Here is a 71192-nt window from a genome sequence, read left to right on the forward strand (position 1 = left end):
GTCTTCTTGCACCAAAGTTTTTTTTATTTATGTTTTTGTTTTTACCCCCAGATACAGATCCTTGTCGAAATTAAAGTGAATATGACATATATTATAAGCCAAGGTAATTATACAGGATTTCTAAGATCAAGGAGACATCCTTTCATATCACACATTGACTGTTTTTATTGACTTTTAATTTATCTCCTTGTTAATGTATGGACCTTCATGAAATGCTCACATTACTATCTCAATAAGTTAGTCTGATACATACTGAATCATATTTTATGTTTTTATAAAAAATGGTTCCTTATTATTTGTAATCTAAATACATACTTTGTGAGTATGATGTAAAGACCCTTAAAGACTTGGCTCTTTTTTATCTTGCCAATCTTACAATAATATAGTTTGCATATAACCCAAACAGCAGTCATTGTGTGTGTGTGCTTTATTCAGAAACACCCAATATTTAGTATTATTCTTCATTTTTACAGCATGTGCTGATTGCGGAGAATAGCAAAATCAGTCGATCTTGAATTTGTTTGGTCTTCACACCATAAATTATTGGATTAAGCATAGGGGGCACCACCACATAGAGGTTGGCCACTAGGATGTGGATGTGAGAAGGGATGGTTTTACCTGCAAAGCGATGGGCAAAAAATGAAAAGAATGCTGGAGTATAGAACATAAATATGACACAGATATGGGAGCTGCATGTGTTAAGAGCCTTGAATCTGGCCATCCAGGAAGGTATCTGGAAGACTGTGCAAAGGATCATTGTGTAGGACATAATGATGAACACCAAATCCATCCCTGTGGAGAGTAGGGCCATAGTCAGGCCATAAATGACATTGACTTTGATATTGTCACATGCTAATCTGGCAATGCCCATATGCTCACAGTAGGAATGGGGAATGATGTTTGTGCCACAATATGTAAGTCGGTATACCAGGAAGATGAATGGACAGCAGATAAAAAAGCTCCTGACCACAGCTGCTATGCCAATCTTCCCAATGACCAAGGAGGTTAGAATGGTGGTATATCTCAGTGGGTAACAGATGGCCACATAGCGGTCAAATGCCATGGCCAGGAGAATAGCAGATTCTGCCACAAAGATGAAATGTATGAAGAACATTTGGGACACACAGCTACCAAAGGATATATCTGTGGAATGGAACCAGAAGATGGCCAGCATCTTGGGGGCTGTGGCTGTGGAGAGAAGGAGGTCTGCTGAGGCCAACATGGACAGGAAGAGATACATGGGCTCATGGAGACTGCGCTCAGTTATGATCAGGAAGATCAAGAAGATATTGCCTACCACGGCCACAATGTACATAAAACAGATAGGGATGGAAATCCAAGTGTGAAAATCTTCCAGTCCTGGGATTCCAATCAGTATATACCACATATCCTGAGGATTGGTGTGATTGTAAAAGGAAGGAGCCATTGATGCAGTATATTCCAGGCCTAGTACCATTAATGAAAGACTGCAAGGTTGAGGATTTAGAAGCACTATCTTAAACTGAATGAGGTCTGATCAGATTTTTTCTTTCCAATATTTTTGTCTCTGTGAAAGGACAGTAAGATGGATTAACTAACCTAAGATTTCACTCTTTCTATTGCATAATTAGTTCCTGCATCTTGAAAAAATTAATAGTTGTCATTTAATAACTGCTTAATACGTGTCATCATAGTACTTACAAATGTGAACTTATTAAATTTTCACAATAGCTTATTGAAAAATCCTTTACAATAACCCATGATATAAATACTATTATTCTTAAAGATGAAAAAAAATTCCATGGACTTTCAGCTTCTTATCCCAGGTCCCACTGGATTCAAAGCAAAGCAAGATAAATCTGAAAACTCTGATCTTAGCATTGCCTATCAAAATAAAACTAAATACAAAAACATAGCATCAAATTTTTCACTGATCATATCCATGAGGAAAATAGAGAGATATGAAATTGAGTGGTACTGCTTATGGAAGAAGTAGGGAATGAAGTTTGACAAAACAGATTTCAAGCAATATAACACATATGCACTCTTCCACCTTGATTGACCTCTGACTTGATGTTAAGCCCTGTGCTAGCCACTAAGGATACACAGGTAAATTAAATTTATTCCTGTCTGCAAATCAATCCATTCCTCAAAACTGTAGAATGGGGCATTAAAACTCCATTTGCAATGCTAAACTGATCTGTGTTCTTAATTGTATATGCCTAGTATATGATGAATAAAAATTATTCTGTTTTATTTTGGGGTCACTGATTTAAAATTAGAAAATATATGTTTTATAATTTGTATAAATTTATGGGATACAAATATAATTTTGTTATATGGATATATTGCTAGTGGTGAAGTAGGGGTTTTTAGTGTGTCCATTACTCGAATAATGTACATTGGGAGGGGGGTGGATGATGATAAAATAAACTTTGTATTTCCAAGTACCACCACAGCAGCAAATAATGCTTTCACATAAAGCAAAAGTGCATATTCCTTCAGTAAAAGTTGTGGGGGGGGGCAATTTACTGATTATTAGTTCCAAAATTGTGGGTAGAAGAGAGGGTAATGTTAGGTGAAAAGGCAGGTTAAGAGGTATAACACTAAGGTAGACAATATATAGATAGGTAAATAGACAGGTGGATGGACAGGTAGATAGTTAGAAGCATGAAAATGACATAGATACAAAATATGTGAATGATAGGTGGCTCCCATCCTTCCCCAGTCCTCTTTCTTAGATAAAAGCTGGCTGAAGTTCTTAGTTTTTCAGGTGGTAAACAGGTTTAAGCAATGACCATCCCTCCATTTCTTGATTCTATTGTAGTTCAATATACTGACTATTGTATAACATGTTTTGCTACCTTTACTTTTAGTTTTGGTTAAGTGTTAAATATCCTGATCTTACATTTTATATGATTAAAATGTTTGAACCTCATTTTTTGAGTTATATTTTATGACATGTAATACCTACAAGATCCATTTGGCCTTGCCTTGAGTTGGCACGAGATTATTTAAAAATATTTTAATAAAATGTTAAAATGTGTAAGTCTATGGGTCTACTTTATTGACATAAATCAATTGTTTTACCATTTAACATGTAGCCAACATTGTTTGAATTTTTAAAATGGAATTTTGATGCTTCAGAGAAAGAGAAGACTAATCTGGAAGACTGCTTGACACAGATCTATGCCAGAGCCAAACCTGCCGGTAAAGTGTAGTCATGGAAGTGGATTATAGTGAGCGGGGATCCATAAGGACATTAGGGATGGGGAGAGAAGAGTCTAAGCAAAAGAAAGGAGCTCAGACATGAAAATGGAGGGAAAGAAAATAAATTCTGCAGTTTTCTTCTAATTTTGCTGGTGATCCTTTGGGACACTAATGATCTTTTGTTTTAGCTGTGTATTTTCACCATATTATTGCTATGATGACCTAAATTATAGGCCTGGGCTCCTTAGAGCATTATTCTATGATATTTCTGGTGGCATATTCTGACTGAATCATGAACATATGCACAGAGATGGTGTGGGGTGATAGAAACAGAGTGGCTCTAGGGACATATATAACTGGATTTAAATACTGGCTAAGTCATATTCTGGCTGTGGGACCCTAGGAAAGTTACCTAATTTAAACCTTGGTTTTCTTGATTGTAAAATAAATAAAAATAAGCATCAATTAAAAATGTGAGCCCATTCTGAAGTTAGTATTTTAGGATGGTAGCTACTTAAATCAGATGTATCTCTATCACAATAATAGTTGACACTAGGACATATACAAAATGACCGTTATTAAGACCAAATAATTGTTTGAACAAGTTTGACTTTCTGGACTTCAGGCTTATGATCCACTAAATTGAGATTGAATTGATGTAGGGTACCCATAAAGACAAAGATTTATTTTGTTATACTGAGCATATATCAATTGGTAATCTTCACTCCAAATCTGCCATTTACTTTTATAAGGTACAGACAGTTCAGCATACTGTTGGACATAGGGTTTTTTTTTTTTTTTTTTTCTTGAGACAGAGTCTCACTTTGTTGCCCAGGCTAGAGTGAGTGCCGTGGCGTCAGCCTAGCTCACAGCAACCTCAGACTCCTCGCCTTAAGCGATCCTACTGCCTCAGCCTCTCGAGTAGCTGGGACTACAGGCATGCGCCACTATGTCCGGCTAATTTTTTCTATATATATTTTTAGTTGGCCAGATCATTTCTTTCTATTTTTAGTAGAGATGGGGTCTCGCTCTTGCTGAGGCTGGTCTCAAACTCCTGACCTTGAGCAATCCATCCGCCTCGGCCTTCCAGAGTGCTAGGATTACAGGCGTGAGCCACTGTGCCCAGCCTGGACATAAGGGTTTTGAAATGTAATTTTATTTTTGTCCCATCACCAGTGTGACATAGGGAAGAGAGTTAAAATTCTCTTTCAGCTTCTTAATCTGTGCCTAGTCAAGTACCCTATGCATAATAAATAATCGGTACATTTTATGGAAAAAATGCATATACACACAATGACTACTAAAATTGTTTAACAACTGAGCCTTGTTTTTAACTACTAAGATATAAGTTTATTGTATCTATGCACAACATTCAGATCTGCATATCAAAGAAAAATGACCATTGTATAAACATAGTCTAAGAGAAAAAAATGTTCTTTTCACAGGTGATCTATTTATGAAAGAACACCAAAAGATACTACAGTTGCAGACCAACTCCAGCTAAAGCCAAGTCCAGTACTGCATGAGTCCGGTCTGAGGAAAATGTACAATGATTAAATTTTTGAATAATGAGTAGCTTCTACAGTTTCCTGACTTTTTCCTGGTGTTATTTTCTACATGCCTTCATTGAACATGGTTTACTTACCTGTATTATCTAGGATCCTGAAGATATTAAACAGGTTAAAAGGAGACAAAATAAAAGCAAGGAGATGCTTAAAACAAAGATAGAAAATCTAGACCTATCTACTTATACCTCTTTCAAGGCATCTCTTGGGCTCAACATTTTCAGTCCCAAAGGATTGAATTTTACTCCTCCCATTGAAAAAGATGGCCCAAAGATGGTTGTGGCACATCATCCGCAGGGAGAAGCATCTCTGTATTCTCTTCTTTTATGATTTGGGAAACTTTTTCTCTGGCTAACACTCTCAGAAACCAAGTTCAGACATACAGCTACATATCCAGGTCCTTTTTTCCTTGTCAGAGACTCATACTACCACAGCCATATCCTGTTCCCATGGAGCCATCTGCAAACATAGATTGTCAATGCCACATGTGCAACAAGGATTTTATGCTTTTTAAAAGGCATCTAAAAATGGATTCTCTCATTTTATTTCGCTTTAATTTTTAAAGTTCCCCTGCTTTCCCTTTTTTCCATTGGTCCCATGATAGGATTGGTTGGCATCAGAGGGTTGAGAAATGCCATTAGCTATTAGCCACTACAGAGATCCCATTCCTTTGAAAGACACTTTAATGAGGAATACAGATGCAGAAAAAAAAGAGAGAGATAAAGACAAATTTTATGATATTTGCAGGATTAAAAACTGACTCTATGCAGATGAAAGAGATTTATGGAAGAAGATACTTTCTCATCAATATTTCTCAAGTAGAACTTTCCAAATAATCATGATTTTCTGATGTTTTTCAAGGATTTCCTGAAAACTTTTTTCATCTATATTAATGGAACTTCCCTATACATATGATGTCTATCAGCTCACCTTGATTTGGTGATCAATGCTGGGCAAGTGCCCAAATCCCATAACCAATCATCTAGATATCATGGTGCTCACTGGCTGAGAGATGGTATCTTGTTACATAACGTAAGTGTGAGTGCTATATGAAGACAGAGACACTGAGTGCTCCATGCATTTTAAATACTTTCCATTCAGAGGTCTTGAAACTATAAATGATGGTAAATTGGCTAGCTTCTTGTTGCTTTGGACATCAAACAAGAACAGTATTTATCTCCCCACCTATCTTTGGGAAACAAATTAAGGTAACCAAGGTATATTAGAGAAAAAGAGATTGAGGAAGGACAATAAGGATTGAGTTGATAATAGAAATTGGTATCTTGAGCAGAGGGGAGAAAAAAAAAGGAAACATACAAAAAAGAAAAAAGAAGAAATTGGCATCTGAATCTGACTGTCTGGTGGTGACTAGAAGAACAAAGAATAGGATCCATGGGGTAGGCTTTGCTGATAATTATTCTGATATTTTTAAATTTTGTGGCTCTAAATCTCTAGTTGCCCCAATCCCTTAAAGAATCAAGTACTATTTTTTAGATCAAAAGTTTTGGTAGATAATGATTTCAGGTAAATATAATAAGCAAGAGAGCAGTAATCCAACCTGTCCTCTGCTAAGTACTTTAAGACACACATCCAGTCCAGTAATACCCTATGAAGATAGAATAATCATTATTTGTGACCCTTGATATATCTAGTCTCCCTTACAGAGATCTATATGATTTCTTTATCTGAAATCCTTTGCCCATGTGTTTTGGAAAAATCATTTTCCAGTTTTTTGAAAGTTACATGATCGTATTCTTTTTTATATTCCAAAATATTAAGCAGGTACAAATGTTTTTGCTATGTGGCTTGAGTCAGGGCAATAAATGTGCCCATCACCCAAATAGTGTTCACTGTACCTATTAGGTGGGTTTTTGCCCCTCCCGTTTCTCCCCTTGATTGCCAATGACTTTTACTTACCTCTGTGCACTTGTGTGCACATTCTTGATATCGAGTAACAATATCATTGAAGTCTTGGTGAGTTCCGCATAATCATAGAGATAGAAATTTTTCCAGACAACACATGAATATTTAGAGAGAATAAATGAAGTTTATAACTATCTTCATTTCAGTTCATGTCAGGTGTTGCTATCACTTTAGGGCATGTTGTGCCTCCAAAAGCTTTAGTTTTCAAATTTCTATGGATTTCAAGAGAATGGATAAGGGATTGTGGCCCTCCTGACCAAAATAGTGGTAGAAATACCTTTGGCTACTGATTTCATTTCTGTAAATTAAAGATGTTGGACTGCTTAAGAATTTTAGTTCTGTATTAATGTTGCTTTAATATGTAAGATTATTTAAATTGAGCCTAGTTAACTATTTTATAGGCAAAATAGAGTCCTGAATGCTAGTACCTCAGGCAAAAAGTGAAAGAAAGCCAAATCAAATCAAAGCCTTCATCTTATCATAGGACCTAAGTAGGGGAAGTCCAACAGAGAAATCCCAGGTGGTCTTTACCTTGAATTAGTACTTTTGGTATAATTGATTCCTTGCTTTCCTCTCATTCATGAGCTAATTCAGCCGGGAGTTGGTGCCAGGAAAGAGAGCAGACCTGTTAATTTATTTTATTTTTGTTTGTAGGTTGTAGAGCTTCTCAGTGGTTGGGAGCAGTATTTCTGGAGCCTTGAAGTTTTCTCAAGGTAGTTTGTCCTGCCATGTTGAAGAACAGCTTTAGCAATAGCCGCTATTCTTTCCAGGTGAAGTTGTTGAGCCACTTTAGAGAGGATTTATTTGGGAATAATCGCTAATGTAGTATCTCTTAGTTATGCTAATGTAAGATTATTAGGGCACTTGTTTTGAGGAAGGATATATTAAATTAAGGCTTGATAAGTTTTGGCCTCTTTCTAACATATCATGATATTCGTGTTGTACAGAGACAAACTTGCACAGAGGCCAATGTGACTGCTTGTATTAAAAGAAACAGACTTCAATTCCTTGTTTTGTTACGTTTTGTTTAAATTTCATATATTTTATTGGATTTTGTTTATGCATGCCCATAACAAGTCAAACAATAAAAGGTTTTTAATGTAAATGTTAATGATAATCTCTCCCTCCTTCCCATGATATTCAGCATAATCAAGGTGACAGGAATCATTTCACTCCTCTTTATGCTCAAAGAAACATGAAACTTTTATCTAAGTGTGTTTTATACCAATGGGAAGATACTAAATATTTTATTTACCATCTTAATTTTTTTCACTTAATATATAATGAGTATTCCCTAATTCAGTAAGCATTCATCTATTTCATTCTTTGTAACAGCTGAGTAATACTAAGTAAATGGATGTACTGTAGTTTATTCATTATTTATCTATTCTTAAATAATCGGATTTGATTCAGGAATAATGATCAGAAGGATATAAAGAAATATAGAGGTGGATGTTTTTAAATAACAAGATAAAACAAGTTAACAGACTAATAAGTGGAAAATGAGAAATACAATTAAAGAAAATGGATTAAGTAATACAATATACTAAATATATTTGGTTAATAGTTTTTCAAATTTATAGTAGTATGTTTATATGTCATAAGAAATATTTGAAATACTATTTAGTAGGAATAAACACCAACACTTAAAGGTTGAAGAAAATACTGCCTGATCTGACATGAAAATTTATAAAAACCACCAGGAACAAACCGTAGTCTGGCAAAATCGGGTCTATTAACTCATTTCAGTGAGGAAGGCAGCACACCAGAATCAGAGGGCATTCCTCAATCAAAGAAAATGATAGTCATTTATAGGATTTTGGAGAAGAATGAAATTTAGCTAAAATTTAAATAAGGCTGTGTTTTTATAGACTCAAAGTAAATCAGGGCTGTTTAAATGGGTCACCATCAGGTCTGAACTGCAAAGTTCAGTGTGGAATGATGTGTTCCTGTATCCCTTCTTTGAAGCTCTGCACCTGAGTTGTAAACCAAGGCTGCAGCACCATGTGAGAGCACATAGAAATCTCAGATCTCAGGACCTTCCCTCCCTAGGAGAGGTTTAGTTATTTTTTAAGTTATTACTTCAAGATAGAGATCTCTGAAAAACAAACAATCCAAACTACAAATGTTTTAAACCTGTCCCTTTCTGGGTAAAACCTAGTAATTATATAAAATTTACTTTCATCAGCTCTTTTCACTCATCATCCATCCTTTGGCCGAACCCCCTTTATTGGGTCATGAATTTTGAAGCATTCTGAAGTTTATCATAAATCATATCATCTTGTTACAATTATATAGCTCTAAAATAATGAATGATTTCTGACAATGCAGCTGGTTTTTTCATACCCTTTTTTCCCACTGCCATTGTTTCAAAATATTTTGGTGCATATTTTATAGGTTGCCACAATCTGAGGTACATACACTCATAGCATGAAGTCCTCAAATGAGCCTTCTCTCTCTGCTTATGAAATACGACTCTCATACCAACTCTAGTGTGTTGCACATGTAATTCTATTCCTATAATGTAACATAAATTCAGTTTGATACTTCCCTATGACTGGCTGGAAGAAAACATAGTGTCAGTTATTGAAGAGTTTCCTGCCCCCCCAGCTTTGTGTCAGCTAGGGTAGGGGGGGAGATGCTTATTCAGTGTCAAGGCATTGAAGAAAGCTTCTATAGCCATTGAGAAATATGTGCCCAATGGTTACATGTGAGGCATGGACATAACATCTGCAGATTCAACAGCTAACTTTTGTTTTTATTATAAAACTGGGCCATAGGAAGCTTGTCAGATTGGGCATGTTCCCGTCTGCCAGGATGGATCATCCAGACATTTATTGTCATCAGGGAACCTAGTGCAGTACCTAGCACCTGACAGTCATACTTATTTAATGAATGATAGCTATATGGTTATGTGGAAAAAAATAATTACATTGAAGTTAGTAGTTAGAACATAGCAATTTTTTTATTTTCCACTCTAGACCCTACCTTATACTCTTAAACTCAGGTGGCTGTAGCAGAAAGTAGAGTAGATCCTCTTTGATATCAGGAAATTCACTTCTTTGACCTTTAGATTAACCCTATAGTCTAATCCAGAAGACATAATTTATTGTTCTAGGGATAATTTCACATTTATCTTTCTAACCAAGACACTTTATTCTGTCTAGAAACTATTTGCCCACTTTGAGGCTTAAGCTATTAGAAAGCAAAGCCTGTATATTTGCTTTCCAGATTCTGAGTCAAGTAAGTAGACAGAGACTACTTAATTGAATGAAGTACAAAACAAAAAGGAGGGAAAGGCATAAATACAGGGAAAAAAATCTAGTTAGGTTTGGTTAATATCTAAAAAATATTAAGAAATATTTGCTTTGTAGTGTAAAATTACCCTGATGCATTAATCTGTCAAGTACTAACACTTACCTCCTTAGGTATCTAAGAGATTACAGAACAGTTAAAATGATTGTTTTCTTTTTATCCCTGCACAGATCCCTACCAGATGTCCTTCTTTTCTTTCCTTCTCTTGAAGGTGGGTTAGCTTACTTAGAAAGGAACCTCTTTATGTTCTTTTATCTTCTTTTTTCTTTTGAATTCATAATCAGTTATAAGCAGATACTCACATCTGTTCAGAACATCCATCCCTTTAGATATATAAGCAAAAGATCCACATCAAAATCCACTTCCAGCCTGGTGGTAGTGGAGTCCACATATAAAATCTAAAAACTAAGGATTCTAATTTAAATTAGACACGGTAAAATTTGAATCCAAAATAATATTTATTATGTCTTCTTTATACATTGTAGCTGCACAGTCCAATACAGTAGCCACTCAACTGTCCAATACAATGGTCTTCAACATTTAAGTATAAATTAAGTTAGCTAAAACTTAAAATGCAATTGTTCAATTATATAAGTGCTTAGTAGCCACATGTTCTATATTGGTCTTTCCTATGCTGTATTGTATAATATCTCCTCATTTTTGAAAAGTTCCATCAGTCAATTCTGGTCTATACAGTTATCACAGCATTCCTGTGAGTTGGGTATTTTCCCCATTTGAAGATGAATTAACTAAACTTCAGAGAATTAAAGAAACTTCAGGTTATCTACTCTGAAACATGAAGACCTAAGCAAATAAAAACTCCATTTTTGTTTTACTTAAAGAAAATGCTTAAAAGTCCATTTGGAGCATGTTAACTTTTTTCCTATTTCTTGAATGTGGTCATGCTGATGGAGTGACGTACATATGACCAGGTTGACACAAATAATCAGTTCTTGTTGAATTTATGGAATGTTTCAGATGAAGCTCTCCTGCCTGTGGCTCTAAGAGCAACCACTTTCAGGACAGAAGTTAGAATGGAACTATGGAACTTACTTGTAGTTGATTCTCAGACTACATTTAAAATTTGTTTTACAATAGGTGATCATGGACTCAGGGCTAAAGCTCTAATGCTAATAAAATTTATTTTATCTTTTTCTTCTTTTCTGTTTTTTTTTTTTTTTTTTAAAGACCTGAGTATCTCAAAGTCTTTTTGAAGAAAAGAGTCTGAGTATTCTAGTACGAATCTGTTGGGTCTTGACACTGTAGATGATGGGGTTCATCAAAGGTGGAAAAAGGATGTAGATGTTTCCCATAAGAACGTGGACCATGGGGGAGAGGTGCTTGCCAAAACGGTGCACGATTGTGAGGCTAATGACGGGGATATAGAACACAAGAACAGCACAGATGTGGGAGATACAAGTCTGAAATGACTTATGCCGCTCCTCCTGAGAGGCAACTGTCAGGACTTGCTTAAGAATCAGGACATAGGAAAAGAGGATGAGTACAGCATCCAACAACAGTGTGCAAATGACCAGCATCAGAGCATAGTAACTATTGAATCGGATGTCTGCACAGGCTAAGCGGAGAAGATCCTGGTGCAGGCAGAAAGAGTGAGAGAGAATGTGGGGACGACAGTAATGGAAGAATTTCAGACGGATGATGGGGGGTGTAATAAAGAAGAAACTCCTACCTAATATGGTAAGCCCAATTTTGATAATCCTAGAATTAGTCAGGATGGAGGAATAACGCAGTGGATTGCAAATTGCAATATACCGGTCAAAGGCCATAGCGAGAAGGACAGAGGACTCCATGAAGGACAGACCATGGATAAAAAAGGACTGGGTAATGCAGGAATCCAGGGTGACCTCTTGAATGAGCCCCCAGAGGATCCCCAGCACCGTGTGCACGGTGGACAGCCCCATGCATAGGTCAGTGAGGGCCAGCATGGCCAGGAAATAGAACATGGGCTGGTGCAGCCTTGGCTCAGTCCGGATCACATGGAGCACCATGCAGTTTCCCCAAATCACCATGGCATAGATAGAGGAGAATGGGATGGAGAACCAGGGATATTGCTGCTCCAGGCCAGAAAATCCAGTGAGGAGGAAAAAGGACAAATTTGTGCTGGGGCTTACCGAAGCAAGCATCCTGGAATTGAGATACTGAGAGAATTGTTCAAAGAAAATGTTCTAATTTCAGATGAATGAGATGAAATTTCTAACTAAAAAAAAAAATCCTAAAACGTTATTAAATTTTAAAAATATGGCTGAGTAGTAATTCTCTTCTTTAGAGGTGTATTACTTGCTGCCTTTGAGAAAATAGTCTTCTTCTAATGTCATTTAAGGAGTCATTATTCATGCTGGCAGGATGTAGATATATCCTTAGAAGCCTCATATGAAAACAAATAAGGAAGAATGAATAAAAATAGGAAGCTATTGTTAAAGAAAATGTGTTCCTAAGACATTTTCCTGGGAATAGTGGTGAAAATTTTAAATGAGCAACATTAAAAGCTGATGTACTCAAAAAATTATTATTTTCTTCCTTCCAGTTCATTAGGCATTTGAAGTGAAGAGTAATCTTTGGGTTTTGAGTATCATAAGTCCATTTAAGTAGTCACTTTTTACCCATCATTTTCCATTTTCTGCTGTCTCCAAGTATATTTTTTCTCCAAATAGAATTTATTAAGGACATTCCTGTTTTCTTTCACTTCGATGGCATAGCCTTTTTACTTTTTCTTCTTCAGTGATAGGCAGAGAGGAATATTTATGCATAAGATCTTTAGCAAATAATTTCTCACAGGAGCTCTGGCCCCTTGAGATGTTCAACTCTTCTGTGCCCTTGTGATGTAGAGACAGACTGAAGATTCTGAGGCATCTTCTGGTAGCAGCTCAGTGTTCCTTACTCCTTGATTCATTCAGCTAATCAGTCTATTAAGCATTTATTTAATAATCATTTATTCAATTTACTGGCCAGTGTGTTTTCTTCCTTAGAACCTGCCATTCTGTATCAATCAGAAGGCCAAGGTTATGATTGCAAAAGCCTTATTGTAGCAGAATCAATTGTCTTCTTCTTTACATTGTTCTGCTTTCAGTCTCGTCCTTGGGAATCATCACAAAAGATTTAAAAACTCTAATAATGTAGACAAATGTTCAAAACACCACACTCACTTTCATGTTTGATTGAATCATTCAAACATGTTAAGGTACCTTCAGATTCTGGCTTCCTTTTGTGGTCTCTTCATTTTTTTTTTTTTTTCTTACTTGCCTCAGGCTAACTTTCTTTTCAATGTACCCTCTACACTAGTCTGAACTCTTCTAGGAGTCTATCCATTGGTCTTTCTTGCCCTGCCCCTTGTCAGTGTTGAATAACTTACGTATTTTTAATACATTTCCTCCACTGAATGCTCGGATTTTCTTTGCTCTTTGCAGAAAAATGTGTTCATCTTTTGAATACTTATGTTTTTTCATTTGTCCAAAACCCATTTCTCTTCTTTCATAAGATTATTCAGCAGATATTCTAACTGCCTAAGATATTCACCATCTTTACCTCAACTTCTTCCAGCCCTTTATGAAATGATGTTATATTTTTCCTTTGTAACTCAACCATCACTTTTCAAGATACCTCTTAAGTAGGACAGATTCCCCCATATAGCTATTTTTTGTATAACATTTTATTTTTAAATAACTTATTCAATTTATAATTTGATATTTATTAGCTAAATATTTGACTAATGTCTCTGTTGCACACTAAATTCTAAATTCCCTAAAGTGGAGACTGTATCGATTTTTTTTTTACCATTTGAGACTAACATTTATACCACTACTTCCTGACTGCCCCTGGGAGCTCGAATTCATATATACGACTGCCTACTTGATGTCTCCATCTGTATACTTAATCACAAAATAAGAATAATGCCCCCTAAATACTTGATTTTCCTCCTAAATCTATCTTCTCCAAATTTGTCCTAATATAAAAAAATGACTCCACCAATAACACAATTCTTAAGAAAACTCTTAAAATTCCTTCTTGATTTCTCTTTATCTTTCCCTTTCCTCTCTCTGCCAAATCTTTCATCAATTTCTATCACTTCCACCTAAAACATATCCCGAATCTTCCCACTTTTCACTTATACACTGATGCAGCCTTGGTTTACAATATTGTCTGGCTATTGTAGTAATTTGCTAGCTTATCTCATTATTTTTTTCTGTTCGTCCCCTAAAAATGTATTCTTCCCAGAAAAAGCAAACTTTTCTTCTGCAAAACATCTACCACATTGCATAAGTCCATGTGGAAAAATCACTCTGATAGCCTCTCATTCCCCCTAATAAAATGCAAAGTCTTTATCATGTCAAAAAGCCTTATATGACCTCACCATCTGCCTCTCCCAGTACATCTCAGGCCACTGTTGCCTCCACTCTTTAATCTATAGTTATCTTTCTCTTCCTCAAATCAAATTAAATATATTCTTGTCTCAGGATCTTTGCCCATTATCTTCTCTTGGCTCAGAAGTATCTACCCCATGTATTTGCACGGAAACTTCATTTATCACTTTTCAGTATCACTTTCAGGATCACATTTCAGTTCAAGTGATACTTCTTCAGGGGCATTTTTCTAATACCACTCTCATCTAGATTATCCTATCTCTTCAACCCCCTCAACTAAGTTACTGTTTTCTCAATACACTGGTTTATATTTACACCACTTACTATATACTGATTTTTCATTAGATTTATTGGAAGCTCTAGAAGATTAGGAATCATGTCTAGTTTTTTTCACTGATGTGCAAAATGAGGTTTAACGTAAAGTGGGTACTTACCAAATAATTTTTTAATTAATTAATTATTCTATGAATTAAGAGCTGTACCATCAGAGAGATATAAAGATAAAATGAACATGAACACTTATATCTTGTAAGCATGTGTAAAATCATTTGTATACAACTGATCCTTGCTGGCCATAGGCTACAAATCTTGGGTCATCATATACTAGGTTTGTATGATATATAAAACAGGTGCCACCCTAAGAATTCTTGCCGGCCTTTGATACAACACTCAGATTTCAAACATGGTTCTTCTCATTCCCAGCCTGATACAGACATATAGACAAGTGTGATTACTTGCTGGGGTTAATCACAAAAGACATAGATACTCTGTGAATGTAACCATGTGTTAAAAGTACATACTTTCATTCAGGCTTCTGCAGACTGGCTACAAATGTTAATGGTGCCACCACAGAGAATATAAGCCTTTTAGCAATACAAGAGCAAGAAATGTTGGAGTCTTTTTTTTTAATGTATTTTGAGAGGTAGGATGGGAGTCAGGAAAATGTGGTGTTGATGTGGCGAATAAAGATTTTTAAAGAGGAAAATGGACATTATGTCAAATGCACCAAATTTTCCAGCTATATTTAAAAAAAAATGCCCACAGTTTTCCAAAACATCATGCTGTGTTATGCTAGCTCAAAGTCAGTGGTTGTGATATTGGAGTTCCCAGCAACCAGAACAATGACTAGCATAAAATAAATAAGGAAGACAAATAGCACTGAATTTGAGTCTGGGGCAGTAATAGAATTATGGCATTCCTTCTGTGCACTGTCTACAATATTGACTTGGAAAAAAAGTCAGTGATTAAATTAAAGGGATCATTCTTTCAAGGTAATCTTTCTTTTCTTTTCTTTTCTTTCAAAATAATAAGGGAGTACAAATGTTTTTGCTATGTGGATATCTTTTATAATGCTTATGTCAGGGGTCTTAGTGTGCCCATCACCCCAGTAGTGTTCATTGTACCCGATGGGAAAGTTTTTACCTCTCTGTTCCTCTCTGCCACTTGATTTCCAATGACCTTTACATCTTTTTGTGCTCATGTGTGCCCATAGATTAGCTCCCAGTTATTAGAGAGTACATGTGGTGTTTGTTTTTCCATTCCTGGGATATTTCACTTATGATAATGGTTTCCGGTTCCATCCAAGTTGTAAAACACGTTACTTCATTCTAAAGGGAGTCTTTTCTTAAGCACTCTGACTAAAACTGACCTACATATGCCGACATCTCTGTCTTTCTTTCTTTCTTTTTTTTTTTTCTTTTCTCCAACTAGAAACAAAGGAAGGACAGACATCTCGGCCTTTCTTCTGTCCTGTGGGTATGATTCCCTGTGTGATCACTTACTGTCTTTTTGAGATTAGGCAGAGTAATGATCAATAGTCTTTGCTCACCCTAAAAACATAGAGGATGTCTGTTGTGTTTGGAAGTCAGTTTCTTTATAATTACATTGAATAAAAGCACCCTGTTTGCCAGGACAGTCCAGCCTTTGTTTTTTTTTCCAACGTAATTGCTGAAAGACATCCATGCATGTCCTGCTTTGGGCAAAAAAATAATAATAATAATTATATGGCCACCTTTGGAAGGTCATTCCTCTAATGGTCTGTTCTGGACACCAGTAGGGGTCACAAGTGGTTCATTGAATTTTTTCCCTTCCTACTTCAATGATGCATAAGGCAGATTTGTTTTAGAATTATTTCAGTGAGGACAGGCCCTTAAGAGTCTTGGCATGGCTAAAGAGATAAGACTTGTCCAAATAACTGGGTGTTTATGGGTTCTGCATATACTACTATCAGAGAAAACTAATTAGCCACAAACCTAAAGTAGTCTTAAAATTCTAGTTTACCTGAATTGTTATGACTATTAATTCTATGAATGGTCTTTTCTTAAATTTATTTATCCATCCTTTAGTATATGTTTTATAAATTGTCTATAAATAACATCCCCAGCATGACTGAAATATTTAAAAAATGTAGTCATAACTTAGAAGCATAAAAAATATATGACATGGATTTTTTAGATGTTTCCACCAAGATTTTTTTAATTTTATTGAACTCTGACTTAAATCATTTCTCTCAAGAGAATGTATTTATTTTGTTGGCTTTAATATTTTCCCTTTATTCAAGAAAATGTGAGACATCTTACCATAAAACCAACTATAAAAAAACACTGCCACCAACTGTCAAACACTGAATGAAAGATGAAAATTGAGCAAAAAGGGAAAAGAGGAAGGCAAATCTATTTTTTTAAAAATTATTTTTATTTTAAATTGACAAATACTAATTATGTATATTTATGGGGTACACTGTGATGTTTTGATTTATGCATCCATTGTGGAAAGATCCTATCAAGCTAATTAATATATTCATTATTTCTGAACTTATTATTTTGTGGTGAGAATGTTAAAGATCTATTCTTTTAGCAATTTTGAAATATGCAATACATTATTACAACTGTGGTCACCATGCAGTGCAATAGATCACTAACACTTATTCCTCTGGTCTAACTAAAACTTTGTACCCTTTGATCAACATCTTCTCTTACCCCATTCTTCTCCCTCCCCACCCCCAGCCTCTGGTAACCACCTTTCTATTCTCTGTTTCTATGGGATCAACTTTTTTTTTTTTTTACAAAAAAATCCATCTTTAATTATACTAAAGTGAACAGTTGAATTTATAATAACAAACACTAAAAGTATTGCACGTATTTAAAATTGTCCCCTGAAAATTTCAGAATAGGCCAATGCAATCTAGCTCAATTCCTTCATTTTTAAGATAAAGGACATTGCAAAAGCTTTCTAAGAAATAGAGAAACTTTTTAGGCTGCTAGACTCCAGGCCCAATTATTCTCCAGTGGGTTTAGTGAAGCCATCTATAATCACCATCTCCATCACTTTTCTTGTTTTCTGATTCCCATATAGTTGATAAGAATAATTTTGCCAGCAAAAAAAATGTAATGTCAAATCAGTAAAATTTTAAGAAATAAACCTAGAAAAATTATGAATATTATATAGAATTATATTAGAATTAAAATTATTTTTTGAAATTCACATTACCATGATCTTTATATGTCTACTACAAATATTATTAATAATAAAATTTTGAATTTATATAACATTAATTTCCAGTTCCAACCTTCTCTTCAAGAGGCAGATATGAGGAGAAGTATATTAGTGCCTCAGATTTTCCTGCTTTATCCCCAACAGAGGAGACCACTACCTTCATTAAGAAGAGAGCCCAGGCCCAATCGGCTGTTACTGCAAAGGTAATTGTGTCCTCAGAACACAGGGGAGAAGGATGTTATACACCACAGAGTGCAGGATGACTAGCAGTGAGGGGTCCAAATGACTGCCTAAGTCTCCTACACAAAGGGGGGACCCAGTCCCCAAGCACAAGAAGGGATCATGAAATGTACCCCAGGGAATCCCTGGATGACATAAGAAACTGTCCTGCTGTCACAGAAATAGGGCTATTGGCTGCAGTCCCTCGTGCAGAGAGTAATGCTGGCCTTGATCTTAGGATGGCAAGTGTGCTGGGGGAAAAAACTAAACTCACCCAGTGAAACTCTAACCTAACCCAAACAAGAGAAGTCTGGGGTTGTAGCCACAGTATCTCAGGAAAGGCATTTTTTTTATAGCCGTTCATCAGGATATTATTGCTAGGATGTGTTTTTATAAGAACATCCCTGCAGAGATTATACAAGGCAATCAGGCCCCTTAGCTTTTCCTATACAGCTCTCATCTATTCTGCTAGATACAGTGCCTGGAGGCTGTCCTTGCTGTGACTTTTAACACCAGATTTTTGAATTGTGTGACAATGAACCATCTTTTATTTATGTGAATAAATTTCCAGTGTTTATTGTCCATTGCTATATTGTGAAATTATAGTAGATGTAAAATTGTTATGTCTTAGATTCCTATAATTTCTAGAGCTGATGTCTAGAATATCCCAGAGGTGATAAAGATTTATTATCTGAGTCACCAGAGGTAGTTATTTTTGGAAATCAGAGTGTCTTAGTCTTCATGGCCTTACAAATCAGGTATGAGCCAGGCATGTCTCTCAGAGTAGAAATGATAACTATTTAGAAGGAACCATTGCCCTAGAATGGGGCAAATATATAATGCCCAGGAAGACCACTGGTGCCATAGCAGATAGTATGTTCATCCAATCCTTCATAGCCATTTCATTGGTGTTTTATTATCTTTTTTGTGAACACACTATGTTCAGTCACCTATGTGACTAGAATGTATCTAGGTTATGTGTCACATGTTAAGAAACATACAGAGTTTAATTATTCGTTTCATATTTAAAGCTATTTCAGTACTCAAAGTTCCCACTGGATACACCTGGACCTGAATCATGAGTATAATACTTTTCCAGTTCATTTTTTTGACAATTGACCAGGGTTTCAGCAGGCATATGCTTAGTTTCAAAGATATTAGATATTAATGTTAATATTAACTACTCAGGTTGGCAGCGGAGACTAAGAGCAATAATAAATTTGTGCAGAAATCTCCTAAATGCCACATGCATCTGAGAAAAATAAAGTGATAGTTGAATGTCTTTGAAAAAGAGGAAGCAACTAGACTAAATTCCTCACACCTTTTTTAAGGGCAAAAATCGTATCATCATTACTTTTTACCTCCAACATCTACAACAGGTTTTTTTCATTTAATATGTGGGAACTCCATAAATGCTTGCTGCATAAAACTAAATCAAAAAGAGGTGCTCGGCCGGGCTCGGTGACTCACGCCTGTAATCCTAGCACTCTTGGGAGGCCGAGGCGGGTGGATCACTCCAGGCCAGGGGTTCAAGACCAGCCTGAGCAAGAGCGAGACCCTGTCTCTACTAAAAATAGAAAGAAATTATCTGGACAACTAAAAATATATATAGAAAAATTAGCTGGGCATGGTGGCATATGCCTGTGGTCCCAGCTACTCGGAAGGCTGAGGCAGTAGGATCGCTTAAGCCCAGGAGTTTGAGGTTGCTGTGAGCTGGGCTGATGCCACGGCACTCACTGTAGCCTGGGCAACAAAGCGAGACTCTGTCTCAAAAAAGAGCTGCAGGGTAGAGCATCATAAAATTACTTTCATGATGCATATAAAATTTAACATTTTGATACATTTAAAAATGAGCTGATGGTGATTCTACCAGAAGGTGTGTGAGGGATAGACCAAAAGAATGGCAAAGGAGAATAAAAACAGAGAAAAGAACTTCTACACACTCATGATTAGGTGTGCAGGTGTGGTTTTTCATGATTGATCTGATACAAAAAAGACAGGGAAAGAGAAGACAGAGAGGCTAGGGAAAAATATGCTACCTTACCAGCAGGCCAGATGAAACTTTCAGCAATTCTGCTAGTTGTCTTAGGCAAAGAAAAATAGGCATTCTTTATCTGAGTGCACTTTGAGTAGAATCCTATCAATCCTTGCATTTCACTCAACCCTATTTTCCCTCCCCAGAATATTCTGTGGCTCCAAAAGCCCCTTCTTTGTGAAGACTATTTTGCTTCATTTAGTTCTCTCTGGATCTGTGGCTCTGTGGAATTCCCAGAAATAGAGAAAGCTAATTCAAACTCTGAGGTCTGAAAAAGATAGATAAGACCTTTAGATGGGTATCATTTCACAGCTTGGGAAGTTATGAAGGGCCCAAGAATCTGCTGGAGAACCTGCCTCTAGGCCCTTCAAGGGGTTTGGATCTCTGTTAGAGTATATCGGCAGCAACACTTCTATGTTCTCAATATCTGTGTTTTGTTCTTAGAAATACTCAGCAACTAAAAACATAAAAGAAAACAATTGGATGATCTATCCATTAGCCAAAGGACTTACATTTTTGTATTGATTAGTAATGTCTTTGACTCTTTCTTTTTGTTTTAATTAACCTATTTGTTTTCAGACCTCTTCGTATCTTTAATCATTTTTCACCTCTGATTTGACCTCCTAGTTGTGAAATATTTGACTTAATGGGAGACTTTCCCCTAGCTTATTGATTCCAGACGTATACAATTCCAGACAATTCAAAATGCTGACATACACATGTTTTTTGTATTTTTCCTTATGGTAAATTCTTAGAAATGGAATTACTTGATAATAAAAGGTTAACTTTGTATGTGTCACATGTGCTCAAGAAATGTTAGCTTATTTCAAAATAGCAGCAGCAATATATGGGAGCAAGTCGCCACCCAATCACCCCATCATCATCTTGACAACGTACAATATTATGCATCTAAGGCAATAAAGTAAGCAGACCATATATCCTTTTGAAAAATATATTTTCAAATAACTGATGAAGTTAGAAAGATTTGAAATTTACTAGCAATTTCTCTTTCTTATTTAGTATACTGGTTTTTCCCCCCTTTTTTTAGTCGTCTGGGTACTGTGATGCCTCCAGAGATGCTCTTTTTGCTTAAGATTGCTTTGGCTATTTGGGCTCTTTTCTGGTTCCACACAAAGCATAGGATTATTTTATCTGGGTCTGTGAAGTGTGACTTTGGTAATTTTATGGGGATTGCATTGAATTTGTAAATTACTTTGGGTAGTATGGGTCCTGAGTGGATCTGGCTGCCTGTGCCAGAGTGATTAGGATGGCATCGGTTACAGAAAATTTGGATTGGCAGGCACTAGATCGCTGTTGCACCTGCTCTCTGGTGGAAATGTCTCTGCACAGACTCTGAGCAGCTCCCTGATCAGCCCAGAGGTAGGAAGTGGAGGAGGGAGACCCCTTACGGATCACACTGCCTGTAACTTTTGTTTCTCTCCTAAAAAGCACTGTCTCCTTGGGTTGCTTCTATCCTGCTGTCTTCACCTCTTCCCAGCAGGGTGGATTATAGTGGGACCCCCAGCTTAATCTCTGAGATAGTGGCTAATGCTTGTGGGTAAGAATCAGCCACACCCTGTTTGACTGAGTTGGTAGATGCTATACGCTGTAGAGTTGTTCTCTCTGCCAGTTGTTGATGCTTGCAGGAAAGAGCCAACTGAAGAGATCTTCTTTTATGCCTGTGATAAACTCTAGACCCTTAGGTGGAGCAATTGAATGTCCCAGGCTTTGGGAGGGTACGTGTAGCTCCCAGGGGTTGGCTTAATCTCCACCATAGCAGAGGTGGGTGGAGGAGCAAGGCTGGGTATGGTTAGGTTATGAGAACTTGGAAGGCTTTGCAGATCCTCAGCAGGTCTCAGAGGTAGTTTTCCCAGCTGCCCGGGAAAGCTGCTGGGAGGAGGGTCAATGCAGCCTCTCCAGACCAGGAAGATTACTCATGAGGAAGGGGCCACAACTCCCTGGGAGCCTGAACCTGCCACACTAGGTTTACATAGCACTGTGGGTTGGGATCTTCCCCACCAGATACCCACCCTAGTTCAACACTGTGGCTTTCCTGTGGGGGGATTGGTTCTTCCCCAGATCGCTGTGTCTCAGACTCCAACAGTATTCTCCCATCAGTTCTGCCCACATGGACTCCCCTCACCTCCTGTGTCCAGCTTCCAAACGTCCCCTGTGTCCCCCAGCAACCCACTCAAGTCCTGGGGGCATGGGATCTGGCCTACATGTCTGACCTGCTGGCTGTTAGATCTGGAGCCAAGAGGGAGACACATGAAGCCTCATGTGTAGCAAAATGCTGTTTATTTTGAGCTTCTGGGTGCACATGGGTGGAGGCAGAAAAAAGTGTCCACCACGAGCCGGGGGAAAGCTTTGGATTGTATAGAGGGTTTTTCTGAAGGGAGTGACCTGGGCCAGAACAGCCACTGTAATAAATTCTTTTCAAACAACCAATTTCTAGGACCCCTGCATAGGCCTCATCCTGCAGAAATGGGGGGGTAGCTTCATCCTTATGAGGGGGGATAGGAATGCCAGTGTCACTGGAACTGTCTGTGGTCAGAGTTAGATTCACAACCTCCAGACTCTCTAGACTCCTGCAGCTATTGTTTCACTGTCTAAGTTTTCCATTAACCGCATTTCATCCTATACATACTTTTCGGGTTCCCACCCTGAGCAAACCTAACACTGGCCTGTGTCTACGAGAAACACCAGTAGGCAGAGAGCTCCCAGATTGGGCACCCCAGATAGGGCACCCCAGATTGACCACTGCAGGTCCTCAAGAGGAAAGGCAAGGGCCCCAATCTCTGTGGAAACCTCAGACTGGAGGATGCACCAGCTGGGGAGAGGCAGCCGCTCACCAAATTCTCTGCTCAAACTGGTCTCCCTGTTGCAGTGGGTGGGGGAGGAGCAGGGAAGGATAAGAGTCTGAATAGAAGGAAGCCAGCTCTCCAGCCTCTCCGGTCACTCTCTTTGGAGAGGAACCCCATACAGAATGTCCAAGCTCTGGGATTATGCAAGTTCTCCCCTCAATTCCATAGTTGAAACAGCGCTGGGGCTCACGGGGGTGCAAAGCTTCCAAGTCACTTGGCTGCCCACTGATCAATGAAGGACTGTGGGAAGGAGAAAGGGATTCCCCCTTATCCCTTCACTGGGCTCCGAGTCTCTCTGGGTTTGATCCTCACTGATACCTTTTCTTCATTTCTCCTCTTCCTTCTCTGCTTCGCAGTTTTCCTCCTTGAGGTCCACAGCAGGCCTCTCCCCTCTCTTTTATGTGAAACCCTTCCTTCCTTCCGAGACGGTCTGGCAAGAGATGTCTCTAGACAGCCTTCTTTCCCTCTTCCTCTTTCCCTCCTTTTTGATTTGAATGATAGATGTTCATATTGGGACATGAATCATTTCTGTCACACATCTCATGAGTATGTTTTGTTTTAATGCTTACCTGTTACTTTCATTCATGTGATTTTATTTTTCACATAGAGAACTTTTTAAATGCTTTTATTGTTGAATAAATTCAACTCTCCTTTTATAGTTTCTACTTTAGGCTGATAAATTAAAACAGCCCTCCTTTACCTCTGAGGTTGTATATGTTTCCACCATATTTTTCTTGCAGTTTTTTCATGACTGGATTTTATTTTAACACTTAACTGAGTAATTGATTGTAGTGTATGCAGTTAGGTAGGCATTTCCCTTTACTCTTTCCTAAGAGTGTAGTTGTTCAGTTACTGTTTGTCAAGATTTGTTTTCCATTTCCCTGCTAAATTTAAAGGACATATTTTTATGTATCAGAGTATAATATTTTACTGAGATCTAGTTCTTAGATTTCTATTTATTTTACTCTCTAATTTGCAAGTTAATGAACCTCTATGGAAAACAGTATAGAGATTCCTCAAAGGACTAAATGTAGACCTTCCATTCTATCCAGCAATCTCACTACTGAGTATCTACCCAAAGGAAAAGAAGTCATTATATCAAAAAGACACCTGCACAAGAATGTTGATTGTAGCACAATTTACAATTGAAAAGATATGGACTCAACCAAATGACCATCAACTAATAAGTGGATGAAGAAAATGTGGGGTGTGTGTGTGTGTATACATATATATACCATGAAATACTACTTAGCCATAAATAAAGAATTAAATAATGCCTTTGCAGCAACTTGGGTGAAACTGGAGACCATTATCTTAAAGTGAAGTATCTCAGGAATGGAAAAAACAAATACCACATGTTCTCACTTATAAGTGGGAGATAAACAATGTGTGTGTGTGTATATATATGTGTATATATATATAGAGAGAGAGAGAGGGAGAGAGAGAGAGAGAGAGAGAGTCATAAAATGGTATAATGGACATTGGAAACTAAGAAGGGAGGAGGCAGGGGGAAGGGATAAAAAATTACCTGTTGGGTATAATGTTCACTATTCTGGTGACTGTGAAAGAGAGAAAGCCCCAGGGAGACCAGCACTGCAAATTCTTCATCACTGTTAGGACAAGCAACCCCTTCCCCAACCCACCACCCCGTTTTTCTTCCTTCAAGCAGATCTTGATAAGACCATAGAGGCAGCTAACACTAAGCTTGGTCAGGGGAGGAAGAGGGATATGGCCAATATAACATGGAAGGAAAATGTTAGGGAAAACATGGTATCTTTTGGCAAGAGAACTCAGTGGAGTAGAGGCTATGAAATTCCGGACAAGCGACTGGAGAGAGAAAAGACATTTACAAGGAAGTCTAAAGAAAATAAATAATTAAAAATTAGCAAAATTCTACCCCCTTAATCAAGCCTCCACTTGAATCCTCTTTTGAGGAGTGGTAAGGCATCAGCGGCAGGGGCTGTTGCCCACACACATTAGTTGTATACAGACTCACAGATGTATTGTCCCAAGGTCTGAACTAACCCCTCATGTCTTTGTTTCTTAAATGCCTTGCTCTTTCATGTGCCCTTTTAAGTGAGAGGTTCAGAAATAAACACGCTGAACACATTTCGTTGCAGTGAAAATAATTGTTCTTTATTAGGCAGAAGCCAGATGCTCAAGGCCCTTTATAATTTCCCTGTGTTTTGTAGTTGGGCTCTGGGGACAAAGGGACCTTTAATCGGAATTGGGCAGCAGGAAAGGGAGCTCAGTGGTACTTGTGAGCCAGAGCATTGGCCACGCCAGTCACCACCTTCTGAAAGGCAGCCTGCACCGGCGGGCTGAATGCATTGCCAAAGTGTTCAGCCAGCACAATCACCAGCACGTTGCCCAGAAGCTGTGGGGAAGAGACGAGAGGTATGAACGTGATTAGTAGAGAGACCCAGCTTGGACTCGGAATATTTCAGCCTCATCTCAAGCTGTGCTCAGCACTGTAACCATAAAACAAAAGTGAAACAAACAGCTGAATCTTAGCTGCTACTACCAATATGACACCTCCCATATCAGCCATGATTTATATGCAAAAAATATCCCTCCCTATTACTGTAACCCAGAAATTAAATTATCACTGTCATTCTTTAGAATGATGCAAAGCAGCATGATATGGTTCATAAGAAATAAGACAAACAAACAAAAAAGTGGCCTAAAAGAAGAAAGGGTTTTTTACAATATCACAAATGCCAAATTACTTTGATTTGGTCATTACACCATGTATATATATATATGAATCAAAACATCACACTCTACACCATAAGTATGTACAATTATTATGTGTCAACTAAACATAAAATAAAAATAAAATAAAGTAGGTAGATTATTAATATCCAAACAATACACATACATATCAAATAGCAACATACTAGGCAGACTGTATAAGTTCTTCATGTTTTTTTTTTTTTTGGTCATTTAAGTTATCTTCTAGATATTTCTCTTTTGTTACATAAAAAATTAAATCATTAAAAAAACAGAATAAATAACAGAAAAAAAAGAAGAAAACAAGAAATAAGTAATAGAAAACAAAGGTTGTGAGCAGAGAATAAAAGAAACTAAATAACCCTTAGGGGCCCACAGTGATGCCACCAGGTGCCTCTTTCCCATTCTAAACTGGACTTGGTACCCATGCCCCCTCCACATAACATGAACTTGGCAATAGAGAAAGAAGAAGAGAAACATTGAAGGTCCCGTAGACTCACAGTGAAGTTCTGAGGATCCACGTGCAACTTGTCACAGTGCAGCTCACTCAGTTGAGCAAAGGTGCCCTTGAGGTTGTCCAGGTGATGCAGACCTTCACTAAAGGCACTCAGCACCTTCTTGCCATGGGCCTTCACCTTAGGGTTCCCCATAATAGCAGAAGGAGAGGAAAGGTCCCCAAAGGACTCGAAGAACCTCTGGGTCCATGGGTAGACGACCAGCAGCCTGAGGGGATGAAAGCAACCCAGGAGACAGAGAGAGTCAATACCTGTCAGAAACCCAGGAGACTACTCTGGCTCCACAGGCCCAGTTTCCGTTTGTCTCCTTAAGCCTGCCCTATAACCCCGATACCAACCTGCCCAAGGCCTCGCCACCAACTTTCTCTACGTCCACCTTGCCCCACAGAGAGGTGACGTGACCATTCTCTTCAGGAGTCAGGAAAGTCATGGTGTCTGCTATTGCTAGTGATCACAGTTGTGTCAGAAGCAAGTGTAAGCAGTAGCTGCCCCCACCCTGACTTTTATGCCCAGCCCTGGCTCCTGCCCTCCCTGCTCCTATGAGCAGATTGGCCAAGCCCAGGGTGTGGATCTCCAGGGTGAGGCCTGAATGATGGCAGCAGTACTTGTCCTTGGCAGTTCTGAAACTGGTTTAGGAGTCTAACTTCAGACCCTCAGCCCTCCCTCTGTGTATCTCTTGGTTCCATCCGAGTAGCACGAATTGCTACTAAAAACATCCTCCTTGGCAAGTTTACTCATACAATTTTGGGAATCACAGCCTGGTAGGCCTATTAGAGATTGCTTCTCCAGTTTTCTTATTACATGAATGAGGAATTGAGGCACAGAAAGTGGAAGGTATTTATTTGCTAGATGTAGTTCAACTTAAGAGTATATACCTCTTCCTATGTCTCCAGAATATGTAAAATAACTACAAAGACAGAATGGACAAGGATGGAATGAACTACAAGGACAGTTCTAAGTATATGTTCCTTCTCCTGGTTTGGATTAAATCCTCCTGGTAAGAAAATAAATATTTATTCATTTGGTGTTATTGTTTTGTTTATAATAATTTGGTCATCTAACCAAATAAATGATGCTTAAAAAATAGAATCAATAAATATGAATCATGTGTGTCCTATACAATAGTTATTCTATAGATGAACTATACAGACAGCTTCTCTGGTCTAATGATCCTCACATTACAGTGAACAGAGGAGACCAATACACATATTTAAAGAAACAAATGAGGAAGAGAATGTCAAATGGTATTATATGACACAAAGAAATGCACAGTGTGAAAATGGTAGTGAGGGACTGAAGGAAAGTAATATCAGGATGGCTGTCCTAAGGGAAGTTACATTTGAAGTGGGACTTCTGTGATATGTAGGCATAAGAAGTTCCAGAAAGCAGGAAGGGCACATGCGAAATTCTGAGGATGAGAAGAAAAAGAAGAAAAAAACCCACAACTTGGGATTTCACTGTATATAAAGACTAAGGCCAGAGTAAAATGTATTAAGGAATCAAAGTTAGAGACATGGGTCCAGGCTTATTATTTGAGTCTTGTCAATAAAAGTAGTAGAGTGGATATTTTATTCCAAAACATGGGAAATCAGTGGATATTTGCAAACCAGAGATTAGCAGGCTTTCTAATCCACACAGCACCCAAGTTTATTTTTTCCCTTCTCCATCTGCCTTAGTCAGCTAGAGGTCCTGTGACAAAATATAATTCCATGGACTGGATGGCTTGAGCAACAAATTTTTTTCTCACATTTTTGGAGGCCAGGAAGACTAAGATTAAGGTCCCAGCCTATTAGGCTCCCAGTGAGGGATCCTGTCCTGGCTTTCAGATGCCTGACTCCTCACTGTGTCCGCAGAGGGGAGAAAGAGAGGTCTCTGCTGTCTCTTCTTTTTTTTTTATTTTTTATTTTTCAGCTTATTATGGGGGTACAAAAGTTCAGGTTATATATATTGCGCATGTACCGCCCATCCCCCTGAGTCAGAGCTTCAAGCGTGTCCATTCCCCAGACAGTGTGCATTGCACTTATCATGTAGTTATACCCCCATCCCCTCCCCCCACCCCGTATCCCCCCGAGTCTTATTATTATAAAGAAAGTAATCCCATGATGTGGGATCCACCTTCATGAGCTCATCTAAACCTAATTACTTTCCAAAAACCTCACCTAAAACTAAGGTCACATTGAGGGGTTGAGTTTCAACATATGTATTTTGGGGAGAGACAAACATTTAGGCCATAATGCCATTACATCACACTCTTGCTTATAAATATGCATTAACTTCCAATTATACAAGAATTCCAGTGAATCTGCCTTTCCAACTAATGTACACAAATCCTTCCCAATTCCTTTTGATCTCACAGTGCTGCTCTGTTGCTTAGACATGCAAGGCTAATCAAGGCATGTCTAAAGTTTCTAAGTGTTTGCTGGTTCATTTCCCCAACCTAAATGTTCATCTCCTCCAGTAGCTTACAGTGATATCTCTTCCTTGAAATGCTGTAGCCAATCTTCACACTTGGACATTGTCTCTCCTGAGGGCATGGGACCAATTCAACTTCCTGGGCATGCACGAGCACTTAAAACATAAAGTTCCTCAGTAAAGCCAGATACAGTTCTTTGGGGTTATCTTGGAAAAGAGCTATCCTTGTTCTGGTCTTTAAAACCATCAACCCCCAATCTAGCCTCACAAAGGCTGTGAAAAGACATTTACCCTTAGAAATTGTGTCACACTAAATAGAATAGAATTACAATCTTTGCCTGGACCTTGACTTTTTAATGCCTGGAATCCTTTTGCTCCATTGAGCCCCATCCTTGCTACTCTGCTTCCATTTAGCCCCTGAGTTCTTCTCTGAAGTCACACCCTTCTCCTCTCAATTGTCTGTTTCTGAGGAATCCCATCCTATAGAGCCCTCCTTCCCACCAGAACTCCCGCATACCTTTTACTTTCCCTTGCAGAGCTCCTATGTGCCTGTTTCTTTATTGTCTTGTTCTTTCATTTTCTCATAAAAATTCACATCTCATGCAAAAACAAATGGATAGCACGCACACACACACACACACACACACACACACCTCAACATAAAAGCCCTTGGGGCTCATACATTTAAAAGAACACAGAGAAAGAAGAACTGAAGACAAACATGTGTGACATCATAGCAGAATAGTTTTATTATTTATTACTTGACAGTTCTCCCTGAAAGCTCTGCACCATGGGCAGGGGGCTTAGTGGTACTTATGGGCCAGGGCAATGGCCACTCCAGCAACCATCTTCTGCCAGGCAGCCTGCACCTGTGGGGTGAAGTCCTTGCCAAAATACTTTGCCAAGACAATCACCAGCTCATTTCCTAGGAGCTGTGAAGGTAGAAAGAGACAATAGAGATGAGAACAAAGTGAGCAGAGAGGTACAGGCTGGTCTCCAGGTATCTGGACACCCAACTCCTACTCAGAACCAAGAACTTCTCACAAACCCTGAGGTTTTGCCTAGCCATTAAACACAGGTAATTTGTTCCCCTTGTAGGACTAATCACTAGCCATGATTTAAATCTTTCTACCTTATTACCGCCAACAGCTCCACATTTTCAGGGCTGAAAATATTTTTTAAAAAATCTCACAGCTCTCTTTCCAAACCCTGTATTCCAGTTGTTTCTCTTTCTGAGAGCCTCTTTGCCCCCCTCCTGGTATAATTATAGGATGTAAGTTTGAAATGAGAGTTTAGCAGCATTGTATATATGTGTCTAGCCAATATAGAAATGGCCTTAGCAATATGTATTTGGCCACCTAGGTTTCTTCCTTTTACTGAGCCAGCATGGCCTGCCTACATGTATCTTTTCAATGGCCATTTTTTTCTGCCTCCAGCAAGGTTTGTTAAAAAAAAAAAAAAAAAAAATGGGCCAGGCGCGGTGGCTCACGCCTGCAATCCTAGCACTCTGGGAGGCCGAGGTGGGTGGATCGCTCGAGGTCAGGAGTACGAGACCAGCCTGAGCAAGAGTGAGACCTCGTCTCTACTAAAAAAATAGAAAGAAATTATCTGGCCAACTAAAATATATATAGAAAAAAATTAGCCGGGCATGGTGGCGCATGCCTGTAGTCCCAGCTACCCGGGAGGCTGAGGCAGTAGGATCGCTGAAGCCCAGCAGTTTGAGGTTGCTGTGAGCTAGGCTGACGCCACGGCACTCACTCTAGCCTGGGCAACAAAGCAAGACTCTGTCTCAAAAAAAAAAAAAAAAATGAAAAACATAAGAAAAAAAAAAGAAAGAAAAGACAAAGTTCTTTTTAAAGGAGTCTAATTAACAAAAGTTATTTTCCTCATCTTTACCCAATCTTTTCTCAAAGCCAATAGAATGTAGACAAGTCCCTCTAGACTTCTAAAGCCACTCTTTAGGCTCTACTACTACCTCTTGATCTCAGCTCTGTTAGTCCCACGGAGTTTCTTTACTCCCAACCGTAATATCTCCAAATATCTCATGCCCTGCAGGTGGCCTTAGTTATACTCAGATCAAAGTTCAGTTATCTAAATCACCCCAAAATTAAAGGAAAGAGGGCTTTAACATCTCCTGGACTTACCTTAAAGTTTTCAGGATCCACGTGCAGCCTGTCACAGTGCAGCTCACTCAGGTGGGCAAAGGTGCCCTTGAGATCATCCATGTTCTTTATAGCTTCTCCCAAGGAAGTCAGCACTTTCTTGCCATGGGCCTTGACCTTAGGGTTGCCCATGATAGCAGAGGCAGAGGACAGGTTGCCAAAGTTGTCAAAGAACCTCTGGGTCCATGGGTAGACAACCAGGAGTCTGTGAAATAGGACAATAGCAATTAGAAACCCAGAAATTGTCAGTAGTCCTGAAAAGTATCCTGTATTTCTGCCATATAGAGGTTCATTCCATCCCTCCCTTGTCCTGGCCCCCAGAGGATACCTTCCCAGGGCTTCTCCTCCAGCCTCTTCCACATTCACCTTGCCCCACAGGCTTGTGATAACAGCCTTCTCTTCCACTGTAAAATGAACCATGGTGTCAGGATTGGGAGCTGGTCGATAATTTCAGACGTGCCAGAAGCAAGTATGTGCAACTGCTAGAAGGGGATTCCTTTTATTTCTCCATCCCTGACCCCTTGGCCCCTTGCCTCACATGGTGCTCTGAGGCTATTCGTCAAGGTTGCTTGGTCAAGGCTATTGGTCAAGGCAAGGCTGGTCAACCGTGGGCGTGGTTTAGAGAGGGAAGGGTTCAGACAGACGTTTGCATTGAGATAGTGTGGGGAAGGGGCCCCCAGAAGGACTCCGCGGCTTAGGTTGTTTATGGTCTTTGTCTTGTTTCAATTCAGTTATCCCAATTTTTTCTCTCATCCACTCTTTCTTTTAGCTAGTTTCCTTCTCCTCCTACCAGAGAATACTCCAGGACTTCTTTACCAGCTTTTTCTACATTTTTGTCTCTAGCCCCAGAGAGGCCTGTAGATTAAAGCTAAAGCAAGACAAATATTTGAAAATTTCAGGATTGTGAAATTCTTTTTAGGCACAAGTCTAGGATCTCTGACAGGACAAGTGTAAGTCTCGTTTAGTAGGAGTGGTTTCCAAGTGAGAAGTGCTATACTCATTTTTGAATACACAGTGGATTTAGGCCATGATCTCTCTAGTTCACAATAGTCTGGGAGAAAGTAATTTCATAAAACAAGTTTCAGTGCAGGAATCAATTAGTGTTAGCTAATATAATATAAGACTGAACACTTACCTCAGTATTTACTTACCTGTACCTATTTGAAATAAATCATGTATGTTTCATCTGAGCAAAGGTATTTATCTTCATGTCAGTGTATGCATCCGGGCACCAGATGATGTTCATTCCCCACTGGATCAGTGTATGTGCTGGGTGATGACCCAGAGTTCCAGAGTAATGCTTATGCTTAGTGAAGACAATGGTGGAAGTTTCCTTGGTAGGTAATGGCTTTGAATTAATTATCTGATTAATGTTAGGTCACTTTTTAGACAGTTTTATTTCAATACGTAACATTAGAAAGACTTCTTTTTCTTCCTCCTCTTGTGTGCTTATAGAACAACTCCAAAGAAGCAGGGGCTATTTCCATTGAGTAATAGTCTACACACTGTCACAGCTGGGACATCACTGTACTGTAGAACTGTACATGTGTGTATTCATTATGAATTTGTTTTCAGTTAAATTGTCTTAGGCTGGCAATATCTAGTTCTAGATCTAGCTCACTAAGAGATCAAGAGTATGTCTGTCCACCACTCTATCATCACTATCCTTGAGCCTTTGACACCAAGAACCAAAATAATACACAAGAGAATTTTAGGTCAAAAACAAGAAAAAGAGACTGATTGATTAAAAATGCACATTGCTTGGTTTTTTGTTGTTTTTGTTTTTTGCTATTGAGTTGTTCGAATTCTTTGTATATTCTGGATATAAATTCCTTGTCAGATTAATAGTTTTGCAAATATTTTCTCCATTTCAATAGGTTGTCTCTTAACTCTGTTGATTTTGCTGTGCAAAACCTTTAAGTTTAATATAGTCCAATCTGTCTATTTTTGTTTTTATTGCCAATACTTTTTGGGTCTTAGCCATAAAATCTATGCCTAGACCTGGGTAAAGAATCTGAATAGACATTTCTCAAAAGAAGACATACAGATGTCCGACAGATATATGAAAGAATGTTCAACATCACTAATCATCAGGGAAATACAAATGAAAACCACAATGAGGAATCATCTTACCCCAGTTAGAATGGCTATTATTGGAAAGACAAAAATTATTAGATGCCAGTGTGGATGCAGAGAAAAGGGAACTCTTACACATTGTTGGTGGGAATGCAAATTAATACAGCCATTATGAAAAACAATATGGAGATTTCTTAAAAAAAAAAAAAAAACTAAACAAAAGCTACCATATGATCCAGAAATCCTGCTACTGAATACTTACCCAAAGAAAAATAAGTCCTTATATTAAAGGGCTAGAAACACCCTATGTTTATTGCAACACCATTCATACTAGCAAAGATATGGAACCAACCTATGTCCATCAATGGATGAATGTATAAAAAATATGTGACATATTTACAAAATAGCATACTATTCAAATTAAATCTTGTCATTTGCAGCAACATGAATGGAGCTAGAGGTCATGGTACATGAAATAAGCCATACTTAGAACAACAAATATTGCAGGTTCTAACTCATATGTGGGAGCTAAATAAAGTTGGTCTTATGGCACTGGAGAGTAAAATAATGATTATCAGAGCCCAGGAAAAATGTGAGCGTGGCTGAGAAATGGATGTGATGGGGGATGAATAAAGGTTGGTTAATGGGAACAAACATTCAGTTAGACAGAAAGAATATGTCCTAATGTGTACAACAATGTATTGTATATTTCAAAATAGCTAGAAGTGAGGACTTGGGATATTCTCAGCACATAGAAATGGTAAATGCGCAAGGTGATGAATACTCCAAATACACTGACTTGAACATTACACATTCCATACATGTAACAAAATATCACATGTGCCCCATAAATGTGTATGGATATTATTTTTCAACAAAGAATGCACATGGCTCTGATTTGTTGACTGAAAATATTTAGTGCCATAAATAGCCTCTGTTTACTCTGTTTAGAAGCACATTGAAAAGTTATAGAGCTCAGAGAAAATAGTACTATTGATAGCCTACAACTACAATAATCATTGGTCTCTCATCTCTATTGTGGCGTTATAAAACCAAATTAAAAAGAAATTCACAGGACACATTCTAACCACTGTGTAGGGGGAGCAAAATGTCTAATAGAGTTATATTTGCCAAGATATGGCACTTTAACTTGGTGTAAGGTTCTCAAGCCTTGATATGAAAGACTCAGGACCTGAAGGTCAAAACTCCCTGAGCAAACTAGCACTCCCTTAAAAGTGGTTCAGTTAATACCCCTCACATATGAGGGTCCCCCCTCTGCTATGAGAGCTTTCAGTTATCCACTGCCTTCTTCTTCCCTTACATCCTCCCCAGCCAAAAAGATACCACGTCTTTCTCACTCTACGTTTATCCATTCTTCCCATTTTGCAGACCTCACTGCTCCTCCCAGGTTTAAATTATTATATTTGTTCCCTTGAATCATCATCCATATCTAGTCTCTGCAAATGTAATTCATTTTGCACTTATAAACAGATTACTCTTCCTTAAAATCTTTTTTTTTCAGTTTACTAATATATATATATATATATATATATATATACATATACATATATTTATTTATTTTTTTTTAATTTCAGCTCATTATAGGGGGACAAAAGTTCAGGTTATACATCTTATTCCCTGAGTCAGTTAACCTCCTAAGAGTAATTATTGTTTACTATTGCCAATAGTATAATACAATCTTATATTTTTATAGTCAGGGTCCTGCATTATCTGGTCTTTCCTAATATGCTACCCATGTCTTACTCTCCCCTCTACTCCCAGAAAGCTGGTTTCATGCAAGTGACAAAGCCTTAGTGTGCTGGTTTTAGACTATGAGCTTTGTTAGTATTTTATCTCCTTCATGAAGTCTTCATCATTACCCTCAAAAAAGTTCCCACTATGTCCTAACTCTATTTTAGTGCATGTTACACTCTATCAGAAGACAATGAACAATGATTTCAAATGTCATGATCTTGGATCCCCACTAAGAAAATGGAATGCTTCAGGGAAGAGCAGACTATCAATGATAGTCTAGACTTTTTCTAGAAAGATCTCAGCCATTACTCAACTCATCGTCTTATCTCCAAATTAATCTCACAAGATCTATGATAAGCTAACTGCTTCAAAGTGTACATTAGAATAAATTAAAATTAAAATAGTAATCCTAGCCTAGATCTTGGATCCCTATAACACTTTGTTTTTTGTAAGGAAATTTACTATGTACTACAAATCTGCTTTCTCAGGTACCACTTACCACCTCCTTCCTCCCCCTGTGCAGTAAGTTTTTGCCACGCTGCACACATGTCCCTGCCCACTTAGCTAACCCTTTCCCCACCCTTATAAAACTTCTTCCCCACCTTGGCATCCTCCCTGGCCCTGTAGAATCCTCTCATAGCATGCACTTTCCTTCGATGAATCCCCACACACTTCTTAAAGAAGCTTTTGTTTTTCCTATGGTCTCTCCCCATTCCTCAGCCCGTGAACTCTTTTTCCTCTAACACACGAGGAAATGATGGAGAAGATAAAATTGCAATTTTTTATTATTGAATAGAATGTACTTTATTAAACAGAAGCTATGCTCTCAAGAACAAGCCCAGTCTCCTTGTGCAGAAGGAGGATGTCAGGGACACACAGGGACACTGGCAAACTAGAAAGAGGGCTCAGTGGTACTTGTGGGCCAGAGCAGTGGCAACGCCAGACACTAGCTTCTGCCAGGCAGCCTGTACATCAGGGGTGAATTCCTTGCCAAAATGAGTAGCCAGAATAATCACCATTACGTTTCCCAGGAGCTGTTAGGTGAAAGACAAAATGAAAGAAAAAATGGCCTGTTGAGCAAAAGTTTTCAAAATGAATTTGCAGGAAAAATAAAATGGCTTTATACACTTCCCTGACTACTCTGACCTCAAACTGCTCCAAGGGTTGTACCTATCCAATAAGTTTAGATAAGCATAGGTTCAATTTTATTGTTATGAGCCTTACATTCAACATCCTGCCTACCTCTATCTTCGTCCTCTCTCCCCATTTCACCATTGTTATTTGCCTTCCTCTCTTCCTTTCTTATTTACCAATTGTCTAATTTCTGTAAACAGAGGATTTCGGTGCTGCAAGGGTTCTCAGTGGGAGTTTAAAATCTCCAACCAATGCAGGAAAAAGTCTCCATTTGGTCACAGAAAATTTAATGTATTTTAGAGAATTCATTGTGTTTTTCTTTGAGAAAATCTGTCTTTAAATTTTTCACCAAAATCTTTTCTCTAAACTTCGATTATCAGGACCGACATAAAATAAGGAATTTGTTCATTGAGACAGGCCTTCATCTACCAAAATCCAAAGTGCATTTATCCTTACAGAAGTCTGTTATTATATAATGTTATTCTCCAGGATAAAAACATCCAGTTCTGACAAAATTTCCTGAAAAATTTTAAGTAAATTCAGCCTGCTAGTACCCGTTTGCTGTCACTAGTTCTGAATCAAATTGGTCTTGGTTATACCCACTGGAAGTCTGTCCTTCTAACACCAAGCTGGTGGTTTCTGAGATCTTTGTTGATCTTTCTAATTGTAGTCTAATCTTCCATTATTGTCTTAAAGTAAAAAGCCAAAAAGAGGACATGAGCATCTCCTGCACTCACCTTGAAGTTCTCAGGATCCACATGCAGTTTGTCACAGTGCAGCTCACTCAGCTTAGCAAAGGCGCCCTTGAGGTTGTCCATGTTTTTGACAGCCTCTCCAAAGGAGGTCAGCACCTTCTTGCCATGGGCCTTGACCTTGGGGTTGCCCATGATGGCGGAGGCAGAGGACAGGTTTCCAAAGTTATCAAAGAATCTCTGGGTCCAGGGGTAGACAACGAGGAGCCTGTGAGATGGTACCAATAGCAGATGGAAAATTAGAGATGCTCAAAATCTTAAGGACTTTCCTGGTTGATTTGCCAAGGTTATATTCCTCCTTCATTCTCATGCATCGAGAAACAATGTTTACCTGCCCAGGGCTTCGCCTCCAGCCTCTTCCACATTCACTTTGCCCCACAGGCTCAGGATGGTAGACTTCTCCTCAGCAGTAAAATGCACCATGGTGTCAAGTCTGGGAGCTTGCTGACGATCACAGCTGTGTCAGAAGCAGGTGTGTGCTGCTGCTTCTCTGTGTGGCCTTTTATTCTCCACTGCTGATGTTCTGGCCCCTTGCTCTCCGTGTTAGTTACAAGTCATTGGTCAAGGATGAGCTGTGTCCCTCAGGGGTGGAGCCAGGTCAGGAGAGGGTCAGCAGTGAAGTATGCACACATTGTGATAATGTGTGTTGGATCCTGAGACCCTTCTCTTGCTGGCTCCTCCTCTATGCACAGCATAATTTTTCATTCATTCACCTTTTTCACTCTCTTCTCTTCCCACATCATCTCCCACAATGACAACCATCTCTCCCATTCCCCTTTTTCCAAGAAATTCCCATAGAAAGGAGCTAGGCCTAAGATAGGAAAAATATTTCAGCAAAAACAGGTTTAATATTTTGGTTAAGGATGGAGACAATGACAAGAACAGGGCCAAGGGAAAAAAAAAAAAGTTAAAGCTATTGACACAGAATCTCATCCAGTTCTAGCTCTCTTGAGGAGTGAATTGTAATCAAACCTTCTGGATCTCAGTTTTTCTAGGGAGACAAGAGCCATACATGGAAACTGAACAGAGTAGTAAAAAATTCACCATGAGATTAAAGCCTTAATCCCTAAATGTAATACTAAGGCATGATTCCCTGGAGAGGACAGAAAGAACAAGATTACATCCAGCGCTTCCAGGGAACACTTTCTGTTTCCATTCTGTGACTCTAGAGGAAATTGGCTACTTTGGCGGTGTTGCCCTGGTCTCTCTTCCTGCTTGTCTGTCCTGCCTATACTTCTCACCAGTGAGACAGGTGAGGAGACTGAGATTATTTAAAACCAGGATTTGTCATCAAACTGAGGAACAGGCAAATTGATATGTTAATCAGACTAGGAGTCAGGTTAAATTTAGGGTTTGCTGTAGCCACCCATGCCAGAGGCTTCAAATTCCTTTAGTGCCCTTGTTATCGATGTCCTGGTTGTGATGACTTGCTAGCTCTTTACATTGTTGGAGCTTAAACTGGAAGTCGGGCATTTATATGCATTCAATTCCACCCGTGCGCATGAAGAATATTCTCTGTACAATATCACTTAATCTGCACCTAGTAATATAACTGTCATTATCCTTGTTTTGTACAATGAAGGAACAAGGTCCCAGACTTGTGTAACTTTCGAGATGACAGATTTGATAATTAAAGGAATAATGAAAGCAGAATTGCCAGATTCCAGCTTTGTTAATTCTAGAAAAGTCCCCCTACATCACTATAGTCTAGTAGCCCCTGCCCAGGTCCTGCTTCTGGCTCGTTCTCTGTATATTTCTATCTTTTATTTCCTCTAGTGCTCCCTTCGCCCCTTCCAGATCTGGAAGTTTCTCTTCCTACAATTTCTTGTATTTTGGTGCCCCAGATGCTTTTGGCCTAGTGCCCTCAGGGTCTCCATATATTCCAAGTTTACTGAGAGCTCTTGTCTTATCTATAACCCTGCCTTGGCATTTATTATCTTTTCTTATAGGTATGATAAAAAACATTTCTGTCACATGAGAATATTTCCCTTGTCTTTCTTCTATGATTCTAGAAGTTTTTACCTGACTTAATGATGCTCCTCAAATTGGTATTATTCCAGGCCACTGAATTCCTATACCACTCTTTTAGCTTTTAATCAAGAATACCTCTCTGGGCATACATTTTAACCAATGGCAAACATAGAGATAACCAGGAATTCCTAATCTTTTTATGTACCATGGATTAGTTTGACAAACTGTAACTACCAAATAATGTATTTTTCATTTTATAAAATAACATACATAGGATTTCTAAGGAGGTTAGTTATATTGAAATATAGTTTATCAAACATCAAAACATCTAGTTTACAGTATAGTATTATATATGCTGCTTTATGAATTCATTAGATCTATGAGTCAATCCACAACTACCATAATATCCAAGTAGTGATGCAAATAAATGTTATTTAAAAACATCTGTAGAACTATAGTGTAATATGAAAATATCTGTGATTTCTCTCTATAAACAGGCAAGAAGTACTGCTGGCATTAAACTAGTTTGTTGCTTATATTCAAAATGGAAGAAAATGCTAAATTTTGGTTAAAGTAAGTAAAAATAAAGATGAATTATTTTTCCCATAAAATTTCACCAGCTTCTTAGTGTTCTGTGGACCCCAGATTAAGACTTCCTAGGCTAGAATCTATAGTTCAGAAAGACAGGATTTTAGGTTGGGAGGGAAGATGTTTGATCACTGAAGGAGAAGACCAATGAATAGTCAAGAAGCAGCTGGTCACTTAGGGAAGAATAGTCCTTGAGTTAATAGGAGATTTTTAATCAATGGAGATAGCGCTCTAGGTTTTCAAGGGAAATTTGCTCTGGATCTATAGTGTGAAGGCAGTGACCCTCATCAGGACGTGGATGTGAGCCTCAGACATTGTCAAAGTCCAGGGAATAAGGACTAGGTCTCCCAAAGCCAAGAGTTTGGGGAAAATGCCCCTCCCTAAAATAAACCCTATGGATATGTCCCATCCTCCATCCAGTTCAGAGTGTGGACACCAGTCTTCTCTTATAGTCAGAGTATGGAGTTGATCCTCCTCTTTCTCCCTCAGACACAGTTGCAGGGCCCATATCTACCCCTCTGCTCATGGCCTGTGGGACAATACCGGGCTCACATCCAGACACCTGGCCCATCCCATGCTCCCTTGTGGCTAAAGTTTGTGGAGAAGGGATTCAAGAAAGGTTACAAGGTTGAAAGACAGCAGGTCTATGCTATGAATTCTTATTCTGAAGTCAGGTAACCTGAGGGCAGTCTCATTATTGCCTAGGTGCTTGTCAGTTCAAGCTAAATTACCTGAGCTGCTCATTTTAAGCACTTCATTTTTTTTTCTCCTGTGAAATACCGTGAACAAGTGATTATTCTCTCCCTTTTGTAGATGAAAAGCCCAAAGTTTAGAGTGAGAAGTGTCAAGGCTATGCAGGATAGATCAGAAATAAATGGTCAGAAAAAGGAATCAATAAGAATATTCCTTTATTGCCTATATAATTTAAAATTAATAAAATAAAAACTTTGTTTATCTTAAGATATTTAAATAATTTAAAATTAATAAAATAAAAACTTTGTTTATCTTAAGATATTTAAATAAATTTAAGATTTTTAAATAAAAAAAAAAACTTTTAAAAAGAACCTCTCAAATTTCATAAAGATCAATTCCTGCCTCAGGGTTTCCTATAGCATTTGTACTTTTGTAAATTATGTGCAGGATTTTTAAAAATGTAAAATGCCTCTTTTCAACAGGGAAAAATTCAATATTTTCTTAAATCTTTTTAGCTAATCTCTGACATTTATTTAATCCAAGGAGTCAACTATTATATTGCCCTTAGGTGCTATTAGTATGAAAAATTATATAAATTGGATTGTTGGTAGGTAAAGTAGGCTCTTCCCTGCATGTTTTTCACAGTGTTATTTGAGTAAAAAAAAAAATTGCTTCAATGACTATTCTTTACCACAAATGAGTTTTTTTTATTTTTAACTTTAAAATAGGAAAATTATGAACAGGGTTTGTACAACACTGAAGGGAAAAAAACTTTAGGATTCTTGATTAGAGAGGCTATAAGTTCTGCTCCCATTATGTGTCTAAATTTATATTCTCGGAACAGAAATAGATGAGATCCAACGGTTCTATTAGGTTTTGCATTGGCCGAGAAACACTATGAGTAACACAAGCTGTTCTGGTAGCTGCTGTGCAGGAAGCCTATGAATATTTCCTGGTGTGACTGCAAAGAATGAGAGAATAAGCCACAGCTAGTGTCAGACAACACTGCTGCTTGCTATACACTGGCCTCTGCCTCATCCCTCACACAGGTTGTAGGTGAGTCTGAGCCAGAGCTGGGCTCATTCTCAGAGTGACTTTTCTTCCATGGCAGCTTACAGCAGAGACGCTGATTGTTTAACTGACCTCTGAGAGCACAGTGCCTACAGCAGAGCCCGAGATTCCACACTTTCCTGCATGATGGACCTTGAAGGTTAAAACTTGAATCTGACAACTTAGAAAAGTCATAAATATCCCATTTTCCCCTTAAATGTAGCTTTACTTTCTTGTTTCTTTAACGTTTTTTGATCTTTACTAAATAAAGTCGTCTTTGTTTATTTTTCATGATTAAAATTCGGGGAAATTCTTGTTTTTCTTTGTTTATGTTAAACAGTATTTATTTTTATGTATTCTATGAACCAAGAACAACATAAAAATACTCTGAAATAGTCAGGAGAAATGTGCTTTTTAATCTTTCTTCCCTTCAGCTTACTGTACCACCTTAATTTATTGGCCCAAATTTCATTACTCTTACCCGAGACTTAAGTCAAGTAATAATTTACAATTAGCATTCAAATGGAGTAACTCTGAAACATACAAAAACTCAATATTTGAATAATTTCTACATAGGGTTCATTCAAATGGGGCTAGTTTAAGTGCAGGGATTAGAATTTTGCATCCAGAAATGTTGAAAAAAATCCAATTATTCATATGCTATGATCCCACCTCTGCTGCTAGAAAATTGAGATGTTATTGACTTGGTGATTTTTGAATTCTTAAAAATAAAAAAGTCAATGACTATTTCTTACCTAGGCATGCTATCTTTAGTACTTTGAGTGTTTAGTATTGAAGCTATAGCATGGCATGTTTCCTGAATTAAACATGTGCATTTCGCTGGGGTAGGATAAAATTGAGGATTGGCAATTAAGCAGGGCTTAAATGGAAGCAACAATGATTATAGTTCGACCCCTTCATTAACAAGATTATCGACCATGAGGAATTATGAGGAACCAGGACCCTTCATTTTGTGCATTGAGGGTGGGGATGCTTAATGATCCCCTTCTCTCCAAAACCCCTCTTAGCCCTTGATAATTTTAGCCTCAGAGGGATTTTTTTTTCCCTGAAAGCAAACTATCTCAACTCCTGGATTATAGAGCTTGAGGCATCTGTGAAGGAAAGGGACATCTCTTTCTCAGGCTCCTGGACGAATGTGCTGCTGAAGCTCTTCACTGTACTCAAGCCTCATTCAGACACCAGTCTCTGCTTGGATTTTTCCTTTTTGTTTGTTTATTTGTTTTCCTTCTTCCTCTTACTTGTTTAGTCATGTTTTGTGGGAGGTTTGGGGGCTTATTTTATTTTATTTTTAATCAACACAGTCATACAGACCCCGTGTTTTTCTTTTGGGGACTTGGGTTGGTGATAGCTGGGCGGGGTCAGAAACTGTGGGTAAAGATAAGTGCTCAGGACTACGCTGTGGCAAGGGAGGGGCCACAGTGAGACAGTGAGAGCCAGAACACTCCCGCTGCTACCTTCTCAGTCCCCATCCTTGGTGCCTACACGTGTAGATAAATGGAAGGGTCTGTGGGCTAGTGTTTGAGGGTCCTGCATGGATAATTGCTCAGAAATGCCTGATAAATGTGTCCTGTGTTTTCTATATATATAATGTGTGTGTGTGTGTGTGTGTGTGCTGTGTTTATAAATATGTGACTATTGTCAAAAGGTGAAAGCAACAGTGACTAGATAACTTACAAGGCCCTAGAAAGCCAGGAACATAACAGGAACATAAATTGTGCTCTCCAAATTTGAGCGGAAAAAAAAAAAAAGCCCATGGTTGCCAAGGTTGCCTAAAAGAGACAGAATGGCTCCCAGGCCAGAAACTCTTAACTATTTTCTTATGGAATGTTCTCATGCATAAAAACATATTCATTATTAAGGAGTTAGCCAGTCAGGAGAACATAGAAAAAGAAAGGTGCTTTGTTGGCTTCTAGTCCAGAGATGTTTTGAACCTCACATAACATTGGTGTCCAGGCCAAGCCGTCCTTCCCATGAAGATGGAGGAATAAGCCATATCTGACCCCGATGGCATCATGCTCACTTTAGTGGTGTAATCGCATCAGGCTACCTGCCTTGGCACAGTTTGTTTTTTCCACTTTACCTGATTTATAAAAGGGAATGATTAGTTGCACACATAGACATGAGCATTCCAGTTATACATCTCAATATAGATAAATAATTACTCTCATGTCTATTATAGTCTTTTGTGCCCTTTATTTTGGCCAGAATAAGATTCAAGAGCAAATTCTAGCCTACAAAACAAATGGTCCCAGTTCTAAAACTCAATAACCTCATCGAGGCCCTGCCTGCTCCAGTTGGCCTTAGGATGTCCAGCATCACTCCACTGATTCCTTTGTGTGTGTAGCAGTGTATGTGTCTGCATGTGTCCCTTTACTTACAGTTGTGTATGTGTTGGGTGTTCATGCATTTGTCCAACACTGTAAAAGTGCTAAAAATACAGCACACACACAAAAATACAGAAACATAGTCTCTGTTTCCTGGAGTTGATAGTGGGAAGAATTTGACAATAAGTAAATAAGCAAGCAAAGTATATGAAAGGTACCAATGGTGTTAAGTGCTCTGATAGAAAACTGAAATGGACAGAGTGTGATTAGGACAAGGGTGGAAGGATATTGCTACTTTAAGTAGTCCGGCAGGGAAATTTTCACAATAAGGTTACACTTGAGAGGATGCCTATTCATATGGACCAGCGATTAAGTGTTTTTGGCATAGGAAATTGCAAATATAAATATCCTAAATGGAGAGAATGCTTGGAATTTTTAGGGAATGCCAATAAGGCCAGTGGAAGATTAGATTAAGTGTGGGGGGACAATAGAAGAAGATGAGGTCATAGAAATTCTAATCTACAAAATTTGGGACACTAACAATATCTGTATCATAGAGATATAATTAAAAAAACCCTCTAACATGCATATATTTATACATATATATGCAAGCTCTACATATATACATATAAATATACACACGCATACTCATACATATATACAATACATGTGTATGCCAGTACCTGGTGCATAAGAAGCACAACATATGCATTAACAATTATTGTTGTAGAAAATTATAAAGACTTGGCTTTATTGTAACTGATACAGGAAACCAACAGAAGTCTCTGAACAAAGAAGTGATCATAATATGACTTATATTTTTCAAAGATTACTTCGGCTGCTGTGGGTTGGAAAGAAACTGTAGGAGGGCAGTAATGGGAGCAGAGATATTAGTTTTGAGTTTACAGATAAAATTTTGGTGGAGGTGGTATCGCTCAGATGGGGGTTATAGAAATGGCAGTTTTTTGACATAAGTCAAAAAACAGTAATACAAGAAAGAATTTTGTACAGTCAGGGACTTTGCTGTTCCAGCTGTGGCCTCTGCACTAGGGAAGAAGGATCAGCCACCCCCAACCCCCACCCTTTTTCCTCTACTTACCCAATCACTCCAGAGCACCACCTGCTTTCCCTTGGGGGACTCCTCCATCCCTGATGAGTTATTCCTCTGTGGGTAGAATGAAGTAAGAAGGATAGAATTCAATTCAACAGGCATTTGAATGTTTATTTATCCTGGGCATTGCGCTGACAATGGTGATAGAGAGAGAAATAAAAAAGACATAACATTGTACTCAGGACTATCTACATAATTTCCAGGCCCAGTACAAAATGAAAGCACATAGCTTCTTTGTCAAAAATTATTAAGAATTTCACATCATCAAGAGCAAGAGTGTTAAACCAAGCATGGGGCCATCAAGCTATATCATGCTATGAAAGAATGAAGGATATTCTTGTTCTTTAGTCACAACTGCCAAGTTTTGGTCTACTACCACTCTTTAAGAACTTCCCCACACAACTCAATCTATTCTAGTCTTTCTAGACTCATCTTCAGAATGTTTCTCTACCACTGTTTTTCATTACTTTGTGATTTACATAGCTTATAATCCAGCCTGTGTCACAGGTATTACAAACTTAACTCACTCTCTGTATCTATCTGTATTCTACTGTTTGTATAAACATCTTCAGGTAGATTTATTTTCTTAGTGTTTGCATTTATGTTAAACACGGATCATGTATCCTGCCACTTTTGCTATCACTGACACATACTGGAACCAAGAAGGAAGCTTTAGCATAGCAGCACCAAATCTTCTCTCTGTGCTCCTGTCAGAGCCAAGTACACTGACAAGAGGTCATTCATTCACCATTTAAGAAAAACTAGCCAAGGATGTACTAGGGTTTGTGATGGGCCCTGGGCACCCAAAACCATCACTGCTCCTGACCTCAAGAAGCTCAGTCAAGTCAATGAGCCAGAACGTTCATCTGAAAATTCCTCATGGGTTTGTTGTATAATTCCTCAAGTCATTTCACATTTCTGAAACATATTTTTACCGCCATGAACTCCTATGGCTAACTTCAAAGTCATTCTTCTGGAGGCCCTCTCTGATCCCTTCACCTCTTGTTTTTCCTCTCCCTAAACACTAGCTCTAGCTGTCATGTTGTTTTTGTTTGTTTGTTTGTTTAATCCCTTTGTAGTCTTTGACAGTTACCCATAGATGTAAACCCTGTTATCCCTCCTGGAGGAACATTCCTTCTTACAGGGCCTGGAGTCACCTACATCTTTCCATTAAGAGCATTAGCACCAACACTGGCCTGAAGTATGTGCTTAAACTGAGGGCCCCTTGCAGCCTCCTTATTCAGATCTGACTCAGCATGTGAGCATGTGCCCTCCAAGAGCACAGGCCCTTTGTCACCCAAGAGTGCCCTAAAATGGCAAACAATATTTACCTCCTTTTTCTCTTTTCATCCCTTCCTCTTCTGTCTCTTGTCTCAGTCCAAGTCTCCAGCACTCCATGCAAAGTATATGTTTAACATGTGGGATCCTAGAAAGGCAGGAGCTGGAAAAGTCCTTTATCCATCCAGCCCTGCCACATCTTTATACAGAGGAGGAAACCAAGGTTCTGCCCTGGATTATAAGGCCCATGAGAAGGTGTCAGGGAACTCACTAGCATGGTCCCCATGCTTCAAATTACTCCAATAGCATTTGATTAATGACTATATATTTTATGAACTAAAAATGCATGCACATGTACTAACAAAGCATGATTTTGCTGCTTCTAGGTATGAGAGGCCACCTGCAAGACAAATATTTGTTTCACAATGACTGATCATGCTATGGCATCTGATAAACACAACTAGAAAAAAATTTAAATCAGGAAATGATATATTCTAGGGTATGTCAACTCTGTCTCAGGGGTCCCTTTCTCTTCATGTTGGGGCTAGGGTGGAGTTTTAGTCAGGCAGTCAGCTTCTCCTTTTCTTGCCATCTGTCCTGTAAGCATCCTGTTGGGGACCCAGATAGCAGACATCACTCAAGGCTAGAAACATCTGGCCACACACCCTAAGCCTCAGCATGACTCAGCATGATTCACCATTGCTGTGCTGGGGCCAGATGTTTGCCTAGAAGGCTATACAGAACCAGAAGGTAGGGGCAGGGCGTTGGCTCAGACTGGGGCCCAGACAAAATGGTCCCTTCTTGGACTATGGGAAGGCAGAGAAGTTGAATATGGACTAAGGAAAAACAGGAGATTATTTAATCAGAGATGAGGAGGCTGAAGGGAATAGAGGGGCTTGGGCTTGTAGAAAGTATAGTAATCTTTCAGTAAATGGTTTTAAAACACCTGCTGGGTGCTGAACACTAATTTCAGTGCTTGAATAATAAAGACAAATAAGATATGTGTCTTGCCCCCCAGGAGTCCTAGTGAAAAATAATAGTTCATTAGAATACAATATTACAATATTTTCTGTACTTATTAATAATAGAGATATGTATGGGATGGGGGAAAATGAATGTCTCTCTCAGTGTAGGTTATTTTTAGGGATTGAGGAATGGACCAGAAGGTTTGATAAAATTAAGAAAATGTAAGCTGGATTTTGAGAGGTGAAAATGGATATTCTTGATAGAGAACACATGTTCATCTCCCTTCAGGGCAAGGTATATGGAACTGGATAAACACATTGAGGCAGAGTGAGTTTAGTCTTAAAGAAGAGCCCCATTAGTACATGAACAGAGAAGGAACCTTCCTCACTCATGACAATAAGCTCTCCCTCCTACTCTCTTCTATATCAGAAGCTTCATAAGCCTGCTAGGGTCGGGCAGATCACCTAAGAGAAGAGGATGCCAGGCAGGGTCTGCAATGAATATGAGCCCATCCCTGATGAAATGAGGCAATCAACACTTAGGCTAGCCAAATGTTGTCATAGGGATTGCAAGGGACCCAGTGACCCCAGAAATACCATCTACTTCCTATGTAATCTTGGGCAAGTTGCTTAACTTCTTCATGTTCCTGAAATACAGGATGATAATACATCTTAGTTCATAGGATTAGGAAGATTAAATTAGTTTATTATATAAAGAACTAGGAACACAGTATATGCTAAGTTTTATCTGTTATAATATTGTAATAAGTATATACATATAACTAGTAGGGTCACATGTTACTTTAGAACATAATTGTAAATAGTTATTTTGAAGCATTTCTTGATTTAAATGTTGGCAGCAGCTTTAAGCTTATTTTACAACACTACTCAGACCTCCCAAAATAATTCCCTGGGAGATATTTAGACAACAGGCCCTCTTGTCACAACTTCTAGTCTACCTTCTCTCTATCCCCAGTCCTCTGCGTTCACCCTTTCTCCTTACTGTCTGGTCCTGTCAAAGTGCCCTTTTCCTAGTCTACCTTTGACCAGTGAGCGTTTACCCAGGCAATATATGACCCCTGAGCTTTGGCTTAGAAGAAAATATAGTGATGGCTGATTTTTGAGAAAGAACAGAGAGCTATAGCCTGACAGAGATAATACAGAGGCTTCTATAGGATTGATGCTGAGTTCTTTGATTCTGCTTGCAGATGAGAAAGACAAGGTGAAGCCAAAAATGATTTTAAAGTAGTTAACACATGGAACAGTAGTTTGCATCGGTAAAATTCAGAGTGACTTTTGTCAGATCCTGCACAAGGAGATGCAGGGAACTTGGAGAGTTTCTCCTCATTTTTTTGTGTTCCTATCACAGTATTGCAGCACTGCTCCTAGCATGGTTTAGGGTCCTCAATTCTTGACACTGGTTAGAATGTCACACAGACTTAAACTAGACAGATATATTATCTTTTGGGGACAGTGAGGGTCCAAGTTTCTGCAGAGTAAAGGAAGAGCCAGTGTGTTACAAAAGAGGAGTAACTGAACAATATAATGCATAAACACTCTCTTCCTCAACCAAATTTGCAGTTTGACCAAGGGGTCAAAGGAGAATTTGGGCAGTAGGGACCTCCAGCTTTCTCAGGGTTCTGCCTATAACTTGTCATTTGACAATCTCTGTCATTCAAGAATCTCTTTTTATTTTGAACTTGTCTCCAATTTTCTTCTCTCAGATTTTCCTAAGGAGGTGCAACCATGCTTGAGGAAGTATGGTCTGCAACTGTGGCTCAGCCCTGACCTCCAATCTCCAAGGGGTGAAAGTGAGGCGCAGGGGGCAGGGGAGAAGAATATCTGCTTCTACTTTCTTGCGTCCGCGCTATATATTTATGCTGGTGTTTTGCAATGAAAAGATCACCGTCTCCAGCAGCAACACAGCTGGGCCTATATCCTAACCTCACTACTTGGTGGCTCTATAAGCTTGGACAGGTTATTTTATCTCTTTGACCTTCAAGTCCCCACACTGACAGAGGCTGTGTAATGTAGACAGTAGGACAGTCCAGACCACCTGGGTTCTAATAAAAAATCGGCTACCTTTAATAGCCTGGGTCTTTAAGAAATCTACTTACACTATTTGTGCCTTGCGTTCCTCATAGTAAAAGAGACAATAATCTACTTCTAAGTATTGGTATGAGGAGAAACTAAGTTAATTAATATAATGGATGTAAATTAGACTCTAGCATATTCTAAGTACTCAAGAGGTGCTGCTTATTCTTACTTTAATTACAATATGTCCAATAGTACATACCTCACAGAACTACCATATTAAATGAGATTATTTAAATAACATAGAACAGCACCTGGCATGTAGAAAGGCTTCAGTAAGTATTAATTCCCGTCTCCCTTTTGTTTTCCTCTAATAGAAATCCACCCTATTTCTTTGTGTCCCTCATGTGGTCTCTAGTCCCTTCATCATCCTCTTTCCCTCTCACCTCCTGTGCAGATTCCTAAAAATCTCTCATGCTTCAGAATCTTGTACACATTCCCAGTGAAGTGATATTTTCTTAGATTGCAAAGTTGCTACTAGATAGCTTTATCTATGCCCTGTGTCCTTAGAAGCTTCAACCATTTTTTTTAATTTTTATTTTTTTTTAATTTCAGCATATTATGGGGGTGCAAATGTTTAGGTTATGTATATTGCCTTCCTCCCCCACCCCCGAGTCAGAGCTTCAAGCCTGTTCATCTCCCAGACAGGAAGCCTCAATCATTAAAGCTAGGCTCTGGGCTTTGACTGCGTGCAGTACCTGGCTAGATGGTCCTGCTGGGGGAGGGTCCCAGGCCATTGCTAAATTAAACATCATGCTCTAAGACTGGCACTGGATCTCTAAGATTGAGTAGTGCTATTTTCTGGAACTTGCCTGCTGCATTGAGACTGTAAGCCCTTAGGGAGCCCGTAACTCTGTCCTGAATTTCTAGGCCACTGTTCCAGAGAGGGTGTATCTCCTTTGATCCCCATCATAACTTCATAAGATAGATACAATTATTGCCTTATTTTTTAGATGACCAGCCTGAACTCAGAGGAGTCAAGGCATTTACCCCTCACTGAGGGGATGGGAAAGCAGGTCCATGTGGTGGTAGAACAAAAAATGCTGCTATGTTGTGCCTCCTACCCATCCCACGTCCACCCCGTACTCCTGGTCTATCACCTCTGAGAGTCACGGACTCCACCCATAGCCACCAACCTGACCTAATCAGCTATCTGAGCCAGCAGCTGTGTAGCCCTTCTGGGCCCTGATAGCTGGAAGCTAGCCCTGGCCCTACCCTCCCTGCGACCTCTGATAGACACATCAGCTCCCAAAGTCCTCATGGGTGGCAGGGCAAGTTCAGGTTTGCTGAGTCAAAGTTCCCTAAAGTCTAAGCCCTTAGAGACTCATGTCACCAAAGCCATAGTCACAGACTTCTCCGTGGCTACACCCTTCACCCATAGGCAATTTCCTCTGCTTTGGCAGCCCTTCCATCTCACCACCCTCATCCATGCAGCAAAGGGCTCGGAAGCAGTTGCTGTGGACTCTGCCATGGGCCTGGGGCTGACTCTGATGTGTCTGACCTTAGGCAGAGGCCTTCAGTCCTCTGAGCTCCATCTTCTCATCCAAAAATAGAGATCAAAACAGCATCTATTTGTGGAGTTAGTATGAGAAAAAAAGACAGCGGCCAAATTGATTAGGCTTTAGAATATATAAGGTCTTAATAAATACTAGTAGATTTTATCATCCATTAATCCTGCCCCTCAGCTCCCTTACTCACCTCCACCCCCATTCTCCTTCCTCCCCTCTCCCCCTTCGTTCTCTCTTACCTGCAGGGATTCCACCTTTTATGCTCTTCTTATGGTTATTTTGGATTTTAGGGTGGCATTTGGGGATAAGCCATGAAGGAGTGAGGCATTTCCTGAAGAAGCCATACTGGCCACAGGGGTCATCTCAGCCAGGACGAGGCAGAGGATGGAGGACAAGGCAGGTGCTAAGGGAGGAGCACAGCTGGAAGCAGGACTGTGGGGACCAGCCTCAGATGTCGGAGGGCTTCCTCCTAGGGAACCCCTGTGGAGAAACCGTTTCTGGGCAAAAGTGAGGAGATTCCAATAGGACAGACTTAACAGAGGGTCTCTGGAAGTTTGGAGCTGGAGGCCCCCTGTCACATGAAGGAAACCTGCTCAGTGTAGGTTTCCTGGGCTCTTTCCTCCTCATATCCTGTGGGGCCTCTGATGATAAGCCAGGCTTCATGAAGGCTGCATCCCACCTGCTGGAGCCCTGACTGGGAAAGGAGTATTGTGTTTCCACTTCACCAGGAGTTCTTTCTTGCCCTGCTTCCCTCATTGCCTTAACATATCCATTTGATAATCTGATTCATCCAATAAAGAAGTGTGGGAAGAAACTTCCCTCATGCCTAGGCCTGTGCTCACCACTGTGTATACAACAAAGGAACAGAGAAGAAAATGCAATGGCATAGAGCTTCTCAGAGCTATGCGAGTTTGGGAGTTCATCAGGACCAGCCTTCTGTTTAGGGCAGGAATCCGCTCTGGAGATCCATACAGTCATGGGGGAGACACTTTATCATGGGAAGGAATTCATGGATTTCCCACTGAGCCTTACTATTGCTAGACAACATTTACGAAGTCCTTACATATGTGAAAATCCTTTAGTCCTAGGTCACATAGCATAACTTGATTCCCTGTTCCAGAAGATAATCTTCCCATATTGGAGCATTCATACATTTGTTAAACACAAATTACATACATTGTAACAAGTGCTAGAGTCCTACCAGTGAACAAGAGAGCCACAGTGCTTGAATTCACAAGGCCCACGGTTTAACTGAAGATAGTGATCATAATCACTCCCCCTTCTCCAGTTGGTGTATTGTTTTCTGATCTCAGGGATGTTCTGCTCAGATTGGGAAATGAGACTATCATCTAAGAACCAGCTAAAGAGAAATGCGGTGTAATTTTATAGTCATTCAAGACAGTGGAATGTAGAGGTAAAACATGCCCTGTGCATAACATGGCCTGGGAGAGCCTCGAAGGCAGGAACTGCCTTAGCCACTTTTGCATCCCCAGCATCCAGCATAAAGAGTGCCAAGAAGTAGATATCAGTAAATATTTACTGGTAATGAAGGAAGAGATGCTTAGGACCAAATCCCAGTTTTACCACTTGCTAGTAGTGTACGTTTGTGCGTGTGTATGTGTGTGTGCACAAGTGCAACCCTGGACAAGTTGAGACATAATTGCCTTAACTGTGGTGAAGTGGGGATAATAATATCTACTGCAAAGAATTAAAAAGTATGAAATAAGTTATGCAAAACACTTGTTACAGTGTCTGACATACAGTAAGCCTTCAACAAGTGTCAGTTATTGCTATTATTACTGTTACAAATGAACTGGCAAAAAGTGTAGAATAAAAGAGTTTTAAACTATAGCAAGAATGATTGCAGTTAAACCCAGTAATAATAGCAAACATTTCCTGACTACTTAGCATATATAAGGCACTGCTTTAAATGCTTTGCATATATTAGCTCACTTGGTCTGCAAAACAATCTTGTCAGTATGTTAAAACCTCATTTAACAGATGCAGAAACTGAGTCATACAGCTAGGAAGAGGTACTGAGTCACCAGCCACTCTGGGCAGTCTGTCTCCAGACTCTGCTCTTAACCTCCACTCAGTAATACCTAAGACATTTGTAAATCAAAGGATTTGAATCTCTGAAATGAGTTATTGGGGATGAGTTATTGTGGGAGGTATAAAACTCTGTCGTAGAGATATATAAGAATAGAAGGAAGAGGGGAATCCTCTTTTTTCACACGTGAACCAGCACAAGCACATCTGATACCCAGGGGGCCTGGTTGTTCAATGAGAGGACCTGGGGACATCTTGCCAGTTGAGGAGTCTCAGGTTCAATGATCTCCTCAGTCTAGGAGTTAAGGGAGCTTTAATTAATAGAAATTCTATGTTGAAGAAAGCACCACTGGGAATAGTTTACTCCAGCCTCCTTTTTACCAAAGAGGAAACTGAGGCTCAGAGAAGACTGGGAACTTTCTCAGTGGAATTTATTAATAATTAGTCGTGGAAATGCCCACACTGGGACTCAAAACTCCTGACCTACCATCTAGTGCACTTACACTGAGCCCCTCTGCCTCTAACTAAGCTCATTAGAAGAGAAGGAACAGATGGAACCTAAAGTATTCTGGGTAGTTTCCATGCCATAGCCAGGGCTGGGCAGATTCCTGGTTATTTCTTTAAATATAAATATATTATTTAAATACACAAATAAGCAAACTGTGCTCTGGGACTGGGAGGGAGAGGCTCTGGAGCTGGCCCCTCCTGGTCCTGGCCCTGCAGATAGTGCTATCAGAGCCCTGACAGGGCCCCTCCCATCGCTGGGCTCTGGAGTGAGTCTGCCCAGCACAGGGGCAGGACAAGCCATCTCATGTCTATTGCTGCTGAGTGGGAGACAGAGGAAAGGGTTTATGGCCTATAAATTCAGGTAGTGGCTATTCTAACCCCTAAGGAAAGAAATAACACTCAGAGGTCTCCATATACCCTGCACCTCTTCTTGTGTGCCTGGACCCCCAAGAGCTCTCTACTCTGAAAGTGATGGCAAGATCGTTGCACTAGATGCCATCCCATCCAAACCGTCATCTTGCTTCACACACCAGTCATGGATAGTACCTTCCTCCCAGCTCCACAAGCTCGTCTTTGCATAATATTCAAGGAATATTTGAGAATTTTTAAAAATCTTTTTCTATTATTCCTGCTTCAATGGCTCAGTGGGAAAAGTATATACATTTTTTTTTCCTCATAAATTGACAGTAGACTTAATTTCATGGCAGCTTTGTTATATTTTTGTAAATTCACAATAACTCTTAATTGTTACTAGTCTGGAAAAGTTACATTATTGTGAATAAAAGAGAAAGCCATCACCAGTCCAAAAAATAAAAGCCATGACCATTAGGCCTCATCTTTCTATTAATAATATCAAGATTATAAAACTAATCTAACAATTGTAAACAACAATAAGATGATGTATATGAAGTACCCAGTCCTCTGCCTGACACATGGTAGAACATCAAGGAAATGCATTGCAGAGTATTTTAATGACACAGCATGAGGGATACTACATGGTAGACAACTCATTGTTAATGCACCCAGCTAGTGACTGGGGTAGGATGAAAATCAAAATTCAATTTTTACAACTTTATAAAGGGCTTCAATCCGACAAGTGCTTAGGTTTTTTCCACTGTGAGGACTGAGTTGAGAGTGTACAGTCAGAGGCCCTGTAGATGCTACTTATGTACTCCCCAGTGAAAGTCTCTGTGAAGAACCAGTGGTCCCAGCAGGGCACTGGCTGCAGGTAAATATTAACCCCAGAATGCAGACATTCTTGTACAAAAAGTGCCAGGCAGATTCTTGTCTCTGACCCTGAAGGAAGCAACTCTGCTTACCTTTAGGGTTGAAGAAGACTTGAGAAGTTTGGGGCTGGACCTTGGAGGCCGCTATACTTTTCTCCATTGTTGACCAAGTTCAGCTGTCCTGTTTCCAAGGTCTGTAGCATTAGGAATGGGGACTTAAAAGGTTGAGAATCTGGGATCTCAGACGTAGGGAAAAGAGGAGACATTAATATTCACTCCCTGTTACTATGCTCCTGAAACCTTCTACCCCAGTCATCTACAAAGCATAAAATGTGGGTCAGAAATTGTTTTTCAAATTTTTTGACTTCCTTTGACATCAGACTATAATGTAGGAACTGATGAAGTAAATTAAGGCAAAGTACCTCAGATCTGGGACAGAAGCATTTTAAACAGTTGTAGGGAGACAACTCTAAAGGCAAGCATTTACTCTATCTACCGTCTATCTACACCTTCATTTATAAACATAAGCAAAAATCCTAAAGTGTAATATAGTATGTAAGTGCTCAGGGCTGTGTGTGCGTGTGTGGGGGTTGTTAGAAGCAGAACTAGCGTGGAAGTACAATTCTGCTGCCCCCCTGTGGTCCCTAGACTACCCTGCAATTCTCTGTCAACTGCCTACCTTAATTGTGAGACTGTTTAGGGGGTAGCACCCTGTCCTGTGTTTCAAAATCCCCATAATAATTAATAATAACTTTTAAAAATAGTGTGTCATGTTTAGGAGGGTAAGATATAAAATTAGACAAACCACTGTTTGAGTTTAGCCTTAGAACAAATATATGACATTGGGCAGTTTAATTATCTTTATGAGTCTGGAGGTCTCTGGTATAAAATTCAGATAACAATATCTGCCTTCTAATACTGAAATTAGAACATAATGATATAATGAATCAAAGAACTTATTATAGTGCCTAGTACAAAATAAGAACACGTTAAGTGTGTGTGTGTGTATATATATGTTTTTATATATATGTATGTTTGTATATATATAAACACCTTCTGTGTCAGTTACTAATCTGAGTTTTATGTACATTATCTCACTCAATCCTCATCAATACATGATACAACACATTATTTCTCTCCCTTTTCCAAGTAAGTAAAGTATAACTCAAAATATGTAAGAAAATATCCAAAGATTATATAACTAGTATATAACTGATAAATATTTTATATATCTTATAAAATGCTCTAACAACATAGTTGCATAAAAAGTAAATATTTAATGGTCTTATGCAGCTCTACCTTCTCAGTCCCATTCCTCTACCTAGAGAAAACCAGCCTGAGCTGTCTGGTATCAATCCCTTCAGAATATATTTTTTAGAGATGAAAGAGAGGGATGGAGAGTGTGGAAGGAAGGGAGATAGAATCAAAGGGAAGGAAAGAGAGGTAGGGAGAGAGATTTAATTATTCTTCTGTCTATCTCTAGAAAAAGTCCTTTCCATTACATTAATTGAAGGTAATATTGCCATTTCTGCATTCCTGGAATAAAGAAAGAACAATTGACATCTAAAATAATTTTGAAAGTCTATGACATCTTTCTAATCAAAGTGTTGTATTATGCGATTTTGCCTTACTATTAGGAATGGGGAAGAGAGCATAGACATTTTCACAAGAGAGTTACTGGGAAAACGGGAAACTGAGAGGAGTACCCAGATGTCCTGTTCCTGTAGGTGGGACACCCACCTACAATCAAGAGACCCTCCAACACTTCCCTCACTGTGGCTCCACCCATCTTGGCCCATTAGCTCCATAGGTATCTCCTTCTCTCTAGTGGTCCTAACAACAGCGTTGGGCTACTTCTCTAAAGAGTCCTGACAGATTACTTTCCACAGAGGTTGTACTAGTTTGCAGTCCCACCAGCAGTGTATGAGTGTTCCTATCTCTCCATGTCCACACCATTTATTGTCTTGGAACTTTTTGATAAAGGCCATTCTCATTGGAGATAAGTGATATCTCATTGTAGTTTTGATTTGCATTTCCCTGATGATTAGAGATGTTGAGCACTTTTTTATATGCTTGCTGGCCATTAGTCTGTCTTCTTTTGAAAAATTTCTGTTCATGTCCTTTGCCCATTTATTGATGGGGTTATTTGATTTTTTCTTGTTAATTTTCTTAAGTTATATGTAGATTCTTGTTATCAGCCCTTTATCAGATATGTAGAAAGAAAATATTTTCTCCCATTCTGTAGGTTGCCCATTTGCTCTAATGATAGTTTCCTTGGCTGTGCAGAAGATTTTTAATTTGATCAGGTCCCATTTGTTTATTTTTGTTGCTGCTGTGATTGCTTTGGGGGTCTTCTTCATAAATTCTTTGCATAGACCAATGTCTATAAGAATTTTCCCTACATTTTCTTCTAGAATTTTTAAGGGTTCATGCCTTAGGTTTGAGTCTGTTATCCATTTTGAGTTGATTTTTGTGAGAGGTGAGAGGTGGGGATCCAGGTTCAATCTCCTGCATGTGGATATCCAGTTTTCCCAGCACCACTTATTGAATAGAGATTATTTCCCCCAATATATACTTTTGTCTGCTTTGTCGAAGATTAGATGGCTATATGAGGATGGTTTTATATATGGGATCTTCATGCTATGCCAAAGGTCTATAACTCTGTTTTTGTGCCAGTAGCTTGCTGTTTTGGTTACTATAGCCTTGCAGTAAAGTTTGAAGTCTGGCAGACTGCTACCTCATAATTTGTTATTTTTATTTAAGATTGCTTTGTCTATACAGGTCTTCTTCAGACGAAGCATAGAATTATTTTTTCTAAATCTTTAAAGAATGATGGTGGAATTTTGATAGGGATTGTATTAATTCTGTAGATCACTTTAGGTAGAATGGACATTTTAACAAAATTGATTCTACCAATCCATCAGCATGGTAAGGATTTCCATCTGTATATACATCTTCTACAATTTCTTTTCTCAATATTTAGTAGTTCTCCCTATATTGAAATCCACATCTAATAGATACACTGTATTTGTCTTCTTTATAAAAACGCTTTACCTGCCTGAAAATTTTAACACCACTTTTTTTTAACTCTTACTAATATTTCTGTAATAGTCAACAGGGATCTTGGTTCATTATGTAGTCTACATTTTAGAACAATGTGCATTGCAGAACAAATGCAAAGATAACTAGAAACTTATGTCCCTAAATGAAATATACTCTATATGCAAACTTTAGAAAAATAAATAAATAGTACACAGGGATTAACAAGCAAAATGACAATGAATAAAAGCCTCAGATTCAACATTTCAATAACTCTCACAAACCATTTGTACAATGACTAAATTTTTCAAGAGTAGGCATTTATTAGTTTTCAGCTATCATGCATTCAAATAGCTCTCCTAATTTGGAGGAATCCCTCATTATTGAGCTTTATTTTTTTGGTAATTATTCTTTTATCAGTCTCTGGAATGTTTTTAGAGTGGTCACTGCCTACGTGTAACATCAATATAGAGGGTTTTTTAGATAAGGCAAAAAAAATCTAGAATAATCTAATTATCCTCTGAGTTTTGCATGTGAACTTTTAATCAGAAAAAGATGTCAGAAGGAAACTCAACTAGAAGAACTGACTTAAAAATAGGAAAACTCAGCAGTCTTCAAGAAGTAATGAATGAAGCTTTCTAGATTATATGCTTATAAGGATTCTAGCTCCAAATACTAGCACAGAACTAACAGAAGATGAGGCAGTTATCGTTACCTATAACATTAACAACAGGTAACAGACTGTGGTTCAACCAGAATTAACAGCATATAGACTTACAAGCACTTGGACGAAGTTTGAAAGAAGACACTATTCCATCAGTGAAAAATGCCTAAAACAGAATATTACTTTTGCCAGGTTTTCTGATTGATTAACAGAAATGTCTCATGAAGTGAAAAAGCCTTGAGTTCTTTTATGTGAGAAGCAAGAGAGGAGAAATGGAAATGGGAGGTGATGTCTAAATCTGTAGTTAGCCTTTTCAGAAGAAAACCATCAGGAGGTAAAGTAGAAAGCTGGAAAGAAGAAAAGTTATTAAGTTGGTTTCAGCAGCTGATAGGAAGAAGGAAAGAGGTGGGAAGGGTTCTGGCTTCCACTAGCTAATGGGAAATGTGTTTGTTGCTCTTGGGCTGTTAGTCTGTGTCAATGTCTTTTCATAGTAAAATATACTGGTATACTACAAGAAACTGAAAGGTCAGGAGTAAGCTTCCTAGAATTCTAGATATTTGCTGTTGCGCCTCACATTTTTGTTTACTAACAGAGCATGATGATTTTCAATAAAGCTAGATTCAAAACATGGAGATGGGAAGATGATAATATATATCATTCTAATTTGTCTTTACATAACATAGAAAATGTACCTCCAACTGCACATTTTTCTTTAGATGAGTTGTGTTTTAACCAGGCTGTTTTAGACCGCTTATCTTAACTATTTCTAAAATAGTTACTCTTTTTTGGATAAAGGGTTTGGATTGTACTATCTTCCCTGCTTCCTGTATCCCTTTTCTTCAATATCATTGGTGCTCCTTCTTTATAAGAATATATATTTTCTTACTCAAGTCATCTTTTTTCTTTATGCAATAATTAAAATCTCATCTAACGCTGCAAAAAGAGATTGAATATAAAATTACGGTTCCCTTCCAATGATAAGGAAGGTCGTGATATTCTGGAGATCTTAAAATTCTGAAATAATAGCTCAAGCCCTAATGTGCCCAGATAATAGACAAATGATGCTTCTTTGAATCTGCTTGGTCTTGATGCTGTATATAATGGGGTTCATGAGTGGGGGAAAGAGAAAGTAAACATAGCTCATTGTAATATGAACCACGTGTGGTGCATGCTTTCCAAACCTATGGATGAAAGTCAGGCCGATCACAGTGATGTAAAATACCAGGACACAGCTAACATGGGAAACACAAGTGTTGAGAGGCTTAGCTTGCTCCTCTCTGGAGGCAATGCCCAAAACTGTCTTAAGGATTAAGACATAAGAAAAGACAATGATCAGAGCATCTAGGAAGAAAGTCACAGCCACCAGAATAACTGGGTATATGCGATTAAATGTAATGTCAGCACAGGCGAGTTTCATGACATCTTGGTGGAGGCAAAAGGCATGGGAGAGAACATGGGAACGGCAATATGGGAACCAATAGAGTGGCAGGATTGGGGGCACAAGGGATAAAAAGCCCCTCAATAGAACCCCCAACCCTATCTTCATCATCCTGGAATTGGTAAGGATAGAGTTATACCTCAGAGGGGTGCGGATAGCAATAAAACGATCATAAGCCATTGCAAGCAAGATGCCCGACTCCACAATGGAAAGAGAGTGGATAATGTAGGCCTGCAAGAAGCAGGCCGCATGGCTCACCTCCCTGTGATTCACCCATAAGACACCCATTACAGTAGGCATTGTGGTCAATGTCACTGTGAGGTCTGTGCCTGCCAGCATGGCAAGGAAATAGTACATGGGTTCATGAAGAATGTGGTCATACTTGATAAGGTAGAGGAGTGTGCCATTGCCAAGAAGCACAGAGACATAGACAGCAAAGAAGGGGATGGAGATCCAGTGATGAGTGGCCTCCAGACCTGGGAAGCCAGTCAGCAAAAAGGGGGCCTCACTAATATTGGGCCACATAGTGTGTCCACAGGGAAAGAGCAGATTTATGGAAACTATTACCTGCCAAACTCAACGTTTTCAGTTTGCACTACCTCCTTGTGGGACTTCATCACAATACTCATATTTAAGGATAATTAACTAATATTGGATGGTTATGAAACTATTATCTTTTTAAAAAGCAGTAGAGATTTATAGACTATTCTAGGGATGAAGAATAAAGATATTTTCCTAAGTTATAAATAGTATCAGGTTAATAGTTAAAATTTTTCAATTAAATAAAACCACATTTAAAAAAAATAACATCACATGCCATTTTTGGTTGTATGCTATACAATGTTTGAAGCAAACAACAAAAAAGATGGCAAATTATGCAATTAAATTACAATTTTGTTAGCTAAACTGCTGTTTAGTTTGGTTACAGATTTTTTTCATCCACTTAAACTTGATTTTAATTTTATATTTCACAAGCATAATACAGATAACATATTTGCTTAGAAAACTTTTCTTTGTTTAGTTTTGAAATTGAATGTCAATGTTTAATGAAATTCTAACAAAAGCCATGCAACCTCTATGGAGAAAAATAGATAAGGGCAGATGATGCCACATTTAGTCTAAAAATATTCCCAATGTTCCTGAAGCCCATCCATGGGTCCCACCAAAGAAACTTCAAACCTGCCTTGACACATTTGTTGACATAAAAAATTCGATGCAATATGTGGGTGTTAGCCAAGCCAGGAGAGTTATATTCCACTACACAGACCTCAGGAAAACCTTTCCATCTTCTATCGACTGCATCTAACATCAGAGGAGAAAGGAATCATTCCATATTTCTGTTCCTGGCACTCACACACAGTCTTGTTGCTGGAGTAGGAACCTGTTTCTGCCCTATTTAGGGACTCAGTCCAAACACTTCCTTCTCAAAGACTGTTTAGGAAGCCAGGTTAGAGAGTTTATATATGTGGAAATCACCTCCACAGAGAGTCATCTTTCCAGATACTCAGGAGACTGAGTGACCTTTCTTCCCTCTCTGCTCTGCCTTGGAAGAGCAGGGCCACTCAGCCAAAGTCCTCAGGCCTTACAGGTATTCCCCAAAGGCTCAGTGAGGAAAACTGGAAACTCAAATGCCACAGAGATGTGGAAATGTCAGGGCTTACTTATGTAATTCCCCAAGACTGTAAACATCAGCATATAGTAAATCAAAACATATCCTTCTTGTTGACTATCACAAGGGTCAAAGGGATGTCATTTGCACCCAGGGTGACATGTGTCTTTATTTGTCCTAGAGTTTATGAGTTCTAATTTCATTTTGTCTTTCCTATTTCTATGGGAAAATCAGTTTTGATCCACAAGAACATCAATGAATCTGTTAAAAGCCATGTGAATAAAGGCTACCATATAATTTTGTCTTAAAATCACTTAGTTAATATTCAGGATATTGCCCGTTTTATGCCAGGTTCAGCGTGGTGAACTTGTTCTCTTTTATTATGAGAACTGAAAAATCTATTGGGTTATAGAAAGAAAATATTTACCATAAATTACATAGCATAATCATCACTACATGAATGCTAGTTAGTATGCCATGGGAAACACATCAAATATATCTCTGAGGTCAGGAAAAATTTCCCAGAAGGATGCTCTTTGCTCAGAGACAAGTGCAGGCTTTAGTTTTTCATTCTGTCTTTTTCTTTGTGTCTGTGTCTAATTCTCCAGATCCGAGGTTAACTTTCATACCTGCATTTAGATAAAAGGTGGACAAATCCTTATTGGATTTGCTTGGCCTTGACGCTGTATAGATAATAAGATTCATTAAATGAGGAAAGAGGAAGTAGACATAGCTCATGATGGTGTGGACCACCTCTGGCACATTCTTCCCAAACCTGCAGATGAAATGTCAGATCAATTACCATGACATAGAAGATGAGGACACAACTAATGTGGGAGACACAGCTATTGAGGGCATGGTGGATATAAAGCCCCTCATAAAAACTCCCCCTGCTAACTCTACCACTTGAGTGTTGGAAAGAATGAAAGCATATTTCAGAGAATTGCGGATGGCAGTACAATGGTCATAGACCATCAGAAAGAGTGTTCAGATTCTAAAACATAATGGCAGTGAATAAAGTAGGCCTGCAAGAAGCACCCCATGTGGCTAATTTCCCTGTGATTCACACACAAGATGCCCACAACAGTAAACACAGTGGTCAATGTCACCATGGTGTCTGTGCCTGCCAGCGTGGTGAGGAAATAGTACAAGCGTTGATTGAAGACTTTGCTCACCCTTCATGAGAGAGAAGAGTATGATGTTGCCACGAAGCACAGAGAAATAAATAGCAAAGAAGGGGATGGAGATCCAGTGATGAGCTGCCACCAAACCTGGGACAAGTCAGCAAAAAGGAGGCTGCACTGACATTGGGCCACAAAGTGTGTCCATGTCCATAGGTGGACAGTGGCTGTCTTGACACTTTGAAACCAGGAAACCAGATGTTTCAGTGGTAATATCACAGTAGCCTCATCACAATTTTCCTACTTGGGAAAAATTAATCGGTGTGATCAATTTGACTCTGTCACTGTTTTCCCGCAGAAGAGGAGTAGGCATGTGCAGGCTGTAACAGTGACAAAGAATGATGATCTCCCCTAATGAGAGAAAAATTTTAAGTTAATGCTTATATTTTTCTCAAATTAAAAGAAAAGTTTTAATTAATTTTCACCGAAATATTAGGTACAACTGTTGTGTGGGTGCTTAAAAATTATTTACAACAGTGATAACAAAAGAAAACAAGATAAAAAATGCAAATGGATAATAATCTGGTTTATCTGTTTTCTTGCTATGATTGCTGACTTTTTGGACAGATTTAATTTTGCTTCTAATTTTATATTTCACAATTATGATAAAGAGCTCTTTTAGTTAATAAAATTTTCTTTTGTTTCTTTCTGAAATTGAATGCTATTGTTTTATAGAACACAACATGCATCCTCATCACTTGCAATTAATTTGTCACCACAACAGTTACCCTTTTTCTTGAGCGTGGCTACCACAGGTGTGGGCCACAGACCAGCCACAGGAAAAACCCATGGAGACTTGTCAGACCTTACCTTGCCTTAGACCTTACCTTCTCCCACCTCTTGAATCAAAATTTATCTTATATCAGGATCTCAGATAATTGAAGCGCACACCAATGCCTGAAAAGCACTGCTCTAAGCATTTCATATCTAACACATCTGTGGAGATAGAAATCTTCTGATTCTTCCACCTGGGTAATGCCCTCGTTAATTTTCTCCCAACATCCTCATATAATTGTTTTTATTGCTCTCCCACCATTCACATTTTCTTTCTGCCTTTTACACTTTCCAAAATCACTGACAATTAAATATTTAGATTCTTCCTCTATCTCTTCTTTTTTTTTTTTTTTTTTTTTTTTTGAGACAGAGTGTCACTTTGTTGCCCGGGCTAGAGTGAGTGCCGTGGCATCAGCCTAGCTCACAGCAACCTCAAACTCCTGGGCTTAAGCGATCCTACTGCCTCAGCCTCCCTAGTAGCTGGGACTACAGGCATGAGCCACCATGCCCGGCTAATTTTTTTGTATATATATTTTTTAGTTGGCCAGATAATTTCTTTCTATTTTTAGTAGAGACGGGGTCTCACTCTTGCTCAGGCTGGTCTCGAACTCCTGACCTCGAGCGATCCACCCGCCTCGGCCTCCCAGAGCTAGGATTACAGGCGTGAGCCACCGCGCCCGGCCCCTCTATCTCTTCTTATCTCTAAATACTTTTCCATCAACACTCAGCTTCTGCCTGCTGAGCTGTTGCAGCTCTGTGACTGGTAGCATCCTCACGTTGCCACAGCCTGAGGATGCCAGTCATCTCCACCATTTCCATTTTCTTGTTTGCCACAATATGAAAAAAAAAATCATATTATTTGCTCTGCTACAGTCTTGTTTAACCACAAATTCAGAAGCCTCAAGTCAAATCTCCAGCACTGAGCATTCTCCTTTATAAAATGCCCATAGTATCAGAAATGAGTCAGACATTAGGACAAATCACAAAGAATCTTAACTTTCATGGGAGGAAAAGCTCTTATTCTGCATTTGTATCAGGTTGGTGCTCATTGAGATTGAAATCACCAATGCTATGAGTCTCTGAAAATTAAACACATTGAAATGATATAGAGGACTATGTTATGACTATTGCACAAACATTCTACCTCTGAAAGTTATTTCATGCTTAAAAATATGGATGGGAGCACATTCATGCACATTACTGCATGAATGTTAGTGTGGTGTGGGGAACACATCAAATTTAGCTCTGGGATCAGGGAAAATTTCCCGGAGGAAATACCACGTAGGTTGAGAATTGAATAATGAGAAGAGATATGAATATGAATATAGTGGGTTTTGGTGGTATAGGACACTAATTTCATGCATGGAGAGAAACACAAACAAATAAATTTTTTAAAATGTGCACTGGTCATAGGACAGGATAAAATATGATGAATTCAAACCAAAATAATTTTAAACTGATTCTGTTCTAAAGAATCACAGCATTGCTGAAACAGCAAGACATGAGAGAAAACATGACAGAAAGATAAATCGGTCGTAGCAGGTCCTGATCATCACAGAGGGTCTTACAAACCTTACAAGGGACCTTTTGACATAAGGGCAATGAGTGTACAGTAAGGAATTGTTTGGGTGCTTCTGTTTAGGGTCACTATGGCTATAGCATGAGGAACACATGGGAAAGGGGGCAGAATATAGAAGAATATCAGGATACAGCATGCAAAATGGTGTTGGTGTGGTCGTGACTAGATATTGTCAGACAGAAGTGGATGGAAGAGAGAGTCTATGAGTTAGAAAGAATAGAACGGGTGATTAATTGAATTGAAAGTGGTGGGTTAAGGAGAAAGAATTACAAGAGATGACATCTGCATTTCTGAATTTAGCTGAATGGAGATTAGTTTCACACGTCTATAGGGATCAAAGGAAGAGAATAAGTTTATTCCCTAATCAACAGTTAAATGTTGATTGACCCTTTTGCATTAATTATTTGTTTACATTCTGAACTTGGAGAAAATAAGAAGGTAATTGGTTTGTCATTCTGTGTCTATAAATATTCAGATAGACATGTCTCTTCTTTTGTGTGTCTTGAGTTTACAGAATAAACATGAGAGCAGGACAAGAGACTTGAGATCGATCAATAATTAGATTTGGCCAGGTGTGGTGTTTCACACCTGTAATCCCAGTATTTTGGAAAACTGCAGCTGGAGGATCGATTAAGCCCAGGAATTCCACACCAGCCTGGGCAACCTAGCCAGACCGTGTACCTACCAAATATAAAATAATCATAATCATAATCATAATCAGATTAGAAAATTTATTTCCAGGTACTAGAATTAATTATTAAAAGCATGGGTTTTGACCCAGACTAAGTGTGAATCCTAACTCTCATTACGGATTCTGTGTCTTTACACACTCAACACCTTAGCTTTCTCACCTGTAAAATGGAGATGATAGTTGTTGAAAGGATTGTTGTGAGGATTAAATAAATATGCTGAGGAATTATTTTAAACATCAAAGAATTCATTTATCTTAGTGTTTAGCAAAGACATGGCAATATTAGGAGCTTAAGTAAAGGTAGCTTTATTTTTTACTCTATTCCAGAAGAGTGAAAAGCCTAGGATGGACTTAAAATGAGGAAAAGAATTATAAAATAATGGCAAGAGAGTTTCTGAAAACTCAAACATAGGCTCAAACGAAGATATGAAGGTGAATTAAGATAGACAGTAATATTGTAATAGAAAAGCTAAAGTACTTGAGGTCCTGATTTTGCAGGAGATTGCTATATTGCAAATCGTCAAGGGAGACAGCTGGAAGGACTATTATCATTTTCAAAGACTATATAAATCCCTTGACAATATTTTCATTATCTGAATATTTCATCACATGACAGAATCATAAGAGGTAGTTACCTACCACCTGCTGATTATTCTTCTCCTGAACCATGTGACAGTTAACATTGGTCAAATATTCAGTTGTTCATTTCTCTTAATGTTAATAATATTAATAAAAATGAATATGTATATACTAATAACATAATATACTCTCCCACATCTTCAGAGAAAAACTCTTACAATGTGCATTTTGTTATTCCTAATTGATAGAGATAACAGAGGGTCAGAGATTAAATGACTTGTTCAAGGTGACAAAGGTTTAAGTGAAGCAGGCAGGAGTAAAGCTCCTGTTTATCAAAGGCCACATTCTTTCTACCACAGTGTACAATCTCTTTTTTTAAAATAAGATTTATGTATTTCTTAAAGAGAAATAGGTAAAAGTAAAATATTTTAATAAAGAAAATGAGAATGATTAAAGTTTTAGCCTTTTTACTGTATTAGAATTTCCTTCATGTCATAGCATAAACAGTGCCATGCCATCTATCTAGGAAGACTCAGATGAACAAAAAAACGTATGTACCCTAATAGGACTTTTTACATATAAAAATGTGATACAATAATCTGAATTGATTATTAATGGCAATTACATTTAAATTAATATTCAACAACCAGAACCAAGAACTCAATCTCTACACCAACATGTAGGGATAACTTCACTAGTAAATAAATATAGCTCCCTAAAACCTGCATTCTCTGTCTTGGAAATAGCACTATTACCCAAAGTGAGTAGCCCTCTTACACCTCTTCAGGGAGACTCAAATATTGTCGTATTCCCGTGCACTACATGCACAAGCAACCTATCGATGGTGCTGGCCCACCATAGTTTGAACCTTCCTTTCCTCTCTCTCATATGTGATGGGTAACTATTAATAAATAAACCATAACTGGAAGCTCTATGCCAGGTAACTGGGATCTTTCTCACTTAACATGAGGGAAATAATAGAGTTTATCTTGAAGGGACTTGGTCAGTTAAATTGGAGGTCCTTGTATCAAAGGTATCCCTGTAAAAGAGTCATCTCACCCTTAAAATTTAATTACAAGACAGAGATACAATATCACAGCAACTTGTGAACATTACAGTAACTTGTAATTTCCCATGACTTCTTTTCTACAAATATTACTTACAAAGCCTGTCTTTCCTGAGTTGGAAAAGTTCTGCATCAAGGTCAGCAAATCAAGACGGGAAAATCTTAAACGGGATTTTCTGTTAAGAGTCTAAGATGCATAATAGGCCTCCTGGGCACATTATAAGGAACAGAGGAAGCCACTGAAGATAACCAAATTTTAGGATTTGTCTTTATATTCAATATCAATTACTTGAGCATTGTAATCTAAGACAAATTTTCCCCTTATATAATTTATAGATTAAGAATCCAGTTTAATCGGTCTGAAAAAAGTGCTAGTACACAGTCATACAAAAACTTATCCCAACGTCAATTTCTTAATAATTGCAAGGATTAGGATCCATTTCTATGTTGTCTGTCTTCCCAATTGGAGATTTTTACAGAGGATACCAAAGGAAATATCTGTTGCAGACATGTAACAACTTTGAATTTTTCTCTCTGAAGATATATGAAATATTTATGATCTATAAATTATAGAAGTCTCCTATTTTTCCTTTGGAATGATTATATATTTTTTTTTCTCTCTCGAGTCCTAACAATTCCTTTCTCCTTTTAGGTAAGGGAAAAGTATATTTAAATCACTGGAAAAGCAAACTTACTCTTAAAAACTTCCTTCCTCATTTCCTTAGAAGCTTACAGGAAGCTTGTCAAGTTTTCTGCTTCAAAGGTTTAGTTTGGGCAAGAGGATATTCAGTGTAGAAAGACGTGAAGAGATATATTTACATAAGATCTAGGCATCCTGAAATAAATGTATTGAAAATTTACAAAATTTCTTTTAAAAATCCCCGTAAGTAATTTATGACTTTATTTGGAAAATATGAAATGCAAATTATGGCTCCAAAGAGTTCTCTAATTCTGCTGTCCCCAGCCCTTGGGCCATGGACTAGTCCTAGTCAGTGGCTTGTTAGGACCCCGGCCGCACAGCAGGAGGTGAGCGGTGGGCAATTAGCAAAGCTTCATCTGTATTTACATCACTCACATCACTGCTAAGCTCCACCTCCTGTCAGATCGGCGGCAGCATTAGATTCTTAGGAAAGTGTAAACCTTACTGTAAACTATGCACGGTAGGGATCTAGCTCATAAGGATGCACGCACCTTATGAGAATCTAATGCCTGATGATCTTAGGTGGAGCTGAGGCAGTGATGCTAGAGATGGGGAGTGGCTGCAAATACAGATTGTCATTAGCAGAGAGGTTTGCATAATAAATGTAATGCACTTGAATCATCCTGAAACCATCCCTCCACTCCCAAACATGGAAAAATTGCCTTTCATGAAACCAGTCCCTGGTGCCTAAAAGGTTGGGGACTGCGGCTCTAACTCCTGCCACAGGGTATTTAAAGGACATCAAGACTTACTTACTTAAAAGTAAATTTAAAATATTAATTTCTCACTATTATCCTTATTATGAGAGTAGTGATAGGCTTAAAATTAGAATATATGTGTATACAATAATTATAAAAATTATTTTTGTTACTTGTTATACATACGTGTATTAGCTATGAAAATGCATAGACATATATGTACACATGTGCACAGTGATGCAAAATATTTTTAAGAGATTATTTGTTGTACTTGTTCTTAGAATTTTAATAAGGTAAATACTTTCCAGGGGCATTTGAAGGAAGGAATTATGTAAGGACTTTTTCAGTTCCATGTGATACTGCTCAGAGACCTGTGATCAGGCATCTTCTAGGATGTGCCCCAAACTTATGGTAACATACTTAGCCATTGTGAAAGAAGCTGTTTTCTAATCTTTCATTAGTCTTTGTTAAGAGAGGAGTTTGGGCTTTAGTTTTTTTACTCTGTCTTTGTCTTTTTTATCTGTGTATAATTCTTCAGATATGAGGTTTACTTCCAAATCTGTGTTTAGAGAAAAGGCGAACAAGGCCACATTGGATTTGCTTGGTCTTGATGCTATAGATGATAGGATTCATTAAAGGAGGAAAGAGGAAGTAGACATAGCTCATGACCATGTGGACCACCTCTGGCACATTCCTCCCGAACCTTTGGATGAATGACAGACCAATCACCGTGACATAGAAGATGAGCACACAACTAACATGGGAGATACAGGTATTGAGGGCCTTGGCTCTCTCTTCACCAGAGGCAATGCCCATGACAGTCTTAAGAATTAGCATATAGGAGAAGAGGATGATTAGAGAGTCTAGAAAAACTGTTAGAAAAACTAGAATTACAGGGTAAATTCTATTGAAAGTTATATCAGCGCAGGCCAATTTCATGACTTCTTGGTGAAGGCAGAAAGCATGGGAGAGAACATGAGAGTGGCAATATGAAAATGAAAAAAGACGCATGATTACAGGCATGATGGATACAAAACCCCTCAGAAAAATTCCCACTCCTAACTTTATCACCTGAGTATTGGTGAGAATAGAAGCGTATCTTAAAGGATTGCGAATGGCAATGAAACGATCATAGGCCATTGCCAGGAGGTTACCCGATTCTACCACAGAAAGGGAGTGAATAAAGTAGGCCTGCAAGAAGCAGCCCACATGGCTAATTTCCCTGTGATTCAGCCATAAGACCCCCATCACAGTAGGCATAGTGGTCAATGTCACCACGATGTCTGTGCCTGCCAGCATAGCAAGGAAATAGTACATGGGTTCATGAAGACTTTGGTCATCCTTGATGAGACAGAGGAGTGTGCCATTGCCAAGAAGGATACAGACATAGACTGCAAAGAAGGGGATGGAGATCCAGTGATGAGCTTCCTCCAGAGCTGGGAAACCAGTCAGCAAAAAGGGGGCTGAGCTAATATTGCTCCACATAGTGTGTTCGTAAGTACAGAACAGACTTCTTGAAACCTTGAAAACAGGAACCCAGATTTTTCTTGGTAATATGTCACAGTAACTTCAACCACAGTCTTTGTACTTAGGGATAATTTCTAGGTGTTGTGAGTCTGAGTCTGCAACTATTCTTATACAGAAGAGTAGACATACTGAGCTGGAACTACAGATGAGAAGTGATGTTCTTTCCCTAAATAGAGATAAATATTGTTAATGGTTAAAATTTTAAGAAATCAAAATAAAATTTTTTCATTAATATTTCTTAATACATCAGGCCCAAGTGTTTTGTGGTTCTTAAAAATATTTGCAACAAAATTGGAGAAAAAATAAACAAGGTAAATACATAAATATCAATAACAATCTTGCTTAATTGTTTCTTACTGTGATTGCTGACTACTTGGAGATGAGTAATTTGATTTTAATTTCATATTTCTCAATTATGATAAAGACATATTTTGACAATTTAATGATATTTTTGTATTACAATATTATGCCTATTTATTTCAAAATATTATGAGGGCAAAAATGTTTTTGGTTACTTTCATCAATATTGTAATACTTGAATCAGGGCCATAAGCATGCCTGTCACCCAAATGATGTTCATTGTACCCATAAGGTAGGTTTTCACCCATCCCCTTCTCACCCCTTTCCCCGATTGATTTCCACTGAGTTTTACTTCCCTTTTGAAATCGAACAACACTGTATTATGGGGCACAGCATGCATTCCCATCATTTCCAGTGAATTGCTTTGTCATTCCAATAGCTATCCCTTTACTGGAGCTTGGCTGACAAAGGTGTGGGCCACACGAGCCACAACTAACAAGCATGTAGGCTTGACAGACATGAATCTTTCAACTATATCTCCTTTAACCAGAATCAAAATTTGCATTTTTTCATGATCCCCAGATCATTCCAGTGCACAGCAATGCCTGAGAAGCTCTGCTGTAAGCATTTCATGTCTGATTCATCTATGGAGATAGAAACATTTTGATTTTATAACCTAGTTGATTCCCTCAGTCCCTTCAGATATCTTTATACAATTTTAAAAAATTACTTCTCCATTCGCCGGCACTCTTTCTGTCTCTTGTACTTTCCAAAATCATTTGACATAATGAACTGCGTGGATTCTTCTATCTCTTCTTATCTCTAAATACTTTTCCTTTAACACGTGTCTATTGCTGAGCTGTTGCAGCTCTGTGACTGGTAGCATCTTCATCTTTCCACGGCTTAAGGATGCCAGTCATCTCCACTATTTGCATTTCCTTGGTGTCCACAATCCAATAATAAAGAAGTATATTACCTGCCCTGTTACAGTCTTATTTCATCACAAATTCAGAAGCCTGAAGTTAAGTCTCCAGCACTGAGAAATCTCCTTTATTAGATGGCTATGGTATCAAAAATGAGTCAGAATCAGAACAAATCCAAAGAACTCTGTATGAGGAAATGCTCTGATGCTATATGACTGACAGCATGGTGCTCATTGAGACTGAAGTCACCAGCACTAGGACTCTTCTAAATTTAAAGCACATTGAAACCATATGGAGGACTAAGTTATGATTATTAGAAAAATACTGTTCTACCTCTAAATATTTTAATGCTCTAAAAAAATGTATGGTGAGACCCATGCTAGGGGCAGAAAAAAAAAAAAGAAAAACGTGGATGGGAAAACGAAGTATAAGAGCCAGAAAAAGGCAGTTTAGAAGACATCAAATTAGTGAGATTGACCTGAGGTGTAATAATAGCAAAAAGACATAAGGTCCTGG

General features: G+C 38.6%; 7 protein-coding genes across 7 annotated transcripts; all 7 read right to left on the reverse strand.

Annotated features, from left to right (window-relative positions):
- Positions 1-454: 454 nt before the first annotated feature.
- LOC123642042 (olfactory receptor 52Z1-like) lies at positions 455-1426 on the reverse strand. The gene has a single exon (XM_045556970.1). The coding sequence runs from the start codon at positions 1424-1426 to the stop codon at positions 455-457; it is 972 nt and encodes a 323-aa protein (XP_045412926.1).
- A 9765-nt stretch (positions 1427-11191) lies between these two features.
- On the reverse strand, positions 11192-12145 carry LOC123642333 (olfactory receptor 51V1). Its single transcript, XM_045557331.1, has one exon. It carries the CDS (start codon positions 12134-12136, stop codon positions 11192-11194), a length of 945 nt encoding a protein of 314 aa, XP_045413287.1. The 5' UTR covers positions 12137-12145.
- A 12953-nt stretch (positions 12146-25098) lies between these two features.
- LOC123642334 (hemoglobin subunit beta) lies at positions 25099-26718 on the reverse strand. The gene is made up of 3 exons (XM_045557332.1): positions 26571-26718; positions 26218-26440; positions 25099-25361 (listed from the first exon to the last, which is right to left on the reverse strand). The coding sequence occupies exons 1-3, from the start codon at positions 26660-26662 to the stop codon at positions 25233-25235; spliced, it is 444 nt and encodes a 147-aa protein (XP_045413288.1). The 5' UTR covers positions 26663-26718; the 3' UTR covers positions 25099-25232.
- Positions 26719-29369: 2651 nt separating this feature from the next.
- LOC123642335 (hemoglobin subunit gamma) lies at positions 29370-31309 on the reverse strand. Its single transcript, XM_045557334.1, has 3 exons — positions 31135-31309; positions 30789-31011; positions 29370-29576 (listed from the first exon to the last, which is right to left on the reverse strand). The coding sequence occupies exons 1-3, from the start codon at positions 31224-31226 to the stop codon at positions 29448-29450; spliced, it is 444 nt and encodes a 147-aa protein (XP_045413290.1). The 5' UTR covers positions 31227-31309; the 3' UTR covers positions 29370-29447.
- Positions 31310-35484: 4175 nt separating this feature from the next.
- On the reverse strand, positions 35485-37001 carry HBE1 (hemoglobin subunit epsilon 1). The gene is made up of 3 exons (XM_045557335.1): positions 36855-37001; positions 36509-36731; positions 35485-35671 (listed from the first exon to the last, which is right to left on the reverse strand). Exons 1-3 carry the CDS (start codon positions 36944-36946, stop codon positions 35543-35545), a joined length of 444 nt encoding a protein of 147 aa, XP_045413291.1. The 5' UTR covers positions 36947-37001; the 3' UTR covers positions 35485-35542.
- Positions 37002-54471: 17470 nt separating this feature from the next.
- Positions 54472-59574, reverse strand: LOC123641594 (olfactory receptor 51B2-like). The gene is made up of 2 exons (XM_045556474.1): positions 58658-59574; positions 54472-54499 (listed from the first exon to the last, which is right to left on the reverse strand). Exons 1-2 carry the CDS (start codon positions 59572-59574, stop codon positions 54472-54474), a joined length of 945 nt encoding a protein of 314 aa, XP_045412430.1.
- An 8842-nt stretch (positions 59575-68416) lies between these two features.
- On the reverse strand, positions 68417-69457 carry LOC123641595 (olfactory receptor 51B2-like). The gene has a single exon (XM_045556476.1). The coding sequence runs from the start codon at positions 69409-69411 to the stop codon at positions 68461-68463; it is 951 nt and encodes a 316-aa protein (XP_045412432.1). The 5' UTR covers positions 69412-69457; the 3' UTR covers positions 68417-68460.
- Between the last annotated feature and the right edge of the window lie 1735 nt (positions 69458-71192).

The sequence above is a fragment of the Lemur catta genome, chromosome 7, assembly GCF_020740605.2.
Source record: "Lemur catta isolate mLemCat1 chromosome 7, mLemCat1.pri, whole genome shotgun sequence".
Lineage (NCBI taxonomy): Eukaryota > Metazoa > Chordata > Mammalia > Primates > Lemuridae > Lemur > Lemur catta.

Excerpts from the sequence above, each read along its gene's own strand:
- LOC123642334 (XM_045557332.1), bottom strand. The coding sequence starts at position 26,662 with ATGACTTTCCTGACTCCTGAAGAGAATGGTCACGTCACCTCTCTGTGG. Across the intron at positions 26,441-26,570 it reads GGTGGCGAGGCCTTGGGCAG|GCTGCTGGTCGTCTACCCAT; the intron begins GTTGGTATCGGG and ends TCATCCCCTCAG. Across the intron at positions 25,362-26,217 it reads TGGATCCTCAGAACTTCACT|CTTCTGGGCAACGTGCTGGT; the intron begins GTGAGTCTACGG and ends TCTTCCCCACAG.
- LOC123642335 (XM_045557334.1), bottom strand. The coding sequence starts at position 31,226 with ATGGTTCATTTTACAGTGGAAGAGAAGGCTGTTATCACAAGCCTGTGG. Across the intron at positions 31,012-31,134 it reads GGAGGAGAAGCCCTGGGAAG|ACTCCTGGTTGTCTACCCAT; the intron begins GTATCCTCTGGG and ends CCTATTTCACAG. Across the intron at positions 29,577-30,788 it reads TGGATCCTGAAAACTTTAAG|CTCCTAGGAAATGAGCTGGT; the intron begins GTAAGTCCAGGA and ends CTACCTTCACAG.
- LOC123642333 (XM_045557331.1), bottom strand. The coding sequence starts at position 12,136 with ATGCTTGCTTCGGTAAGCCCCAGCACAAATTTGTCCTTTTTCCTCCTC.
- LOC123641594 (XM_045556474.1), bottom strand. The coding sequence starts at position 59,574 with ATGTGGCCCAATATTAGTGAGGCCCCCTTTTTGCTGACTGGCTTCCCA. Across the intron at positions 54,500-58,657 it reads AGCATCATTTGTCTATTATC|ACCCCCACACACGCACACAC; the intron begins TGGGCACATTAG and ends CTGCTTCTAACA.
- LOC123641595 (XM_045556476.1), bottom strand. The coding sequence starts at position 69,411 with ATGTGGAGCAATATTAGCTCAGCCCCCTTTTTGCTGACTGGTTTCCCA.
- LOC123642042 (XM_045556970.1), bottom strand. The coding sequence starts at position 1,426 with ATGGCTCCTTCCTTTTACAATCACACCAATCCTCAGGATATGTGGTAT.
- HBE1 (XM_045557335.1), bottom strand. The coding sequence starts at position 36,946 with ATGGTGCATTTTACTGCTGAGGAGAAGTCTACCATCCTGAGCCTGTGG. Across the intron at positions 36,732-36,854 it reads GGAGGCGAAGCCCTGGGCAG|GCTCCTCGTTGTCTACCCCT; the intron begins GTAAACATTGTT and ends ACCATCTCACAG. Across the intron at positions 35,672-36,508 it reads TGGATCCTGAGAACTTCAAG|CTCCTGGGAAACGTAATGGT; the intron begins GTGAGTGCAGGA and ends TTCACCTAACAG.